Source organism: Benincasa hispida, chromosome 6, assembly GCF_027475165.1.
Source record: "Benincasa hispida cultivar pf3 chromosome 6, pf3_genome.v1.1, whole genome shotgun sequence".
Taxonomy (NCBI): Eukaryota; Viridiplantae; Streptophyta; class Magnoliopsida; order Cucurbitales; family Cucurbitaceae; genus Benincasa; species Benincasa hispida.
The window spans coordinates 12,100,548-12,172,636 of record NC_143483.1 but is presented as its reverse complement, the minus strand read 5'-3'; the positions used below and the strand labels follow the sequence as shown (position 1 = coordinate 12,172,636).

Below are 72,089 nucleotides of genomic sequence, written 5' to 3'. Positions count from 1 at the left end.
GACCAAGAGGAAAGGTTAAAATCGTGGCTTCAGCAACCAGCACCAACAGAAAAAACAGAAGTACCCTTCAAGAGAAATAGTACAATTCCTCTACTTTAATTGTAATAAACCTGGGCACAAGGCTAGGAACTGTAGGAACAGGCATCGTCCTGTTGGTCAGGCGAACTTGACAAAAGAACCGTTAGTCGCCATGATCGCAGAAGTAAATGTGATCAGTGGTTGTGAAGGATGGTGGATAAACTGGTGCTACGCGCCATGTCTGTCATGACCTTAGTCTCTTTAAAACTTATACTGAAACTAAGATAAGAATATTCTTTTGGGAGATCACCCATGAAAGTTGCTGGAATCAGTAAGGTGGAACTGAAGTTTACCTTTGGAAAGACCCTTACGTTGAAGGATGTCCTACACACTCTGGAGATAAGAAAGAATTTGGTCTCGGGCTATCTCCTCAACAAAGCCAGGTCTACTCAAACTATAGGGGCAGACTTATATACCCTTACCAAATATAATGTATTTGTAGGGAAAGGGTATGCAAATGAGGGAATGTTTAAATTAAATTTAGACCTTAATAAAATGAAATCTTTTGTATATATGTTGTGTTCTATGAATATTTGGTATGCTAGACTTTGTCATGTGAATAAGAATATAATTAGTAACATGATTAGGCTGGAAATAATTCCTAAGTTATCCACGAATGAATTTGATAAATGTGAGTATTGTAGTCAGATTAATATTACTAAAACTCTGCATAAATTTGTACTTAGAATTGCTAAGCCTCTAGATTTGATTCATTCTGATTTATGTGAATTTGATGGCATCTTGACTAGAAACAGTAAAAGATATTTTATTAATTTTATTGACGACTGCTCTGATTTTACTTTTGTATATTTGCTAAAAAACAAAATTGATGCTTTTGATGCCTTCTTTTTTTTTTTTTTCTGAAGTAGAGAATCAGTTTAATAGAAAGGTTAAAAGACTTCGTAGTGATAGAAGAATTGAGTACGAATCGGATAGTTTAGTGAGTTCTTTAACTCACATGGAATAATACACAAAAAGACCGCACGTTATTCTCCTGAAATGAACAGAAAAGTCGAAAGGAAAAATAGAACTTTAGCTAAGCTAGTAGTTGTTATTTTATTTAGTTCAGGAGTCGCCTCTTATTGGTGGGGTGAAATCATCCTTATCGTGTGTTATGTCCTAAATAGAATCCTAAAGTCTAAAAACAAAACTTCATCTTACAAAATTCTCAAGAATAAGAAACCAAACTTGTTTTACTTTAGAACATGGGGTTGTCTAGCCTTTGTAAGGATCCCAGACCAAAAAGGGAGAAAGCTGGCTAGTAGAGCTTACGGGTGTGTCTTTATAAGTTATGCCTTAAATAGTAAAGCCTATAGGTTCTATGATCTAGTGAACTAAGTGATCATTGAGTCAAATGATGCCGATTTCTTTGAAGATAGATTTTCTTTTAAATCAAGGAATAGTGGGGCTCGAGATCAAGTGGTCTAAACCCAATTAGAAATCCTAACCCTACAGAGGAAACCGACCCATAACCTAGAAGAAGCAAAAGAGCTAGAACCGCCAAAGATTTTGGGAATGACTTCCTGACCTATAATGTAGAAGAAGATCTAAAGATCTAAAAGTTGCCCTGTCCTCAGTAGATATCAACCTATGGCATGAAGCCAAAAATGATGAGATTGACTCACTTGAGTCAAATAAGACTTGGCACTTAGTAGATCTACCCCCAAGTTGTAAGGCAATAGGGTGCAAATGGATCTTAAGGAGGAAACTTATACCTGATGAAACTGTTGACAAATTTAAAACTAGGTTAGTGGCAAAGGGCTTTAGACAAAGAGAAAACATAGATTTCTTTGATTTCTTCTCCTCTGTCACTAGAATTACCTCAATCCATGTCCTGTTTTCTCCCGTTGCCCTCTATAACCTCGTAGTACATCAAATAAATGTAAAGACCGCTTTCCTAAGGGATTTACATGGAACAACCTGAGGGTTTTGTAGTCCATGGTCAAGAAAATAAGGTGTGTAAATTAGACAAATCTCTCTATGAACTAAAACAAGCTCCTAAGCAATGGCTTGAAAAATTTGACGACTTTATCCTATCTAAAGATTTAAAGGTTAATAAAAGTGACAAATGCATCTACTATAAGTTTGAAAATAATATCTGCACCATCTTATCTCTATATGTAGATGATTGGTTGATCTTTGGGTCAAACTTGCACGTCATAAATGATGTGAAATTAATATTAAGTGCAAACTTCGACATGAAAGACTTAGAAGAAGTTAGTATAATCTTAGGCAAAAAAGTGAATAGGTCTGAAAAAAGAACTTCTTTGGATCAATCTCACAATATAGAAAAGATTCTAAAGAAATATAATTACTTTGATTGTAAACCAGCCTGTACTTCTCATGACCCTAGTGTTAAGTTGTTCAAGAACACTGGTGACAGTGTTAATCAATCCAAGTATGCAAGCATCATAAGCAGTCTTAGATACGCTGCTGACTGCACTAGGTCTGACATAGATTATGCCGTAGGATTACTTTGCAGGTTTACAAGCAGACCTAGTAAAGAGCATTGGAATGCTATAGAAAGGATAATGAGGTACTTGAAGAAAATCGAAAACCTAGGATTACATTATTAAAAGTTTCTCGCTGTCCTGGAAGAGTTCAGCGATGCTGACTGGAACTCTCTTTCTAATGATTCAAAGGCTACAAGTGGCTATATCTTTAATATAGCAGGCAGACTGTCTCTTGGAAGTCCAAGAAATATACTATTTTAGCCTAATCTACGACGGAGTCAAAAATGATAGCACTAATGACAGCTAGTGAAGAAGCAGGCTAGCTTAGAAGTCTGCTATCAGAGATTCCCTTATGCGAAAAGTCGGTACCAGCCATATTAATCCATTACGATAGTATTGCAGCAATCACAAAAGTTCATAACCGTTACTACAATGGAAAGAAACAAGAAATACGTCGTAAGCACAGTACCATTAGAGAGTTTCTCACTATTGGTGCAGTTAGAGTGGATCATGTACAAACTGATGAAAATTTGACAGATCCTTTGACGAAATGACTGGTTAGAGAGAAGGTTTTCAGAACCTCGGAAAGGATGGGACTCATGCCTGTAAAAAGATGGATCACAGTGAGGAAAACCCAACCTATAGACTAGAGATCCCAAGAAATAGGTTCAACGGGTAATAACCGATCATAAGTGATATATAATGAATCATGCTAAACCAAACACAGAGTTGAGCATGATATCTTGATGGGGCACCTAGCTACAGGAGTACTCTTGATAGACTTGAAGGAAATCGGAAGCAATGATTTCCATGAGCAGTGGAATAAGACTATTCAAAATTATAATCATGAATCAACAATGCATTACAGTCGACTTCAAACAAACGGTTATACAAATATTTTCAGAAATTACAGCATGAACAATATAGAAGAACAGAGATCAAACTCTATACGAACATCGGCAAAAGCATCTTCATGCTCTTATGCGCAACTCTGATCGAACAACAGTAACCACGAGTGCTCGATCTACACAACCGCAACACTGCTCGAACACTTCGCGCTCATCCTCAACGATCTCCTCAGCCACAATCTCCTCCGCAACACGAATGAACACCGCACTCGTCCTCAGCACATAAACGACATCCAGAAAACATCGATGGTGTCGAGTTGAGTCTGACACCACCAACAAGGCGACCTTGGTATTCTCGGTGTGAGAATCCAGAGGGTGGGCTCTGTTCGGACTTGGTATGAAGCAGAGGAACGGAAGAAACAACAATCGCGTACACGACTAGGCAAGTGGGAGAAGTCGGAGACCTATCATATAGGTCGCTGCCCAATCGTTTAGATAAACCTATGCGATCATTTAGCTCTATCGTTTAGCTCAGTCTGTCGCGTACAAACTCTACACGATCGTGTACCTTGGGCCAGCGATCGTCTAGCAAAACTATACGATCGTTTAGTAAACATTGCACGATCGTTTAGCTTACACCTGCACGATCGTTTAGTTCGCCCAACCGTCGTTTAGTAAATCCGAATTTACTTGACGACTTCGTGAGTTTCTTTTTGCCGAGAGAAAACTCAAAATCCTTTTCAAATGTTTGCAAAAACTTCTGTTCAAAAATAGGAAACCATTTTCCTTTTAAACTCACGGTTACCATGATCCAACAACCACCCACTACTTTGGTTATTTAAAAGAAAAAGTATTAATTATCCAATAATTAATATTATTATAAATATAAATGATAACCAACTTATCATACTATATTTATAACCTATAGTTTTAATATTTCATCTCATGAAACATATAAACCATAGTTCTTTTTCTATTCTATGGTACTTAATGTAAATCTCATTTACATAAATCCCCTACTAGATGTATCTCATATATCATACCGATTATATCATATATAATCAAAATACCTCTTGTCAATTTGAACATTTCAAAGCAACATCAAGAACTGATCCTCAACAGAATCCAAGCTACCAAGGGGACCTCATGGACCTGTAGATCTGAAGCTCCAACGGTACATGAATAATTAACTAAACTCTTTAGTCACGGGATCCACCATCCGTTAACTGTCAGTCACTCTACTAAAGACCGACAACTGAACTCTCCTCACTACAGATATATTATGTGTCCATCTTGACCAATGAGCAGTGTGACAATCCTTCACAGATCGCTCGTAAGTACAGCTGAGCCAATAACCGTTATGCCTCTGTAGTTACATCTGTCTCCTTAAGTACCACTTATCCCTCTAATGAATATAAGTCATAGTCCTACTATGACTGAGTCTTCTCTTCCAAAGAGAAGATGTGGCCACTATGTTCAAGCCACGGAATTAGACTTTAAGGGAGTAATCTCTCTACTTATTCCTACTTCGGAAAAGAAGTCAATTCCATATTGTGGATTGAGTTCCCAGCTCCCAGATCAGACAAGTCCCTAAAAAGGTAGGCATGTTGAGTTGCCAATCTGGCCACTCTCACCCATACTAATCAAAAGACCGCCCTAAAAGGCAGAAGCTCATAAAACACTCAGGATTGAGGTTGTGTTACCTATGGTCGTTTAGGTGAGATGCAAGTCTCTAGTATCAACGGCGTTATATACAGAGTCTAGTCATCTCGTGGTCCAGGTCTTATACAAACTCTTTGTATAGGACACCCCTGCTCCACGTCTCCACACGAATGGTCAGGATCTATCATTTGTAGTAGTTTACAACACTTGCAAACCTCTACAAAGCAGGTCGTATCCGTAGTGTCACCAAGATCAGGTATCCCACCTTAATCCTTATACTACAGACCGATTTAGGTTACCACTTAAGGCATGATCCACTTGTATATCACATATACATGCTCAAGTTCACATAAGATCGCTTCCTATGGAGTTTTTAAGCAAACTCTCTAGAGAGTTCACTAAACTGGGATACACGTGCTAGGCCTTAAAGCACGGGATTTCGTACTACACCCTAATGACACTCTATGTGAGATGTTGTTATTTATTTACTCTACTACGTAACGGTTCAAGTCGTAAGACACCTTTGCTTATGCATAGTGTTGTATAGACTGAAACTGCTCGATGAAAATTTTGTTTTCTCTCTTCCCTTTTATTTAGATTTTCAAGTGGAGGATTTTAGGGTTGGCAACGAGGCCAGGGACGGGTGAGGGGGCGTCCCCCATCCCTGGCCCTGTGGGGGAAATTCTCCCTTACCCCCGCCCCCGTCCCCGCCATTTGAAGACGGGGACAGGGGCGGGGATTCCCCGTCAGGGAAACGGGATCCCTGCGGGGATTCTCCATGAGGATTCCCACGTGGATTCCCCATTCTTTTTTAATTAAAATTTGATTAGCCCACAAAAAATCTATTAAATAAGTTTAACAAATTCCTCATTTTTTAATTCAAGTGATTTTATTTGAAATTTAACTAGTGTACAACATCTTATACATTCAAATAAACACAATTTAAAAACTAACAAATCCATTGAATAAGTTTATAACTTAAAAATCAATAAACTTTGAATAAAAAAGTCAATTAAAGACAAACGTCTTATACATCCAAATAAGTTTACAACTTAAAATTCAATAAAGCTCGTCTTTCTCTCTTCAACGATGACTTCACAATCAAATCTTTCTTGGCATCATCCCATCCTTAGTTGTGATTATTATTCATTGCTACATTTAAAATGTAATAAATAAATAATGTCAAAAAAAAATACTAGACCACAAAATAATGTTCATCAAAATAGTTGCTAAATATTTAACCATTTCTTTTCCCGTGCTAGTACCTTATATTGTCAAATATTTGTAATAAAAGAAAATATTTATTAATATATTAAATGCTAAAAAGAGGTAAGACAAAATAAACAAACTAACCTATCAAAACTTCACTTGCAATTCAATTTTGAGCGCACATCAAAGCCTCTATCGTCTTCGGATGAAGTTTGTTACGATGTGGGCTTACAATCCTACCATAGGTACTAAAAGCAGACTTTGATGCAACACCAGATAACGGTATGGCTAATATGTCTCTTGCAATTTCTTGTAAAATTGGATACTTGACACTATTCAATTTCCACCAACTCAAAAAATCAAAATCGGATGTTTGAGGTAAGACAAGTTCATCCAAATTTGCATCAAACTGTTGCTTCTGATTCATATTATTGGAATTTGATACAAACAAGTCATAATAATTAAAATCATCAAATTCTATATTCTGTGAGGTTCCATCTAAATTTCTAGTGTGATAATCATCACCTTCACCTTCATGCTTCAGCTGAAATTCTGTTTCCAAATCTGAACAAATTGTTTTAATCCTTTCCACTTTAAGAAAAAAAAACTATCTCCATAAATTATAGGGAAGTAAAACTCAATCAACTTCAATTTGTAACGTGGATCTGAAATTGCAGCTATGGTCATTACCCCATGAATTTTCTTCCAATACTTATCAAACTTTGACATCATATTTGAAGTCATGCCTCTTATCTCTTGAATGCCAAAATTAGTCCACTCAGAAATAGCCAATTTTAATTTACAAATTTTTGGGAAAAAAATTAGCAGTGGGATATTTGGATCTTGAAAATATTTCAGTCACGTGATGAAATATTTTTAGATTCTCACATATCTCTTTTGCTAATACCCAATCTTGATCCAAAGGCAAACACTTGTACTTTGGTTCTTGTTGTTTTAATTGATAAAAAACAGCCTTGTACTTTAATGAGTGGCTAACATAAAATATGTAGAATTCCACCTAGTACAACAATCAAGACTCAAGATTTGACCATCATAAACATTCAACTATCGAGCAGTTTTCTCAAATTTCTCCTTATTTTTTTGTGTATGCACCCAAAAAGATACACTACTACATACTCTTTCGATCCCATCTTCTATCACTGTCAACCCATCTTTCACAATTAAGTTTAGAATATGAGCACAACACCACATATGAAATAAACTCCCATCAATATTAAGTCTCCACACAAACTATCAATAAGCATATTAACCATGAAGTCATTTGTACTATAATTATCTACAGTTACAGATGACAATTTTCAATCAATATTCCAATCTAACAGAAATTCCATTATTCTTCATGAAGCATCTCAGAAGTGTGTGGAGAAGGGATATATATAAACCTGATTATTTTATTTTGCAAAACCCAACTATCATCAACAAAATGAGTAGTGACAGCAATATAACCTTTTGTTTGGTGGTTGGAAGTCCACATGTCCATTGTAAGGGCAATTTTTCCTTTGATCTCATTCAACAATGTCATGGTTTTCAACTTTTCAGTCTCATAAATTTTCAAAATCTCCTTTTTTATTGTGTTTCTTGACACCATCTTAAATAATGGTTGGATGACATTACAAAATTCCCTAAGACCTTTATGCTCAACCATTGAGAGAGGATATTCATGTCTTATTCTTATCCTAGCTAATGCTTTTTTTGCAGTTTCCTGATCGAAGTTATATAAATTCAATGTATTGTTCTTCTCCCTGTTAGGATTCAATAGGGATTGTTGTATCCTTTTGTCCTTTATATGGACACATCTTAATATGATCATGCAAATGTTTGGTTCCATTTTTATTTTCACCCCCTAATTTTCGTTTGCAATAATTATAAACCACCTTGTCTACTTCATCTATTTTTTGTTTCTTAAAATAGTTCCAAACAACCGATGTCAATCTCCTCTCTAAAGATCCATTTTCAATATCCTCACCAAGAATAAGACAATTATCAACATTCAAATTATCATCATTCGAAGAGCATAAAGTTAAATTTGGGGTTGAATTTGGGGTTGGATTTGAGGTTGGATCTAGGACTGGACTTGGAATTGGACTTGGAGAATCTTTATTTGTAGAAGGTGATGAAGACATTGTTTTTAACCTACCAAAGATTTAATTTAAAAACCCCTATTTAGTCTTTAGGTCACATCTTGAACTAGAGGATTGAGAAACTTATGTTAAATGAAATCCTTATAGGAGAAAATGTCTACTTATACGTAAACCACTCAATTTGTTGTTGATTTTGACATGAAAGATTTTACAAAATATTAGTATTACAAAAAGTTTCAAAGTTGAGTGAAAAAGTTCTCTACTACATGGAAAAATCAAAATTGAATAAGCACTATATCATTTTATTGTATTGTGAGAAATCTTTCTCATTTCTACTTAGCCATTATCTCTCCTTCAAGAGTCTTTTACCATTGTGGACTTTGAAACCAAACACACAAACAAACCAAATACACAAATAAATCTTAATTAGCATATTTATACTTTTACCATTATGAACTTTGAACATATTTATACTTAATTAACAAACAAATGTATCTTAATTAGCAAACAAAAAAAGTTTGAAGAAGAAAACTAAGAAATTCATGGGAAAAAACGAATCTCAAAAGGAAAATGAAAGGAAATTTTTACCGGCTTCACGACTGGGCGGTCGCGTTAGAGATTAGAGACTTTTAGTTTTCGGCGGATGGCGGACGGCAGTCACGTTTTAGACTTTTAGTTTTCGGCATTCGCGGCTCGCGGTACTAGGGCACGGCACGCCTCACGTTTTCGGAAAGCGAAAGCCTCACTAGGCACTGGCCCGGGGACTTAAGTAGGGGCGGCAGGCGGCTGGGTACTAGGGAAAGCAAAAGCCGAAAGGGAAGGTAGAGGAAGGGAAGGGGCGGCTGGAGGGTGGGGACTCAAGTTTTTGGTCAGAACAGTTTGAATAGAAGAGAAGAGAATTAGGGAAAGGAAAGGAGAGGAGAAATGGGCTTTTCCTTTTAGGCTTTTTAGTTTTTAATTTTGGACTTTTTTTAGACATTTTTGCCTCCAAATTATAGACATATACATAAATTAATTATTTTATATTATACTAAATATATATTTATAAAAATAAAAATATATAGGATTTTGTTAGGTGCTTAAGCATCTTGGAGAACCACACCCCAAAAACTAGCTATTGGGGTGGAAGAGCCAAACCACTTAAGTACCACATTCGTCATCCCATTCTAACCAATGTGGGACAAAGGCATAATACCCCATCCCCAGAAAGTCGATGTCCTGGCGGCTACTCTGGCGGTACTTCACTCAGCCACACCCGATCAGAACCCTCCGTCGGTTCCACTCCGAAACGTTGACAACCGACTTTGATACCATTGTTAGGTACTTAAGCATCTTAGAGGACCACAACCCAAAAGCTAGCTATTGGGGTAGGAGAGGCAAACCACTTAAGTACCACATTGATCATCACATTCTAACTAATGTGAGACAAAGGCATCCCATTCTACCTTGGTTCCTAACAGATTGTTGGGTGAAAATTTAATTTTCAAAAATAAGAGAAAATCAATCTTTGGTTGGAGAATCCCACATTGAAAATTTTTTATTTGGAAGCTGCCCTTTTGTACTCCAATCTTCGACTTTGGGTTTGGGCCCAAGGGGTACCCATGTTTTGGAGGGAGTGAGGAGTAGACCAATATGGGTTCGGTGGACGTCCTACACGCACGCCACCACCGTCTATCCGATCGGGCAAGTCGAGTCGAGTGTGATTATTATTTTTATTTTATTTTATTTTATTTTATTTTATCTCTTTTAATAATTAAAACCGAAAAAAATTGGTCCTCCGCACACGCATCTTTGGCCGCTTTTTCCGGTGCACCCTCGCATGTTCTGTGGCTACCCGCCTCTTTCTCACGTGGCAATTCCATGCTAAAGGCCAATAAAAGGCATGGCCTTCAGCAGTTCAGAGCACAACGGTGCATTTTCCACTTCCTTCCATTCTCCAATCAAAAGCTCTCCTCTCTCTCTTCCACTTTTCGTATTCCGAGTAGTCAGTCAAAAAGGATGTGTGTTCCGGTCGATAACGGTGCATTTTTTTATCAGGTTTTCTTTTTAGGCTGTTTTATCCTGGGGACGATGTGGTAGTATTTTTTACTTTCTTGCACACTTGGGCAGAGATGCACAACATTTTAAAGAGAGCGAGCTCCACAACTTAGTCTATAACGAGCTTCTGTTTTACGGGTTTTATTCTTTGCTCGACCGTCGTGACCTAACCGTTTGTTGTTGTCCTGTTCTTTGTCTGAGGGTCTTGTCGTTTCCAACAATATTTATATTATTTAAAAGGGGCTATAGGGGAGAAACATTTAATTTCCTCATTTGCCCTTTTAGTTGATGGTAATTAGGATATCTTACATAATTTCACATTTAAATTATTAAAAAAATCATATTTTATCTCTAATATTTACTTCACATTAAATAAAGGGAAAAAATTTTAAAAATCATATTTTTATTCTCTAATCTCCAATTCCTAAAACATATTAAAAAAAGCCACAGGTTATCTTTAATACTCTCTACGTCTCTATAAATAAAGGAAATATTTTTAAAAAAAAATCATATCTTATCCTCTAATCTCTTATTCACAAAAATGTTTTTTAAAATCACATTTTATCTCTAATATCTACTTCACGTTCAATAAAAAGTAAAAATAAAATTTAAAAAATCATATTTAATCTTCTAATCTCTTATTCATTATTTTTTTTAAAATCATATATTATCTCTAATAATCTCTACTTCACATTAAATAAAAGAATTTTAAAAAATCAAATCAAATCAAATTATGATTTGAGATCTAAATTTTCTCTATAAATAGTTAATTTCAACATTTCATTTTTCACCAGTATCTCCACTCCTATCCCTTCTTTTTTTTTCTTTTTTTTTTTTTTTTTTTTTTTTTTTTTTTTTTTTTTTTTTTTTTTTGTTAACTAACCCACTTCTTTGCTTTTTTTTTTTAGAAACTTTTTTATAGATATATATTTTTTAATTTTGTTAACAACAACATGTTTTGCATTGTTTCTTTTCCTTTCTTAAGAAGTTTAATTTTTTGATTTCAAGTATCTCTTCTATATTCTTTAAGCAGATATCACCTCTTTTTTCGTTTCTCTTTTTTTTTTTTTTTTTTGGTTTAATGTATGCCCTCTTTTTCATTTTTTTTCACTTTTCAATTTTTTAAAAACATTTAAAGTGATTGAATATAATTTTTTTTTATATGCTTTTGTAGTTTTTTTTATACATACAACAGATTCATCTATTAATCATCACATATTGAACAGTATGGGGAAAAGACCTTGCTTTATTTTTTAAGTTTAAATTTCTCAAAGTTCAAGCAATTTAGAAGCTGACAAAGTGGTAGAGAAGAAAATGATTGTTTTAATGCTTTTGTAGCTTTTCACGTTTTAATTTTTGTAAATGCACACCAACGAGTTTAGAGGTTTATAATTACTTTTATTATTTTCATGCTTTTGTTATTTTCTCTTTTCAAATTTGTTGTAAGTACCGACCAATTCATAAAAGTTTGAAATAAAGTTTAAGATCAAGAAAAAAATAATTGTAAAACAAACTAGATTAAGTCTATGGTTCTTGATTGCATAGAAAAACATATATTTTTTTTAAAAATTAAAGTTTGAAAAAATTGAAGTTAAAGGATAATTAACCCATCCAAATCAATTTTAAAAAATTAATATAGATACGATTATAACGAAAAAATAATAATACTTTGGATTAAATTAAAGTTTAAAATTAGGAGAATAATCAAGAGGGGTTTTCAAAAATAGAAAATAAGGGAAACTATTTACACAAAATAAAAAAAAATTAATTTTCTTTCATAAAAGCTAATAGAAGTCTATCGGTATCTATCAGTGATAAAAACGGGTAAAAATCTATTACTGGTAGACGTTCATAGAAGTCTATCAGTGTCTATCCGTTTTTTTTTTCTATTTCTGTAAATAGTTTGATACTTTTTCTATGTGTGAAAATTTTCTTATAATCAAATCATCCAAACCAAAATAAAATAAAATAATAGAAAAATATTTTTGTTTAATTCAAATTTTTAGGAGGCTAATCAAATCATCCAATAAGGATGCTTTTCTTATTTAATAAAAAAAATTATCACGGTATCTTTTTTTATTAAAAAAATCTTGTTGGTTTAATTCAAAGATTGAAATTAACAAGATAACCAAATAATATTTTTTAAAAAAATATATATATAATAAAATAAAAAGACAAACTATGAGATTATTATAATGAAATTTTAAAAATAAAAATAAGAATAATTATTTTGGTTTAATTTAAAGTTTAAAAGTAAGAGTCAAACCATCCAATAAAAAAAGTTTAAACAAAAATAAGAAAGTATTATTGTGAATTTTTTTTCTTAAAAAAACTTGGTTTAAATCAAAGTTTGAAATTAATAAGATAATTAAATTTTTATAATTAAATTAGCTAAGAGATAATTATTACAAAATTTAATAAAAAAGTATTATAGAATTAAGAGAATAATCAAATGATCCAAATCTGAGTATCAAAACATTATTTTAACCAAGTGACCATGAATATTAAAATAATAATAACAATGTTGTTGTCCATACTGAAGTCCAAAATTAGGAAGATAATCAAATCATCCCGATTAAAATAAATCAAAATTTCTTTACTAAGATGATAATTATCACAATTTTTTTAAAAAATTAGTACAAAATATTTTAATTTATATATTCTTTTATACAAGTTTAATTTATATATATTCTTTTATAATACATTCTATACTCCATTAAAATAACTATTGTTTTTCCTCACCCAACTTCCAAAATTTTCATAAATGTTTACTCATGACTTATTTATAAAAAAATAAAACTATTTTATTCATATATTAAATTTGTATTATTAAAATTTTATAATTAACTTATCTTTTAAAACTTTATGCAACACATGCAACATGTCACAATTGCACCCCAGTAAGGGTCTCAAGACGATTGTGCGGTACTTTGAACAAGTCAATCAATCTAAATTCGAAAAATCGATGACACAATGGGCATTTCTCACAAGCTCCACCCCCGTTCTTGATAAAATGTTTTAGAAAACGGGTTTAGAGAAAAAAAGTTTGCAAACGTTTGAAGGCATGATTGAGCAATGAAGATTAGTCGTATAACTAGAAAGTAATAAGCAACAAAAACGACTTTATAGCATACAACTCTCGGGTATGATGATATGATGATTAGTCTTACCCCATATTGTGCATTCTAAACAAAAATACATCATCCACCCTTGCATATGGAAATGGGCGAGCAGCCATACATTAAAAAAAGTACATAGAAAGTAAACTAACTAGCGAAATGAAATACATATGATGAAAGTATGGTAAAAAGAGGTGAGGGCTGACATATGGCCACGAGCAACATGCGCTAGACAAGCATGATTGTGATATTCTCCTCCACTCAATTGGTTGACGTCCCCATCAATCAACTCTACTCGAACTCAGCAAATCATCGAGCAGTTGCCTTAAGCTCTTCTATGCACTCTTAACGAACTTCTCTATCTTGGAGTCTTTCCACCTCCCCAGGATTTCTTCCAAACCTTGTCTCAGCCTTCTAACTCTATTGCTTCTTCTAGCAAGTCTCTCATTGACTTCTTCCTCTATCATTCTCTTCGTCGTGGTAGTCGGACATGTCACACCACTACATCATTCATTAGCATGGTTGGGGTGATAGAGTCTCAATCTACTTATGTGGATGACAGGGTGAATCTCCATCCATGATGGTAATTGCACCCGATAAAAGGCTTCCTCACTTTTTCGAAGACTTCCGCCGATTTTTCATAGCTACTCACGAGGTGACGTTCTCTCTGGCCTTGCAATTGAAACTATTCTAGGATCAATCTTACCCAAAATTTGTCCCCTGGTAGGAACTCTTAGCATTTGGGGTTCTTTTTCCTCCTCTTTTGAGGCAGGGATTCATGTAAGTTGTCCCACTCGATAACACAACACTTTTCCAAGACACACAGAATATCTTGAGTGGCTTTCCCTTTTGTGATTTCAACTGATTCATGGGTAAGGTTCTTATCCAACTGCTGGGCCAAGATTATCTTTATCCCATTCGGCTGTTTGATCTCGGCATGCACAACTGTGGGCATAGACCTTGTGATCACTAAGCATTTGGCGAAGGGTATCGGTATTACCTTATGCTCAAGTAAGAATTTCATTCCCAACATGACGTCAAAGTTTCCATTTTAACAATCACGAAATCGGCAGGGTCACTCTAATCCCCCAACTTTACAATTGTTTTCATTCCTGTAATATGCAAGGCCATAGAGTTCACTGCTTTCATTTTACCTGCGTCTCCTTCCCAACGGAGATTCAACCGTCTGGCTTATGTCTTGAACATAAAATTATGGGTGGCTCTAGAGTCGACCATGGTACTCTTAACCGATCTATGGTTGACCCAAGCATCTACATACATCAGTTCGCCTTTTTAGGGTTCCATTGTTTCTCCCATATTCCTTTGTGTAAGCGGAATTAAATTTCCCAGCACCGGAAGTATTCTTGCGTGAGATCGCCTTACATCCCGCAATTCGATTTTTACATAAACATAATTATTAAACTAGAACATAATATAAACATATAAATTAGCATGCTTTAAGGAAAAGATTAAAACAATTCTTACCTTTGTAGATTCTCATGTGCCACGAACAATTCTTTTCTAATTCCAACAAACGGATCCTCCAACGATCTTGATCACGAACAACTTATTAAACAATCTCGAACACTACCACTAGCCTCGTTATTCTCTAGGATTCCAATAGAGTGATATCCAACTATTAGGATGGGGAGAGGAGAAAAGGGTTTTGAAAAGTAGGATGTAGTGTATTACGTTATATGTTTTCCTAAAGGGCCATAGGGAGGTCTTTATATAGAGAAGGGTCAAGCCCATTTTCTAATATTTTTATTTTCCATAATTAAATAAATAACATTTATTTAATTAATAAACCTAATTAAATAATACTTATTTAATTATAATTTATACAATAATTAAATAACTATTTATACATTAAATCCAATTTGGTGTATATATTTAATTATCATAAACATCACATGTATATATGCAAAACCTCTCTATTAATCAATTATTTGTGAATCTAATTCACTTGAATTAATTAATTTGAATCTTATTCAAATATTACTTTTAAATTTAATTATAGATCATATCCATAATTAATTATATATTAATCACATTAATATATAGTTTCTTTAAATTAATTTGAACAATTCAAATTATCTCTCTTAAGTGTCCTCTAGTGAGCTAACGAAAGGACCTAGTGGACCTATAGATTAGAAGCTCCAACGATATGAGATTAATTAGCTAAACTCGTTAACCAAATTAATCAATATTCGTTAAATGTGAATACACTCCACTAAGACCTACATCTGTACTCTTCACACTACAGATACATTTATGTGTTCATGGATATATACCAATACCAGCAAGTTAGTCCTTCACGAGTGTTTAGAACTCCAACTAGATCAAATTACCATTTCACCATTGGGTTACCTCTGACTTTTTAAGTACCAGTGCTCCTCTAATGAACAACCTGTTTATGGTCCAACCAATAAACAGAAACCCCCTCTCAGGCCAATGAGAGTGTAGGGCTCTTTGTTAAAATCTTGAAGACACCACTTAAGAGAACACTCATCTATTTACCATTAAAATGGGAATGAGTGAATTTCAACTTGTATTATTATGTTCTCAACTCCCCACTCGGTCTTGTCCCCAAAATGGTACGCATATTTGGTCGGCGAACTAGCCACCCTCACTCGTAAAAATCAAAGGACAATCCCTCGTTAACATGAGTTCATAATATACTAAGGATTAAGACTAAGTCGCCTAGGTCATCCTATTGAAATAGAAACTTAACTAGTCAATGGTGCTACATCTAGTGGTTACTATTTCGTGGTCTAGTCTTACACAAACTCATTGCATATGATACCTCCACTTGCGTGTCATCTACACGAACGTATTGGATCATTGCATTTGTATCAAATACAAAGTGGGTCGTATCCATAGTATTACTAAGATAAGGTACCACGCCTTATCTCTACACTATAGATTCTTTAGGCAGTATCTTGAACATTAATTCCTGTATGTCTCCACATATAGTTCAAGACTAATAAAACAACCTTGGATGTTAGTTTATTGAATTTAGGGTTATTAAGATAAAATAGACAAAAATACAAACAATAACAATTATTGAATTAACATCCATAACTCTTTATTGATGACAGTCAATTAATAACATTTACTATCTATGAGTTTTAGCACATAAAACCTAATATTATGGAGGGCAGCTAAGAATCTTAGGGCTCCAACTCGTGGAGTTTCATCTTTCTCTACTTGTATATTCTCGTCCTCTACCTAAACAGCTTTGCCTTTCGAGCCCAAGGTTAATGAGCCTTGAAAGGCCTTAAGGTTGCTCGTTTCGGACACTTGCTTGCCTTGTGTTACCCCTTGTATATATAACAGAACTGGGAGGGGGGGAGGGGGGCAATGATAACTTGTAGAAATACAAGTTATTTATACTACCTTATCTAGATATTACGGCCAAAAGATAGTGAACATGCGTCAATTGTATGGAAATTAGCGCAAAATTACAATAATTATAAATTATCACAATTACACCCACTAACATCTTTAAGATGGAAGAAAAGAAGATTTTACTCTGTTTTGCAAGAAACCAAGTCACTACTTGCGCTCAAGGCTCAAGAAGAACTGATCAACGCATCTCTATCACATTGCGCCCGTCAATCAACAATGAAGAGACGATTAACGCAATGATGGTGCAATGTGATAGTCGATCCAGAGCTAACTTTCAACCGCATGCGGTAATAAAAAAAACACCGTATGAAAACACTCGATCGAAAGATGCAGCTAAGCAACGCAAAAGCGGAGGATTGAGACACGTGTGCAACTAACGGTTGTGCAGAATTGACGGTCTGATTGCATAACAGAAGAAATAATATCCCTCCATCTTCGAAATTTCCATAACGACAAGTGGGGACCACAAGGCTGGAGTCAAAGATCCTCACCTATAAATACCCCATATATTTCAAAGAAAACTTATGCTACTAGAGACAGGGCTAATTGCTCCTAAAGTGTTGAGAGAAAAGGCTGAGCTAAGTGCTTAACTAAAGAAATTCGGGAAGAATACGAGACAAGGCCGAGAGGTGAGTCTCAGTTCTATTCTGCCAAATACCAGCTGAGAAGCTCTGTGCTGAGAACCCTGCTACCAGTTGAGCAAGCCTGAGAGGGAAGCTCATCCAACCATCTGATCCATCCAATCCGACAAGCAGATCTCCACCCAAATCGATGCCAAGACGTTCGCGTTTGTTTGTATCTGTTCTATCTCATTTCATCATTGTATTTCACTTTCTTTATCTCTTCATTCACACACCATGTATCAAATGCTTAATAGATATATTAAATGTTTTGATTGCTTTCATATTCCATTTTCTGTCTACTTCCGTTCCTCCATGAATCACTTTCTCCATGATGTCTTCTTAATCCCTGGTAGTTAATATGAATTAAACGAGTACTTAATTTATGTTAAAGAGATAATTGCGTTTAGCTAAAGCATGCTAGACGGCATCTTCACCTGTGAGAGTAAAAGTGAAGATGCCATTCTGATCTATCAAGAGAAGGTTAGAAGAATGCATTAACTAAAGCGAGTAGTATTTCCAGACATGGAAGTAACCTTGCGTTCATTACGTTCGTCTCTGATTCACCACAGACTTGTGGGAGCACGGTCGATCACTGAGAGGTGTACACCAAGAGAAAAGCGGAACCGTACTTATACTTCAATGCAATTAAGAAACTTGCACTGTTTATATTAGTTATCATTCTCTTTATGTTTGTACATAAGACTTGCCACTGCATTCCATGTTCTTTGCATAACCTTCACAGCCAGCCTAGACCCCAGCATCTTGTATCATGAAGTCTGTATCTTGTATCATCTAGCTTAGGTTTACTGTACTTATTTTATGATCACATTTTACTGCTTTCCTTTATTTTACCGCAATTTTACACTCTTTAAAGATTGAAAAACCTGGTCGCATATACCACGAACATACCACAATAACCTCAAACAGTCCCTATGCTTGACCTTGGATCACAACGAGAAATTTGCGGTGGAATTACACTTGGTTTCAACATAAGGAAACTTGTGACAACGCAAGGCATACTACGAGAATATTCATAAATAATGCATATCTAGAAGTAGTATCGCATATTTGTTCACATGCTTAAAGATATAAAATTTGTGTTCATTCATATCCATATTTGTATCAACGCATTATTAAAGATCAATTTTTGCGTTACAAGTTTATGGCACCGTTGTCGGGGATTAGTTAACGGCTTATTGTTTGAATGTGTTTTTGGTATTTTGCAGGACAGATCTCTTTGTACTAGTTGTTCAACGCGGAGAGCAGTCTGATGGGTTTTGAGTGCTGGAGTGATCTAGTGACTCTAAGAGAACCCAGAGATCAAGAGTACTATTCGCACAAGAGTTCATCAGGGCCAAAGTAATTAGTGAAGAAGTATGGCTAATGAAGATATGGCACCGACAGGAAACCAAAGAGGAAATTTACCAGCGCAAGATCCAGTTTTTCTTGCTGCTAACCATAATATCCCTATGAAGGATTATGCAGTGCCAGATTTTTATAAATTCTCACCAGGAATTTCAAGACCTATGGTTGAAAGGAATGTAATCTTTGAGATGAAACATATTATGTTGCAGATGATTCAGAATGTGGGACAATTTGGCGGATTACAAGGAGAAGACCCACATGCTAATCTGACAAATTTTGTAGACATGTACAGCGCATTCTCCATGCCTGGTGTAACTCAAAAAGGGCTTAAGCTATATCTATTCCCGTACACATTGCGGGATGAAGCCAAAAGGTGGGCTCAAGCATTAGAGCTGGATGAAATTAATGAATGGGAGCAGTTGGTTGATAGGTTCATGAACAGATTCTTTCCTCTATCTGTCAATGCAAAGAGAATGAGGGATGTTTTGAATTTCGAACAAAAGGGTTACGAAACCTTGAGCATTACCTGGGTGCGATTCCGGCAGTTAGTGAAGAGTTGTCCGCACATCAGGATTCCCGATAGTATTTTGATGGAAACCTTTTACAATGGCTTAGACCAATCAACGCAAGCAGTTGTCGATGCCTCCACAGAAGGGGGATTAATGAATAAATCATATACGGAAGCAAAGAACATATTGGATCGAATCTCGCGACATTCTGATGAGTGGGTTGATACCGGGCTCGAGGTAAGATGTTGGGAACAAAAGAGAGTAGAAAGTGCTGATGTGTCAACAGACACAATGAGCGCACTGGTCGGTTAAATGACCACAATGACCTCACTCTTCCAGACTGTGGCTAACCAACAAAGAACTCTTTCTCAAGGATCAGCACAAGTTAATACAGTGACTCACGTGGCCGTAATGAATTGTGTCCAATGTGGAGAGGAACATCCAAAAGAAGCCTGCCCATGGAATCAACAACCCATATATTCTATCTGTGATGAATCGTTTGGTAACATCTATAACTTTGGTTGGTGGGATCACCCAACTTCAAGTTGGGACGGGAATCACAACCAGAAGAGTCAGATTTTCTATCAGAACAATTATCAAGGGGATAAAGGCAACCCTCTGATCTTTATTACTTCGGACTTTAACTCAGGTAATTCTCAAGGTATACCACCCTGTGACCAACCGTTCTTATATGATACCTCTGGCAGAACCTCGACTCTGGAGACATCGTTAAAACATTACATTGAAAAGAGCGAGGCATTGAGACAATCGCAAGCTGATTCCCTTAAAGAATTAGAAGAGCAGATAGATCAGCTTACAAGGGAATTAAAGAAGAAAGCGCCTAGTACGCGTCACAGCAATTCAGTAACAAAGGGGTAGCAAGGTAAATAACAATGTCACGCAGTGACATTGAGAAGTGGCAAAACAATAGCCCCTATTATGCTAAAAGCACCAGTAGCCCCTATTATGCTAATATTGGAAAAAGTACCAGTTCAGAAGTAAATTCACCTATAAAAGATGAAGCTCTTCAAGATTTGAATTCTCAATCGACGCAACCCCCAGCTAATGATACATAACAAGCACAGGACCTCACCAGAGAGCCAAGTGAACAAGAAATACGGCGGGATCCTCCACCTTTTCCGTCCAGGCTGAAAAAAAAAAAGATGATAGCAAGCAATTTCAGAGGTTTCTGGATGTTCTCCGACAGCTACACATTAATATTCCCTTGATAGAAGCATTAGAGTAGATTTCGAGTTATGTAAAGTTTCTCAAGGATATTCTCACCAATAAGAGAAAGATTGGGAAAAATTAAACAGTTACGTTAACATATGAGTGCAGTGCTCTATTTAAAAACAACCTCCCCACTAAAATGAAGGACCTGGGACCTTTACACTGCCCTGCACAATAAAAGGGAAGATGGTTGGGAACACATTGTGCGATTTAGGGGCAAGCATAAATCTGATGCCCTTGTCAATTTTTAAGAAGCTGGATATCGGCAAAGCAATACCAACCACGATCACATTACAGCTAACTAATAGATCGATAAAGCTTCCTAGGGCGAGGTAGAAGATGTTTTCGTGCAAGTGGACAAGTTTATCTTCCCGACATACTTTGTCATATTGGATTACGAAGCCGATAAAGAAAGAAGAATTGACCATCCTGGGTCGACCATTTCTCGCCACAGGGCGAGCATTGATTGATATGCAGAAAGGAGAATTGACCATCAAGGTCGGCGATCAGAAGGTAAATTTTAACGTACTTAATGCGTTGAAGTACCCAGGTGATATAGAAAACTGGCAACATATCGAGGAACTGCGGGAAGGATATTGGCACGAACCTCTAAAGGAGTTGGAGGAAGAAAATTGTGAAATCGGCGCAATAGTGGAGGAGGATTGCGCCGCAATTTATGTGGAAGCAAATTTTGAACCACTCAAGTTATCTGAACGAACTTCATAGCGCATTAAGCCATCTCTGAAAGAACCACCTATGATAAAGTTAAAGTCGTTGCCTGTGCACCTTAAGTATGCTTACTTAGGAAGTAACGACACGTTACCGGTTATCATTTTCGCATCGTTGAGTGAGAAAAAAGAAGATGCGCTCATACAAATCCTAAAGAGTAACGCAAAGGCCTTAGGATGGACCTTGGCAGACATTCGAGGAATCAGTCCTTCATATTGTATGCACAAGATTCGTCTGGAAGAAGGAAAGACTGGATCCATAGAAAGGTAACGTCGCTTGAACCCTGCCATGAGGGAGGTCGTGAAGAAGGAAATAGTAAAGTGGTTGGACGCCGGTGTCATCTACCCGATATCTGATAGCAGTTGGGTGAGCCCAGTACAGTGTGTTCCGAAGAAAAGAGGGATGACAGCCATCACTAATGACCAGAATGAATTGATTCCCACAATGACAACTATGGGGTGGAGAATTTGTATGGATTATCGCAAGCTGAATTTGGCCACTAAAAAGGACCATTTCCCACTCCCGTTTATTGATCAGATGTTTGACAGACTTGCGGGGAATGAATTTTTCTGCTTTCTTGATAGCTATTCAGGGTATAACCAAATAGCAATTGCATTGGAGGTCCAAGACAAGACAACCTTTACGTACCCATTTGGTACGTTCACATTCCGACGCATGCCATTTGGACTCTGCAATGCACCAGGCACTTTTCAACGATGCATGTTGGCAATATTTTCAGATTACTTGGAGGAGTCAGTCGAGGTATTCATGGATGATTTCTCAGTCTTCCGCAGTAATTATGACTTCTGTTTATCTAACCTTAAAAAAGTCTTGAAGAGATGTGTGGCAACGATTCTTATTTTGAACTGGGAAAAATGCCACTATGGTGGAAGAAGTTATAGTTCTAAGTCACAAAATCCTAAGGCAGGATTGGAAGTTGATCAGGCAAAGATCGACGCAATTTCCAAGTTACCCTCACCAGTGAACGTAAAAACACTTAGGAGATTCCTGGGACACACTGGGTTTTATAAAAGATTTATTCGTAACTTCTCCCAGATCGCAAGGCCCTTGAGTGCACTCCTTGAAGCTGACCGAGAATATAACTTTGATGACGCGTGCACCAAAGCATTCAACACATCGAAAGATGCGCTCATCTCTGCACTCATTTTGATTGCACCAGATTGGACACAACCATTTGCGTTGATGTGTGATGCCAACGGATATGCTGTGAGCGTAGTATTAAGTCAGCGCAAGGACAAGGTATTGCATCGTATTTATTATGTAAGTAAAACATTGAACGATGTGCAGGAAAACTATACAACCACAGAGAAGGAAATGCTCACCGTGGTATTTGCACTAGAGAAATTCCAACAATACTTAATCGGCACAACGGTTGTGGTGTATATGGATCACTCTGTGATCAAGTATTTGATGATAAAGAAGGATGCAAACCCAGGCTTATACGGTGGGTGTTGCTACTGCAAGAATTTGACCTAGAGATTAAAGACCGGAAGGACATCGAGAACCAAGTCGCGGATCATTTGTCAAGATTGGAGAATTGCGAGGTTTTAGATAAAGAAAAAGATATTGAGGAAAGATTCCTCGATGAGCTGCTGATGGCAGTGGGCATTAATGTTCCCTAGTATGTGGACATCGTGAACTTCATCGTTTGCGGTCAAATACTAGATGACTATTCATACCAGCAGAAGAAGAAGCTAAGACATGATGCTAAATTTTATTTCTGGGACGATCCATTCCTATATCGATAAGGACCTGATCATATATTATGTCGATGTGTTCTGATGCGTTCCTAAGCACGAAGTCAAGCACATTCTAGAGCTTTGTCATGGGTCCCCATATGGAGGACATTTTGGGGGGCAAAGGACTGTAGCAAAGGTCCTACAGTGTGACTACTTCTGGCCAACACTGTTTAAGGATGCCCATGCCCATGTTGTGCAATGCGAAAAGTGTCAGAGGATAGGGAATATGTCTAAAAGGAATGAAATTCCATTGACATCAATCTTAGAAGTTGAATTATTTGATGTTTGGGGAATTGACTTCATTGGTCCATTTCCATCATCCGAAGGTCATCAATATAATCTGGTTGCAGTTGATTATGTATCAAAATGGGTTGAGGCTATCACATGTGCCAAGAATGATGTGGCCACAATAGCGAAGTTTCTGAAGAAGAACATTTTTGCTCGATATAGAACGCCACGGGCCTTAATCAGCGATGAGGGCTCTCACTTTATCAACCGCATAATTGCCAACCTTTTAACTAAATTTAATGTCAGCCATCGAGTTGCGACTGCTTATCACCCACAGACTAATGGGCAGGCAGAGATTTCTAACAGAGAGATCAAAACTATCTTAGAGAAGGTAGTCAATACTTCCAGGAAGGATTGGTCACCCAAGCTTGATGAAGCACTGTGGGCATACAGAACTGTCTATAAAACACCAATTGGTATGTCCCCATATGCCCTAGTCTTTGAAAAAGCTTGTCATCTGCCGCTCGAATTGGAACATAAGGCAATGTGGGCATGTAAGAAGATGAAGTTTGATTTAGCAAGTGCGGGAAAAGTCCGGAAGCTGCAATTACATCAGCTGGTCAAATGGCGAAGGGACGCTTATGAATATGCCAAGATCTATAAGGAGAAAAACCAAGAAGTGGCATGACGACCGCATAAACGATCGGACATTCACCGAAGGTCAACAGGTATTATTATTTAACGCTCGTTTGCGATTGTTCCCAAGAAATTTGAAGTCTCGTTGGTCTAGATCGTTCAAAATCAAGACTATCTTTCCTCACGGAGCAGTGGAACTAACAACTTTAGACGGGAACAATGCGTTTAAAGTCAATGGTCAACGAATTAAGCCTTACTACGGAGGCGACTTTGAGCGACGCATGGACACCATTAACTTGGGCAAGCAGGATTAAACCGCCTGCGGAGGGAAGTGATTGCGATAATTCTGAGCACTTCTTTCAATTAGCATCCCTATCTATGTTTACTTGCTTTCTTTACAGTTTTCTTTTACTGCTTTCTAAATCATGTATTTACCGCTTTTTAGAATTAGTTTTTATTGCTTTCTGTAATTCTCTTCGCTTTAATTTTTCATGTCATGTTTAAATCGTTGAGTTTGTATACATTAGTAGCGTTGTTCTTTAATTTTTGTGAATGATTGGATGAAACATTAAATACCGCAATGTCTTTTCGACTTGCGTTTTTAATGAATTAAACAGAAAATTAAAAACTGGTATGCAACACAATGATGGGTGCATAGTGTGTTAACAAGAGACACTTTGCGGCCATTACACTTAAATGCATTGAGTTGAGGAGTGTGTTGCGCTCGTATATGTCCTTTGCCCATCCTTAGCTAAATGCACTATGTTGAGGTATCCTCCAAAAATGTGTTTAGTTAAGGGGTGTGTTGCGGGGATATATGCGTTGTTGCCAGCAAAAATGTACTTGCGATAATAGAAGCACGGTGTTAATTTTTTATCATGCATACGTCTGAATCAAATTCAAACAATGACATCTCAATTCTTTGATTCTTGTACAGGCAAAAATTTTATATTGCGTTAATTTGTAATTACTTGTATACCTTGTTAATATTCAATACAATGAGTACATATTCACTCCATTTTTGCCTGTGCCTTTTTCTTTATCATCCTTTGTCAATACTTGCAATGTTCTCAATCTTTTACTTTTGTGTTCTTCATTACGTTGCTATGATGTAATATATGTTTGTACTTAGAAACATTTCTCATACTCAGTAAATTCAGACTAAAACTTAGTTAATTCTTAGTTTAGCAGTACTTTACCTTTTATCTTTCAAAGTTCTACTCAAACCTTCTTTTTAAATTTTCTTCTAAGTGTTTCTCTAGTCTATCCAAACAACGCAGTGAGGACTTTGCTCATCTTTAAATTTGGGGGTGGGGAAGGTCTAAGCAAATGAGATCAAGAATATGTAGTATTTAAGAAAATTACGTCCACTTTAAAAAAATAAAAATAAAAATAAAAAATATAAGAAAAAAAATCATACAAATCTCCAATGTCAACAAAAGGGAAATCCTTAAAATATTCCCAACCTGATAACAGTTTAGTTGTGAAAGGAGTCTGCTCATTGTTGGATGTTCGTATGACACCCGTAGGAGCAAGCCAAAACGAAGGTGAGTTTCCAAGAACAACGCAATATGAAATATGAAAAAGAAAAAAAAATACAAGGGACAACTCCTCTGAAATTCATGAGTTAAAGTTAACATTAGCACATAACCGTAGTTGGATGTTCGCATGACACCCGTGGGGACAAGCCAAAAGAAAGAGTGTAACCATGACCAACAGTCTCTAATAAAGGACGCAATGTTTTGAACACCGCATATAGATACATCGAGTTGTTTTGACAAAGAAGAGATAAACATTCTATTGTGAAAACTTAGAAAATCATTTTTTAACAGAAATTTGTTATATAGAAAAATAAAGTAGAGCTTTGTTAAGAATTAGCAAGGATAGGAAGAAGTTGCGATGTCAAGTAATGTGCCTAAGTGTAACATTCGGAGCAACAAATTGACGCAAAAATATAGGATAGAAATTAAGCTTTATTGCCTACATAGAAGATATGCTTGAGGACAATAAAGCTGGGGGCGTGATAACTTGTAGAAATACAAGTTATTTATACTGCCTTATCTAGATATTGCCGCCAAAAGATAGTGAATATGCGTCAATTGTATGAAAATTAGTGCATAATTATAATGATTATAAATTATCACAATTACACCCACTAACATCTTTAAGATGGAAGAAAATGAGATTTTACTCTGTTTTGTAGGAAACCAAGTCACCGTTTGCGCTCAAGGCTCAAGAAGAACTGATCAACGCATCTCTGTCACATTGCGCCCATCAATCAACAATGAAAAGACAATTAACGCAATGACGGCGCAATGCGATAGTCGATCTAGAGCTGACTTTCAACTGCATGCGGTAATAAAAACAAACACCGCATGCAAACACTCGATCGAAAGATGCAGCTGAACAATACAAAAGCGGAGGATTGAGACATGTGTACAACTAACAGTTGTGCAGAATTGACGGTCTGATTGCATAACAGAAGGAATAATATCTCTCCATCTTCGGAATTTCCATAACAACAAGTGAGGACCACAAGGCCGAAGTCAAAGATCCTCACCTATAAATACCCCCTAGATTTCAAAGAAAACTTATGCTACTAGAGACGGGGCTAATTGCTCCTAAAGTGTTGAGAGAAAAGGCTGAGCTGAGTGCTTAACTGAAGAAATCTGGGAAGAAGACGAGACAAGGCCGAGAGGTGATCTCAGTTCTATTCTGCCAAATGCCCGCCGAGAAGCTCTGTGCTGAGAACCTTGCTACCGGTTGAGCAAGCCTGAGAAGGAAGCTCATCCATCCATCTGATCCATCCAATCCGGCAAGTAGATCTCCACCTGAATCGGTGCCAAGACATTGGTGCTTGTTTGTATATGTTCTATCTCTTTTCATCATTGTATTTCACTTTCTTTATATCTTCATTCACACACCATGTATCAAACGCTTAATAGATATATTAAATGTTTCGATTGCTTTCATATTCCATTCTCTATCTACTTCCGTTCCTCTGTGAATCACTTTCTCCATGATGTCCTCTTAATCCCCTGGTAATTAATATGAATTAAACGAGTACTTAATTTGTGTTAAAAAGATAATTGCGTTTAGCTAAAGCATGCTAGACGACATCTTCACCTGTGAGAGCAGAAGTGAAGAGCCATTATGATTTATCGAGAGAAGGTTAGAAGAATGTGTTAACTAAAACGAGTAGTACTTCCAGACATGGAAGCAACCTTGCGTTCATTACGTTCGTCTCTGATTCACCACAAACATGTGGGAGCGTTATCGATCACTGAGAGGTGTACACCAAGAGAAAAGTGGAACCGTACTTATAACTTCAACGCAATTAAGAAACTTGTGTTGTTTATATTAATTATCGTTCTCTTTCTATTTGTACATAAGACTTGCCGCCGCATTCCATATTCTTTGCATAACCTTCACAGCCAGCCTGGACCCCAGTATCTTGTATCATGAAGCTTGTATCTTGTATCATCCAGCTTAGTTTACTGTACTTATTTTATTATCGCATTTTACTGCTTTCCTTTACTTTACTGCAATTTTATATACTTGTACAAAACACTCTTTAAAGATTGAAAAACCTGGTTGCATATACCATGAACATACCACAATAACCTCAAAAAGTCCCTGTGTTCGACATCGAATCACACCGAGAAACTTGCGGTGGAATTACACTTGGTTCCAAACGTAAGGAAACTTGTGACAACGCAAGGCATATTACAAGAATATTCATAAATAACGCATATCTGAAGTAGTATCACATATTTGTTCACATGCTTAAAGATATAAAATTTGCGTTCATTCATATCCATATTTGTATCAGCTCATTGTTAAAGATCATTTTTTGCGTTACGGGCGATAAAAGTTATGTTGATTTTGCCCTCGCCACGTATTTTAGTCTTCTGTTGAAGTGGTTTATCATCCCCACTAGTGTCTCTATCTCCCCCACTATTTCTCGATGGGCTTGAACAGTTAATCTTGCTTCCTCTAGTTGGAGATCTTGAGTGTTGCCTCATCTCTTAAGATTCGTCAGTTAAGTCGATCAATCGTTCGACCGCTGCATATGCGGCTGGGAGATCCTGTGCTCTCTATTCATATAATTTTTTTCGCCCAAGGTTTCAGCCCTTCTATAAAACAAAAAACTTTTTCTTTTTCGAACATATCCCATATGTCCAATATCAATCCAGAAAATTGTTTCACATAGTCCCTAATAATGCCAGTATGTTTCAATTCTCGTAGCTTATGTCTTGCCAAAATTTCAACATTCTCGGGGAAGAACTAAGAACGCAACTCCTATTTCAGCCTTTCCCACCTGTTGATGGTGCTTCAACTCTCTTGCATGTCCATGAAATGGGACTTCCACCATAACTTGGCATCCTCTGCTAGATGCATCATCGCTAAGATGATCTTTGACTCTTCAGCAGTTGTATTCGTAGCTCTGAAATACTGCTTCATATCAAAGATAAAATTTTCTAGCGCTTTTGCTTCACGAGCCCCACAGAAGAGCTTAGGCTCGGGTACTTTACCTTGTTGAATTGGACTACACCCCCAGCTGGGGCTTGGTTATCCACCACTCTCATGGTGAGGTTAACTCTTGCACTAACGTTCACAATCTTTGTCTAGACGACGACAAGGGTGGCTCGAAAGTCTTCAGATAACTTAGTCACCATCTGAATTATCACTTTCTACGAGCTATCTAATTCTTCGACACGCTCTTCCATAGGAGCAATAGAACCCGATGAGTCATCCCCACGCTCAAAACTACCAATCTCATAGCTTTTGCTTCTAGGGTCTCAACACTTAGTTAATAATTCCCTGATGGGCATCTCGTCCAAGCACCCAGCCACCACGTCGATTTCATCGATTTTGTCAGAGACTTCTTGTAATTGAGTTTCTAGGAATCGAATTTGATTAGGGACTTCTATTAGATAGAGAATTTTCTCTTTTATCTTAACCAATCGGTCAACATAGGACTTGCCCAACTATTTCGTAGCAAACATGATCACAGTTGCTCAACTTCACGAGGCGACTTGACTCTGTTACCAATTGTCACAATCACACCCCCGTAAGGGTCTCAAGGCAATTGTGCGGCACTTATTCTCACCTTCGAACAAGTCAACCAATCCAAATTTGAATAGTTGATGGCACAATTGGCGTTTCTCATAATCCCCACCTTCGTTCTTGAGAAAATGTTTTAGATAACGGGTTTAGAGAAAAAAAAGTTTTCTTAAACGTTTGAAGGCATGATTGAGTAATGAAAAATAGTCGTACAGCTAGAAAACAATAAGCAACAATAACGACTTGATAGCATACAACTCTCGAGTATAAGGATATAATGATTACTCTTATCTTCATATAGTACATTCTGAACAAAAAGACATTCATCACCCTTACATATGAAAATGGGCGAGTGGTTATACACTAAGAAAAGTTCATAGAAAGTAAACTAACTAACAAAATGAAATACATAGGATGAAAATATGATAAAAAAAGGTGGAGGCTGACATGCGGCCATGGGCAACACGCCCTGGACAAGCATGACCGTGGCACACAACGCACGTAGTATCACACTAGTAATACAAAAAAATGTTGTATTACTAGTGTATTATATATTGTGCCCCTCTAATAACCACTAAGTCAGAGCCAAAGTCTATATTTTGAGTGAGAAAGGTAATTATATAACAAAATAACATTATATATATTTTTATATTTAATAAAAATCATATACATATATATATAATGCTATCACTTAAAGGGGGACACGTACCCCTAACCCCTTAATAGATCCGCCCTTGATTTTAAAGCCCTTGACATATATAACATTTCTTTAAAATAGATTTATTGGACATAAAATTGATTTTTTCTATATATTTTCTATGATATCTCTTAGAGTTAACAGTTAATTATGTAAATTTTACTTATTCTTAAGAAATACAAGGCTAAAGTTTTCTTCTTATTAAGAAATAGAACGGTAAATTTGCATAGAGTACCTTGTTTAGGGAAGGTAGAAGAATAGTATTAAAAAAAAAACAAGAAGAAGAAGAAGAATAAAAATGGGTAGACACTCAACTATATATTACTTGATTTTTACGCACTCGACAAGCTGAGGTCGAATTTTGAATATTTGACATATATCAATTTAAAAAAATCGAACAAGTCAAATCTTCAAAACTACCATATTTCTTTAATTATTTTCAAAACTATAATATTTCACTAATTATTTTTAAAAGTTATACCTACATAATACATCCATAAAAATTTTAAAAATAATTTAGATGTACGTATATTATGTAAAATTTTAAAGTTAGAACATTTTTTAATAGAAGATCTAGAACCTATGTGATACTATATTTAAGGTTCATGGACTTATTAAATATACAACTAAAAGTTTAAAATCCAGTTAAAAACTTTTGAAAATGTTTTAACCTACCACATAGAAAAGTAACCGTTCTAAGTATAAATGTATTATTTAACTAAATAATAAAATAACCAAAATCCATGTAATTATTAAATGAAAATTTTTCACAAATATAAAAAAAAAAATGTCAAACTATTTACAGAAAGAGCAAAAAAAAAAAATACTGATAAACACTGATAGACTTCTATCAGCGTCTATCAGTTTCTATCACTGATAGATACTGATAGACTTCTTGTTGGGTTTTATCCCCTAAAACTTGTAGATAGTAAATGCTATTAATTGATCGTCATCAATAAAGAGTTATAGATGTTAATTCAATAAATGTTATTATTTGTATTGTTTTCTATTTTGTCTTAATAACCCTAAATCCAATAAACTAACATCTAATGTTGCCTTATGAGTCTTGAACTGTATGTGGAGATATATAGGGATCAATGTTCAAGATACAGCCTAAAGGATTTATAATATAGGGATAAGGTTGGGTACCTTATCCTGGTAACACTATGGATACAGCTTACTTTGTATTTGATACAAACACAATGATCCAATGCATTCGTGTAGGTGACATGCGAGTAGAGGTATCTTATGCAATGAGAGTTTTCATAAGACCGGACTACGAAATAGTAAAACTAGATGCAACACCATTAACTAGTTAGGTTTCTATTTCAATAGGATGCCTAGGCAACTTAGACTTAATCTTGAGTATATTATGAACTTTTGTTCACGAGGGATTGTTCTTTGATTTGTATGGGTGAAGGTGGTCAGTTCGCCGACTCAATATGCCTACCATTTTAAGGACAAGATCGAGTGGGAAGCTGGGAACATAATAATACAAGATGAAATTCACTCATTCCTGCCTTAAGGGTAAGTAGAAGAGTATTCCCTTAAGTGGTGTCTCCGTGACTTTTACAAAGGGCTCTATCCTTTCATTGGCCCAAGAGGAGTTTTGTTTATTAGTTGGACCATAAACAGGTTGTTCATTAGAGGAGTACTGGTACTTAAGAAGTCAGAGGTAACCCAAGGGTAAAACGATAATTTGACTCAGTTGAAGTTACAAATACTCGTGAAGGACTAACTTGTTGTTATTACTCTATATCCATGGACATGGAAATATATCTGTAGTGAGAAGAGTACAATTGTGGGTCTTTAGTTGAGTGTACCCACTGTTAACGAATATTGATTAAATTGATTAATGAGTTTAACCAATTAATCTCATATCGTTGGAACTTCTGATATACAGGTCCACCAGGTCCCTTTATTAGCTCACTAAAGGATATCAAAAAGGGATGATTTGAATTGTTCAACTCAATTTGAGGAAACTATATATTAATATTATAAATATGTAATTGATTATGGATATGATCTATATTCAAGTTAAATTGGAAAGAAACGTTTGAATAAGATTCAAATAATTAATTCAAGTGAATTAGATTCTCAAAGAATTAATAAACAGAGAGGTATTACACATATACATATGATGTTTATGATAATTAGATATATATATATATATATATATATATATGTTAAATTGGATTTAATGTATAAATAGTTATTTAATTAATGTGAAAATTAATTAAATAAGTGTTATTTAATTAATTGTGCTAATTAATTAATTGTACAAAAAGAAAAATAGGAAAAGGACTTAACCCTTCTCTATATAAAATTTTCCTTATGGCCCTTTTGGAATACATACAACACAAGTGAAGAATTCATTGTGTAATTTTTTTCCCTAAGCCACAAAGAAAATTCTCTCTACTCTCCAAAAAGTCTTTATCTTCACCCTCTTCCAATAGTTGGATACCATCTTGAAGGGATTAAATCCCCACACAGCAGAAAATTTCAGACCTAACTCTAGTTTTAATACCAAACATACATTGCATTGGAAAATAAACCTAGGCTAAACATATACTTTCAAATATTAAAAAAAGAAAGAATTTCATACCTTTAAACGTATTGGTGAAATTCCTCTGACAAATAAACACAGCACTCCCAAAAGGCCTTCACCGGTATCCTCTGTTATATCTATTGAGGCAGGATGGTGGGATCCCCTTTTCTTGATTTGGGAGTAAGGGAGAAGGAAAAAAAAATAAGAGAAAAGAAACTTTATGAGAAGAAGAATTTTTTTTTTCCGTTAACCCATATATAGAGTGAGAGGGATAGGGAGGGAGGGAAATCAATGAGAAGACTCACTCTCCCGATCAATCTCATAACTCCCCAACATAGGGAGTTACATAATCTCCCTTTTTTAATTTCATTTATCATTATTATTAATAATTAAAATAAATAAATCTAATTTTAATTTATTTTATTAATTAAATAATAATAAATATATATAATTTAACCAAATAAACTAAATCAAATTTAATTTATTAAAATTTAAATTAAACAATTATTAATTAATCAAATAAATTAATAATAATTTAATATCTTATATATTTAATTAAATGTGTATTAAAATCATATTTTAATACATCCCTCTCGCATAACCTATAGTTCAATTCAATTAATTTAATCAAGTCATATTCAATTAAATATAATTAAATTAAAATAATTAATTCTCTAATTAGTTAGTCATTAAATTAAATATCACATATTTAATTTAACCTTATAATTGAATCAGATTTAATTATCTTTCTCTCATATAATCTATAGTTTAATGTGCATCTTATGCACATTATTTTTAATCTATAGTTTTAATATGGAATTAATTCATATTACATTTAATATTTGAAATCCTTCAAATATTTAATTCTCCCATAAATTAATTTTTAAATCAAATTCAAAAATAAATTTATATCATAAAGTTTAATTAAATTATATATTATATATTATAATGTATCACCATACATTATATTATTTTCCCTTAGTTAATTTGAACAATTCAAATTACTTTAATTTCAATACCTTTTTTCGAGCTACCAGTGGAACCTAATGGACCTACAGATCAGAAGCTCCAAAGGTATGAGATTAATTGGTTAAACTCATTAACCAAGTTAATTAATATTCGTTAATTGTGGGTATACTCCACTATAGACTCACAGTTGCACTCTTTTCACTATAAATATATTTCTATGTCCACGGATATAGACCAATAACAACAAGTTTGTCCTTCACAAGAGTTCGTAACACCAGTTGGGTCAAATTACCGTTTTACCCCTGGGTTATTTCTACATCCTTAAGTATCAGTGCTCCTCTAATGAACAACTTGTTGTGGTCCAACCAACAAATAGAAATCCCTCTCAGGCCAAGAGGGTAGGGTCATTTATTCAAAACCCGAAAACACCACTTAAGGGAACACTCATCTACTTTCCTAAAGCAGGAAATTAGTGAATTCCATCTTATGAAATTACGTTCTCAACTATCCACTTAGTTTTGTCCCCAAAATGGTAGGCATATTGAGTTGACGAGCCAGCCACTCTCATCCATACAAATCAAAGGACAATTCCTCATGAACAAGAGTTCATAACTTACTCAGGATTGAGACTAAGTTTCCTTGGTCATCCTAGTGAAATAGAAACCTAACTAGTCAACGGTGTAAGGGTTACTATTTTCGATCCAGTCTCATGCAAACTCAATACATGGGATATCCCCACTCACATGTCTCCTACACAAACACGTTGAATCATTGGGTCTGTATCAAATACAAAGTGGGTCGTATCCATAATGTTACAAGATAAGATACCCAACCTTATCTCTATACTATAGATCCTTTAGGTTCTATATTGAACAGTGATCCATGTCTCCACATACAGCTCAAGACTCATACAACAACCCAGGATGTTAATTTATTGGATTAGAGTTATTTAGGCAAGATTAACATAATATAAACTAACCCTTTATTGAAAAATATCAATAATAATTTATTAATGAATAGTCAAAAGTTACATTTACTATCTACAAGTTTTAGGGCCTAAAACTCAACACACCTTCCTTCTATTGGAATCCTTGAGAATAACAAGGTTACTCTCATGGTCATGTTCAAGATTGGTCAAGAAATCCTTCATGTTCAAGATCGTTAGAGGAGTTGTTCATTGGAACTTCAAAAGGATCGTTCTTAGAACTTGGGAATCTACAAAGGTGAAAATGGTTCTAACTTTTTCCCTACAATATGTTGTTTACATGTTTATTCTATGCATATTGTGTTTTAGTTTACTGTTTTGTTTATGTAAAAATTGATTTGCGAGATACAAGGCGTTCACGATGCTTCCACTATGGGATCTGATCCCTTCAATTAGTATCAGAGCCAATTTCTTGCATTTTCGTTCTTCGTATTTTTTTTTAAACAAAATTAGTTTAGAGGTGGGTTATTAAATCTATTTTTTGAATGGAGGTTTGCAATATTTGATGTTTTCAATTTTGGCACTTAGATTACTTTATAATTTAATTAAATTGTAAGGATCTGTTGTATTTTTGGACAATTATTTTAGTTATATTAATTTAATTAATTAATTTTACATTGGGATACCAAAATCAGTCCAATTTTTGCTGTTTAAATTAATTTAATTATGCATTCGATGTATGTTTAGGTTAATATTTGGATTCATATTACATATTGTATGTCATATAAATTAAAAAATACTCACCTTAGGATAAACATGTACATGCATCATAACTAAATATAAGGATTATACCTTATGGATGCATGATTAATTAGCATGCTCATGCATCATAATATAAGTGTCATGTTATTATGATGTATGATTACACTAAGCATATCCATGCATCATGCTATATATTAAAATTGTTATAATAAATAGTGAAATGATGTATGTGAATGCTTGTGTTTTTCATGTATGATTTATATAAGTATTATATTTATTAAATGGAAATGGAATTTGCATTGAGCATGATATTACTTAGATAAAATTAATGTCGTTAGATGCAAATTTATAGGTTTTAATAAAGCATTAAAATATAAGTATTATAGTTTTCATAAGATAGTTTAAAATTTATAATCAAGAATTTCATGTAAATACAGGTCCAAATTAATTTTAAATAGTTTAAAATTGACCAACCTAGACTTATGTTATTCTAATGGAACTAGGAATAGGTTGAACTTTTTAATTTGTTTTAATAAGATGAAAAATGAAGTTAATTAAAAGATTAAATTTATAAAATAATTGCCCATAAGAGACCTTTATTTAAGAAAAGTTCTGTCTAGGAGGGGGTGTTTAAGCTAGTGGAAACGAAACACCTCCACCTGGGAACCGACCTGGAAGGTGAATTGGGCAAATATTTATAAGAATGCAATAAACTGTTGATTTTATTAAACAATTTAATAAATGAAATCAAGTATTGTTAAATCATTTAATATAAATGTTATATTGAGCGAATTAAAATGACTTAGATAAATTCATTAGTCGGGTTTTAACTAAGTATAATAAAATCTTTAAAATATTAAAATACTTTAGTGGGAGAAAATTAGTATATGTGATATATCAAATTTCTACTCTCACATCCTTAGGAGTTCATATCGTGAGATCTATGCTCGACTTCGTGTCGCCCTGGGCACGGCCTCCCTTCGAAAAGTGTTTGCATGGGTTAATAACAAGGTGAATAGGGAAAGTGTTCATAGTAAGTGGGAGAAGGACGCGTGTCAACGTGTCCTATGGTCTCCTCCATTAGGTTATACCGTGAGATTCCCTTGGTCCACCTACGTGTCGTTCTGGAGCAACCATCCCTTCGGAAGGCTTAATCATAGGAGTCAATATAACACAAACTCTAGCAATAGATAGGGTTTCTTGGATTAACTTCAATAGTTGTCTTTCCTTTTGGTAGCCCGTTGAAGCGTACCTCTGGAATCTGAAAATGGGAGGGTCACACTTACGGGATGAATTAAGTTAGCAAATGAATCTTTGACCAAAAAAATGATAACTAAAGACTACAGGAATAAGAGTTATTTTGGTATTAGTGATTGGCTTAGATTGTCTCAATTCAGGGGAAGAGTAGTTGATCATCCTTTGGTGACTATTGCTCTAAATCTCTAAAGTATTGTTGCAAAAACAAAAATCAATAGTTTAATTAGGGTTCTATGATTACATATGTTTTTACTAAATTGATTGGATAATTAAGTAATGGGTTATGACAAATATAACTAATACAATCAATTAATTGTTATATGTTTCAGCATGTCTTCCACAATCATATCTTTGCTTAAAATGAAAAATCAACCGGTGAAAACTATGCGACATGGAAATCTAACCTGAATACAATTATGGTTATTGATGATCTGCGGTTTGTTTTGACGGGGGAATGTCCTCCAGTTCCTGCTCAAAATGCATCTCAAGTGTTGAATGATGCTTATGCCCGTTGGACGAAGGCTAATAATAAGGCCCGAGTCTACATCTTGGCAAGTTTGTCTGATGTTCTTACCAAGAAGCATGAGGCCACGATGTCTGCACTTCAGATCGTGGAGTCCCTCCAGGAGATGTTTGGACAATCGTCCATTCAAATTAGGCACGAGGCCCTCAAATACATTTACAATGTGTGCATGAAGAAAAACCTATCAATGAGAGAAAGTGTTCTCAGCCTAATGGTCCAATTCAACGTCGCCGAAATGAATGGTATGGCCATCACCGAGCAGAGTCAGGTGTCCTTTATTTTAGAATCTCTTCCGAAGAGTTTTCTTCAATTCCACAATAATGCCACTATCAACAAAATACAGTACACTCTGACTACCCTACTTTAACAAGTTATAGACTTTTCAGTCCCCTATGAAAGGTAAGGGACCTGTAGAGGGAAAGGAAAATGTTGCCCATTCCAAAAAGTTTCATAAAGGTTAATCCTCAAGAAGCAAGTTTGTTCCTTCATCCTCTTGTTCTAAGAAGAATCAAAAAAAGAAAGGAGGGAATAGAATGGCTCCAACTGCTAGAAAAGGAAAGAGCAAAGCTAAGACTGACAAGGGAAAATGCTTCCACTGCAATGTGGGTGATCATTGGAAACGCAAGTGCCCCAAGTACCTTATTGAGAAGAAAAAGAGAAAGAAAGTAAATATCTGGAAACCTGTTTAGTGGAAAATGATCATGATGCCTAGATACTTGATTTAAGGGCCATCAATCACATTTTTTCTTCTTTACAGGGAATTAGTTTCTTCCAGCAGCTTGAAGAGGGTGAAATGATGCTTAAGGTTGGAACGAGAGATGTCATTTCTGCTGCTAAATTATTTTTCGGAAGTAGTTTTTTATATTAGAAAACTTATACATTGTTCCTAAAATGAGGAGGAACCTTGTTTCTATTTCCTTTTTAATTAAATAATCATACTCTATTTCTTTTAATTCAAATGAAGCGTTCATTATGAAAAATAATGTGACTATTTGTTCAGCTAAACTAGAAGACAACTTATATGTATTAAGAACAACTAAATCAAAAGCACTTTTGATCTTTAAAACTGCAAATACTCAAACAAAAAGGTGAAGAATTTCTCAAAGTAACAATGATACATATCTTTGGCGTTTGAGATTAGGACATAATTTCTCAAAGTAACAATGATACGTATCTTTGGCGTTTGAGATTAGGACAGAATTTCTCAAAGTAACAATGATACGTATCTTTGACATTTGAGATTAGGCCACATAAATCTCGATAGCATCGAGAGATTGGTAAAGAATGTACTTCTAAGCAAGTTAGAAGATGAATCATTACCTCTATATGAATCATGTCTTGAAAGAAAAATGACTAAAATACTTTTTAATGGAAAAAGTTATAGAGCCAAAGAGCCCTTGGAGCTCATACATCCCGATCTTTGTGGTTCAATGAATGTAAAGGCTAGAGAATGGTATGAATACTTCATTTCTTTCATAGATGATTATTCGAGGTATGGTTACTCATACCTAATAGAACATAAGTTTGAAGCCTTTAAGGCTGAAATTGAAAACCTATTAGTTAAGACAATTAAAACACTTCGATCTGATCGAGGTGGAAAATACATGGATTTAGAATTCCAGGACTATACGATAGATCATGGAATTCAATTCTAACTTTCAGCACCTGGTACACCTCAGCAGAATGGTGTATCTAAGAGGAGAAATAGAACCTTATTAGATATGATTTGTTCTATGATAAGCTATGCTCAATTGTCTAACTTATTTTGGGGGTATGTAGTAGACACTGCAATTCACATCTTGAACAATATTCCCTCTGAAGGAACTCTTAACGAAGAGCATCCATGAGTGCATTCGGATTTTTCCGATTTTATTGTGACCGGTTTAGTACATATACATTCCAACAGATAGTTATGTAAATTAACACTAATTAATGACATGCTTCGAACAATAAAATACAATTGAAAGAGTTCTCATATCAGTTGAAGACTCTCTTCAAACATCGAACTCAGAAGCAGCGAAAGAACCTCTACGCGAACTCTATCGCCCAACAAACCAATCGGCTGCAGCAGCACGATTGTCTACACAAATGATAGCAACACGAACAGTCACGAACAAGTGAACAGCGGGGACGACACCACCAATTGAAGCCCTTAGTATTCTCGGAGTGAGAATCCAAAGTGTGGTCTTTGGTGAATTTGTTAGAGGTAGGAGAAAAGAAAAATCGTGTAGACGATAAGCAAGTGGGAGAGAATGAGCTATCGTATAGCAAGTATGCTTATCATTTAGAAGAAACTACACAATCGTATAAGTTTTACTAAGCGATGTTTAATAAATGGTAGACGATCGTTTAGAAAACGCAGCACGCTATGCGATCATATAGGAAAGCTAAACGATTGCTTAAAGACAGACGTGCGATCGTTTAGGCGCTGGTGTACGATCGTTTAGACGATGAGCAACTATCATATAGACTCTCAAGCTAAGCGATCATTACGTTTTCACACCAATTGCGAATTTTTGAACTTTTTGTAAAATGAAAAAAAAAATCATTTTATTCTTCGGTTACAATAATCGACTTCGAATTCTCCCACTAACGCATGATCGAATAGAGGTTTTCTGCCAATTATCATATAATTAACCAATTTAATAATTAATGAATATAATCATATTATATACTTGCCCTATAATTTGATATCACATATCTACTATAGTAATTTCTCTTCCACTTGATATAAATCATATCTATATCTAATTTTCTCCAAAATTAATATATCTTATACATTTAGTCAATTATATCATATATAATTAACCAGTCCAATTATATCATATATAATTGAACTCCCTCTTGTCAATTTAAACATTTCAAACTGACCCAAATACTGATTCTCGACTTTATCCAAGCTACCTAGGAAACCTAATGAACCTGTGGCTCGAAGCTCCAACGGTTCGTGAATAGCTAACTAAACTCTTTAGCCACAAAATCCACCATCCGTTAACTGCCAGACATTCCACTAAAGACCAACAGTTGAACTCTTTTTACCACAGATATATTTTTGTGTCCATCAGATATAACCAATCATGAGTACGATGACCCTTCACAGATGCTCATAAGTACAGTTGGGCCAATTTACCGTGTTGCCTCTGTAGTTACATCTCACTCTTTAAGTACCACTGATTCCTCTAATGAACAATACAACATAGTCCAACTATGTGTGAACATCTCTCGGGCCAAGAGAAAGTGTGTGGCGCCATATTGTTCAAACCCTGGAATCAGCCCTTAAGGGAGTTATCTATCTACTTACCCCTGCTTTGGGGAAGGAGTGAATTCCATCTTGTGTAGCTGAGTTCCCAGCTCCCAAATCAGACAAATCCCCAAAATGGTAGGTTTGAATCGACGACCTGGCCACTCGCACCCATACAAATCAAAGGACCGTTCTCAATGGCAGGAGTTCCCAACTCCTCAGGATTGAGGTCATGTTATCTATAGTCATCCTAGTGAAGTGAAGTCTCTATCATGAATGGTGTTATATAACGAGATGTTCACACTTTGTGGTTAGGTCTTATACAAACTCTTTGTATAAGACGCCACCGCTCGCATGTCCCCTACATGAATGAACAAGATTAGACCATCTGTGATAAGTCACAATACTTGTGACCATTCCACAAAGCGGGTCGCATCCGTAGCATTACCAGGATAAGGTTCTCCTCCTATATCCATATACTAGAGACCATTTTGGTTATCACTCAAGACATGATCTACTTGTATGTCACTATATACGTGCTTAAGTTACATACAGATAACCAGAGATTTTATGTTTATTGGTTTGTTGTAAAGCAAATAAAACATACAACTGAGCAAAAAACAAGATGTGAAGTAAATATCATATATTATACAACATAAACGTTCGTATAAACAGTTTACAAACTACAGGACACGAGACTTTAGGGTATCAACCCCAACACCCTCAAGAGTATTTCTAAAACACCTTTCGAGTTATGGAGGGGGCGTAAATCGAGTTTATGTTACTTTAGAATCTGGGATCGTTCTACACATGTGTTAGTGACAAATCCTAAGAAGCTGGAACCTCGTTCAAGATTATGTCAATTTGTTAGTTATCCTAAGAAAACAAGAGGTGGTCTGTTCTATGACCCTCAAGAAAATAAGGTGTTTGTATCGACAAATGCTACATTTTTTTAGGAATACCACATGAGAGATCATAAACCACGAAGCAAAATAGTATTAAGTGAAGCTATTGAAAAATCAACAAGGGTTATTGTTGCAGCTGGTTCTTCATCAAGAGTTAATGAATAAGCCTGCTTCAGGTCAATCTCATCCTTCTCAATCGTTGAGAGTGCCTCGACGTAGTGGGAGAGTTATGATACAACTTGACCGTACTTGGGTTCTATGAAGCATAGATACTTCATGTGAGGCAAAGAATCTGTATCAGATACATATTAGATACCGATACTTCCACATACTTCTCAGATACGTATCTAACGAGCGATTTGATGTATCTATTTTTACGCTTACTTTTTTTAAAGAAAAAAGTCAAACAACTCATCTAATTTTTTTTCAATCTAAAACTGGACAACCTATTCTTTTAAGCAAGAGAAAATGTACCTTCAATGTATCAGTATCCTCGTTTTTTAGAAATATATATTAAAATAATATATAAAAATGATGTAACCTTCAACATATCTATATCTTAGTTTTTAAGAAATTGACGAATTGTCGTATCCAATCGTATCCGTATCGTGTAGCCATATCTGTGTTTATGCTTCATAGCTTGGGTTTAACTAAAACTCAGGTTGTCATACCAGACGATCATGTTGAGGATCCATTGTCCTATAAACAGGCAATGAATGACGTAGACAAAGACCAATGGGTCAAAGCCATGGACCTTGAAATAGAGTCTATATACTCTAATTCAGTATGGGAGCTTGTAGATCCACTTGAAGGGGTCGAAACCATAGGGTGCAAATGGATCTATAAAAGAAAGAGAGATGTAGTTTGAAGGGTTGATTTGTAGCAAAGGGATACACCTAGAGGGAATGGGTTGACTATAAGGAAACTTTTTCCCCTGTTGCTATGCTTAAAGTCTACAAGAATTCTCTTGTTCATAGCCACATATTATGACTATGAGATATGGCAAATGGATGTCAAGATTGCTTTTCTAAATGACAATTTTAAAGAGATCTTTATGTCTTAACCCGAGAGGTTCATAGCCTGAGGTCAAGAGCAAAAAGTTTGCAAGCTGAATCGATCCATTTATGGGTCGAAACAGGCATCCAAATCTTGGAACATTAGATTTGATGCCCTGAATGAAGAAAGTATATTGAGAGAAAGTATCACCTGATACGGGAGATTGTGCAACGAGAAGATGTGATCATCACAAAGATTATCTCAAAGCACAACATTGTTGATCCATTTATGAAGGCTTTTTCGACTAAAGTGTTCGAGAGTCATCTAGAGAATCTAGGTCTACAAGACGTATACATTATATGATCTAGGGCAAGTGGAAGATTTGTAATAAGTATATGGATGCCTTAGTTTATTGTATTTATTTTTAATAATCCTGCATTTTGGATTATGGTATCATGTACAACCCACTGACTAGAGTTTTAGTTCAAGTGAGAGTTTGTTAGGCTTTATACCCTAAAACTCATAGATAGTAAGTGTTATTAATTGACTTTCGTCAATAAAGAGTTATATATGTTATTTCAATAAATGTTTTTGTTTGTATTATTTTCTATTTTGTCATAATAACCCTAAATTCAATAAACTAACATCCAAGACTATGGGTATACATGGGTTGGGTTGGGTTGAGGGTATTTTTTGGACCATCCCGAAAATTCGGGTTGGATGTGTAGGATCTAAAGGAAACACTAGGGGGGGGGGAATGAATAGGGTTGACTACCAATCTTTAAAAAATAATTTTATCTTTAAACAATGCTCAATAAAGTAAACCCACTAATTTGATTAAAGAAAATTTATGCAAGACAAAACTTAAATCATGCAAGCTATGATAACTTTAAATTTAAAGATAATTTAATCAAGGATAAATTTAAATAACACACTAAAATTAAATCATACAATTAAGAAAGATTAAAAAAATAACTAAGACAAGAAGCAAAAAATTTGAAAACAAGAAATAAAAGAGAGAGAGAGAAAACACCTAGAATTATAGTGGTTCAGCAAATTGCCTACTCCACTCTCCAAGACTTCTTCTTGGGTATTTCACTAAGTGATCCTCTTGCAGGTGAGGACCAAACTGACACACAACCCTCTTTTTCCTAGACTAAAGAGAAACCCAAGATCCTTTTTACTAGTTCAGGATCAAACCAATTTCTTTTTCTCACAACCCAAGGTGTACCTACACCTTATTACAATTCCCCCTCCCCCCCCCCCCCCAAAAAAAAAAAAAACCTCACAATATTACTTCTTGAAGGCTAAATACACAAGTTGAGCATTAAAAAAAAAACTCACGAAAATAACTCTAGGACAATTTAGGAGCAAGGAGGACAAGAATTTGAGAGGAGAGAATTGAGAGCTTAAGACTTGATAGCTTTTTGGTGTATCAATGAAGAGTAAAATCAAGTCAAATTTATAAGCGAGGGAGGAAAAATTTTGGCCATTGGATATGATTGCAAATGAAGGGTGGAGATTGAATAAAAATAGAAAAGGAAAAAATTTGTAATTAAGAGAGGAATTGAAAAGGAATTTTGAAATATTGGAATTATTGATTTAGAGAATAAAAAGAATTTGAAGGACGACAATTTAGGAAGGAAATCAAATTTGAAAAGGTTGAAATTTGGTGAGAATTTGGAGAAAATTGGATCAGAAAATTAAAGAAAAATAAGAAAATAAAAATAAAAATAAAAAATAGCCGGATGATATGGACACCATGCGCATAGGGGAGAAGATTGAGCGTCACGCGTTGCATTCTATGAAGAAACCGCAGGCACGTACGGCGCACGCGCGCGCCGTCCGTGCGTGAAGTTGGGTGACCGCCACTTATAATTATCTCATTCGTCCACGGTTGCCACGACACTACCATATCATGTGCCACGTCATCGCCACATCAGCAAAAAAGTGACCGGTTGGAGTGCCACATCATCAATATTGACCATTGTGTGCCACATCAGCAAGGTGCCACGTGTCACTGCCACGTTGGATTTCCTCTCCGATCTTCTTTTATTTATAACTTTCTCGTTTGAACTCCGAATTGAGCGATTCAAATTACGTTGGAATCGTCTTTCCGAGCTCTACAAGATAGTGACTCTGAAACACTAAAAATGTTAGTACAAGCAATCTGAGTTTGTTATCATCAAAATACTTGGTTTAATTGAAGCCTTAAAGCTAACAGGATGGGTTGGCAACCCAAAGAACCCAAATAAAGTCTCTAACCCAACCTACAAGGTTGGGTTGTCAGGTTATAACTTTTTTTTTCTTTTCTATTAAAAATATGTAAATTTATATACAACACATGACTAATAACTAAAATTTCATAAAATTCAAATGCTAAATATCAAATGTCTAAGATATTTATTGCAAACTTCAAATAAAGACAAATATCATAACAATTTTAAAAGAAAAATATTCAAAATTTACAAACTAATCAAAATTTAAACAAAGAGAAATAATTATAATATATTTTATTTTATTTATTTATATATATATATATATATATATATAAAATTAAGGTTGTGTTGGGTCAACCCATAATTTTTTTTTAGCCAACCCACGACCCAACCCAACCTAACAAAAGTAGAAAAACAACCCAACCCAAAAACAAAACAAACTCAACCCAACCCTTATATTTTGGGTTGGGTAATCTGGGTTGTTCGGGTTATCGAGTTATTTGAACACCCCTATCCAAGACTGCCTTATGAGTATTGAACTGTATGTGAAGAAATATAGAGATCAATGTTCAAAATATAGCCTAAAAAGTCTATAGTATAGAGATAAGGCTGGGTACCTTATCCTGGTAGCACTATGAATATAATCCACTTTGTATTTGATACAAATGCAATGATCCAACGCGTTTGTGTATGTGACATTCGAGAAGGGGTATTCTATGCAATGAATTTTCATAAGACCGAACCGCGAAATAGTAACCACTAGATGTAACACCGTTAACTAGTTAGGTTCCTATTTCAATAGGATAACCTAGGCAACTTAATCTTAATCCTGAGTATATTATGAATTCCTATTCACGAGAGATTGTCCTTCGATTTATGGGTGATGGTGGCCACTTCGCCAACTCAATATATCTACCATTTTGGGGACAAGACTGATTGGGGAGCTGGAAACATAATAATATAAGATGAAATTCACTCCTTCCCGCCTTAAGGGTAAATAGATGGGTGTTCCTTTAAGTTGTGTCTCCGAGACTTGAACAAAAGCCCTACCCTCTCATTGGCTCGAGAGGGATTTTTGTTGATTGGTTGGACCATAAATAGGTTGTTCGTAGCACTGGTACTTAAGGAATCAGAGGTAACCCAAGGGTAAAACGGTAATTTGACCCAGTTGGAGTTATGAAACTCGTGAATGACTAACTTGTTGTTCTTGGTCTATATTCGTGAACACAGAAATATATTTGTAGTGAGAAGAGTGCAACTATGAGTCTTCAATGGAGTGTAGCCATAATTAATGAATATCATTTAAATTGATTGACGAGTTTAGCCAATCATTGGAGCTTTTGATCTACAAGTCTACCGGGTCCACTTGTTAATTCACTAAAGGATATTAAGGAGGGATGATTTGAATTATTCAAATCAATTTGAGAAAACTATATATTAATATTATTAATATGTAATTGATTATGGATATGATCTATAATTCAAATTAAATTGAAAAAAAAAACATTTGAATAAGATTCAAATAATTAATTCAAATGAATTAGATTCTCAAACAATCAATTAATAGAGAGGTATTGCATATATACATATGATGTTTATGATAATTAATTATATACGTTAAATTAGATTTAATGTATAAATAGTTATTTAATTAATGTGTAAATTAATTAAATAAGTGTTATTTAATTAATTGTGCAAAAAGGAAAATAGGAAAAGGGTTTGACCTTTCTAAGTCTTCCTTATAGCCTTTTGGAATATATACAACTAGGGGTATTCAAAAAATCCAATGATCCGAAAAAGTTGATCAACCTAACCCAACCCGTGTGGTTTGAGTTGTGTTATCAACTCATTTGGGTTGGATTGGTTTCAAATAAATGAAAATTTGATGTGTTAGTTCATGGGTTCACCTAATATAACCCGAACCAATCCGAATTTATTATTAACTTTATATATTTTTTTTGTTTTTTATAACACAATTATGTATACATATATTGATTTTTTTTATTTAATTTCAATATTTTTGAATAATTTATTATTCAACAACTCTTAAAAGTAGTTTCTTTGCATTTTAGAAAGAAAATTTTCACTATATAAATTGAAATTGAGTTGTTAATCTTAATTCAATATATGAAAATAATTAAATTAGATTTTTACATATTTACGTTTTGCTTCTTTTTAGAACAAAATTTAAATAAATGACCTGATTAATCCGAACCAACCCAACCTAAATATTTCATAGTTGGGTTGGATTGGGTTCATTTTTTAATAAAGGTTATTTGGGTTAAAGAAATTTACAACTCGAATAATTGAGTTTGGTCTAAAAAGTCTTTCAACCCAATCCAACCAGACCCATGAACAACCCTACATACAACACAAGTGAATTGGAAGAATTTATTGTGCAATTTTTTCCCTAAGCCACAAAGAAAATCCTCTCTACTCTCCAAAAAGTCTTTCTCCTCACCCTCTTCCAATAGGCTGCTTATCATTCTATTGGAATCCTTGAGTTTGAGATTGTTTAAGAAATTGTTTGTGTTCAAGATCATTGGAGGAGTTGTTCGTTGGAACTTCAAGAGGATCGTTCTTAGAACTTAGGAATCTACAAAGATGAGAATGGTTCTAACTTTTTCCCTACAACATGCCATTTACATGTTTATTCTATGCATATTATGTTTTATTTTACTAATTTATTTATGTAAAAATCAATTTGCGGGATGCAAGGGGTTCACAACGCCTCCACTGTGGGATCCGATCCCTTCACTTCTATTGTCCTTTATCAAAGAATATTAAAATTTTGCTATTATGTATAAATAGTTTTCCTTATTTTTCTATTTTTGAAAATTCTCCTAGTTATATCTCTCATCTTTAAATTATTTGAATTCATTCATTAGTCTCAAGGTAATTTGTTCATTCGGGCTCTTATTATTATATTTTCTTAGTTCAACAACATAGAAGCGGAATGAAGATTGAAACTTCTAACATTTTGACAATGATATTATGTCTTAACTAGTGAATTATGCTCAACAAGATTGACATTGAAACTTTTAAGTATTAATGAACGAGAAACGTTATGATACTTGTACAATTTTATACAGTCTATGCGAACTCAAAAATCACAAGCTATTAATACTACAATAATTATTTGTTCACAAGATGTTTTCAGGTTCTTGATATTATAAGAGTATAATTCATGGAATAAAAATTTTTAAAAATTATATATAATAAATATATTTTTTGGAAAACGACATGTCGTATAATTTCACATCCCACCAATTGTCCAATAGCTTACTTAAAAAAAAAATTATATTTTTGTATCAGCCATAATATTTTTCACTTTGTAAAAAAAAAAAAAAAAGAAAGAAAGAAAGAAAAGGTAGTATGTGGCAGAGATAGAACCGGTATCGTTATCGTTATCCTCCCCTTAGCCCATGCTTCAATTTGATCTCTGACCGCCGCTCATCTCAAACGACGTTAGTTGTCCGTTACATTGTGCAAGCCACGTGGCATCATTTGGTTTGTTGAGCTATCTCCTCGGTCCCACTTCTGTTAGTTTTCTTGGCGTAAAAGAAACCATCACTCTCCGATTTAGGATTGAAACAGATCAGCAAAATAATCAACGGCTGAAGTTGCTCTACCATTTACGACTACTGTAGTCTGGAAACACGGGATTACAGAGGACAATATGGTAAATTCAATCCTTTCTTTGACTGCCACATGTCACCAATGTAGGATCGCTGGAAACCGATTATCTTCTGTAGTTCTATGAGCCAAAATAACATTTAAAAAAAATGTTGTGACGATTTTAGCCTTCATATTTTATGTTGGCAAGGGGGTTTTCAAAATAGAAAAATAAAGAAAATATTGTAAAATAATATAAAAAATAAATGTCTATTAGATACTAATGTTTAGTGTTTATGGACCATGTATCAGGTCCTCATTTTTCAAAGTGTTGTTCATGTGTCTTGTAAATACTTATTTTTAGTGTCCATGTAATCTACCTCATACTTGCTAAATTATCTATAAATAGTGACATTTGGTGGATTTTGAAAGATCAAATTCCATAAAAATTGGAGAAAATGGATAATTTTGAGAATTTTCTCATTTCTCATTTTCTCATTTTATTTTATTTTTTTTATTTATATATTATATTTTATTTATTTTATTATTTATTTATTCCATATATTTATATTATATTTATTTATTTTAATATTATATTTTAGTATTCCCGTTGAGCTACTCAAATTCACAACAGAAAACTATTTATATAAAATAATAAATTTTAATCTTCTTTGATAGAGGTTGATAAAATTCTATTAGTGTCTATCAGTATTTTTTTTTTTTTACTATTTCTATAAATAATTTGACATTTTTTCTATCTGAGAATTGTTTTTAATATACAATATGAATGTTTAATTTAAATCTTTAAATATATTTACCAAATATAAAAAAAAAAAAAAAAAAAAAAAAAAAATCTTCCTTTTTCGTAACAAGCTTCCTTTAAATAGTAAGTGATAAGTTCATGTTCATTGTAAATTATTCATGACTTTTTCCTTAAAAAAATTATATATAACTTAAATAAACTAGTACATTATTCAATCTTCTCTAAGTTTATAGATTCAATCTCTCTCACATTTATTCAATTAAAATATTAGATTATACTATACTAATTTAAAATATGATTTGTATAAAAAAAAAAAAAAAAGACTAAGTGAAAACTAGGCTAGAGGAAAAAATAAACGTGAGAGAAAAATGATGTGAACAAAAGATTGATAATCAAAATGAGGATAGTTTGGTTGGTATAGTGATTGTACATTCAACTTCAAGTCAGAGGTTTGATCAGTTTGAAAAGTAGTCTGAAAGATTTTCCATTCCAGTCAAATTGGATGTTTATATATATATATATATATACATGGAGTTTTTGAATTGTGGTGCTCAAGATAGGACGATAAGGGAGAGAAAAGGAGAAGGAGGTATAGATGGAGAGAGAGGATAAGACAAATGTTGTTGATCAAAGTTCATAAATGACAAAGTTGAAATGAGAAATGAGAGTGAAAAGAAGACAAATAAAGAAGATAGAGAGCCCTAAAAATAAATAAAGAAAGAAGATGGAGATGATGAGAGAGGAGAATATAATTTTTTGGGTGTCTAATTGTGTTTGTGATCCAAGGCAAAATTTTACCACTCAAAATTGATAGGAGAACAAAAAAACAGAAAGTCAATTTTTTTTTCATTAAGTTTCCTTTTTAATGAAAAAGAAAGAAGTATATATCAATTATTGTATCACATTAATCAAAAGAGATTTTTGTACCGATGATCCAATCTCAGTTATGTTAATAGAAAATGACCTAATCCTACAAAACGAATAAAAAATAACCTTCTGTTGATGTCACAATGCATTATCGCAGATGTCTCTTCCATTACGAAATAATTCTAAGTCCTAGCACGATGTTTTATTTCAATCGCGATTTTTTTTCTTAAAAAATTAGTGGTTAGCCAACTAGTGATTAAAAATGAAAATCATGCTAGGGCTCCAACCATTCCACAATGGGTGAGACATTCCTCACGGGATAAAAAGGTGGTAGAGTATTTTATAACGTAAATAGAATGTTAGTTTTCACCCATGGTTTTATAACTGAATCACTTGATATTAATAGTATGTTTGGAATATATTTTCAAGTGTTTAATTTAAAAAATAAGTCATTTTGTAAGAAATTGGAGTTGTTCCACTCAAAATAGGTTTTTAAGTGCAAATTAACTACATTTCAAAATAACTCCCTCATTATTGTTGCCAAAATAAAAATAATAATAATGAGTTTTTTCAAATACATTTTTTCTCAAGTCAATCAAACGGATTCTAAATCTACTAAAACTAAGTCATCTATACAAAAATCTAGAGATATTCAAAAAATGTGATGACAAAAAAAAATCGATCAAACCAACTCAATTCGTGAAGTTGGGGTTGGGTTATCAACTCTTTTGAGTTGAGTTGGATCCAGATAAATGTAATTTTGATGAGTTAAGTTGGTTCACATAAAATAATCCAAACAAACCCAAACTTATTATGAACCTTAAAATGTAAATTCTTTTTACTTAGGATACAATTAGATATTCATATATTTATTTTAATCTCACTTAATTTTATTAATTTTTTGGATCATTTATTCTCCAACAACTCTTAAAAGTAGTTTCTTTTAACATTTTGAGAAGAGATTTTACATTATATAAATTGAAACTGAATTGTTAATCTTAATTCAATATATGAAAATAATTAAATCAAATTTTTACATATTTATATTTTACTTCTTTTAAAATAAAAATTTAAATAAACGATTTGAGTAACCTTATTCAACCCAATATAAATGTTTCATAATTAGATTGGATTGAGTTAATTTTTTAATAAAAATTATTTAAATCGAAGAAATTTACCATTCGAATAATTAAATTGAGTCTAAAATATTTTTCAACCTAACCTAACCCATCCACGAACACATTGCAAAAAAATCTCTAAATTAAAATGGAATTAAGTGCACTAAAATGGTAATTTGACCCCTCCCACAAAAAGGAAAAAACAAAAGAAAAGAAAAGAAAAGAAGGAAAAAGAAAGACAAATACATATTATAACCATATCTTCTTCTTCGTTGGAATGCTTCCAAAGGAGGTGATGCCCAGAATCGCCTGCACCTCCGAAGACCAATAACGAGAGAGCGAGAGCGAGCGAGAGATGGGAAGGGCTTTCGTATATGTAATTCTCGGTGGAGGTGTAGCAGCTGGTTATGCAGCCCTTGAATTTACCAACAGAGGCGTTTCTCATGGCGAACTTTGCATAATTTCCGAAGAAACAGTGAGCAAATCCCTTCTTTCTCCTCAATTCTACTTCTTCTTCACAATCATTATCACATTTCATCGCTACCCACTTACCCAAATTCCACTTTTACTTCAAATTACGACTCAAATTCAAATTCCCCCATTCAGGCTTTCTTTCCCAAATCTCAGATTTTCTTCTTATTACCTGTTTTGTTTGTATTTGTTTGTCATCTACTGGAATTAGCTATTTGAAGGTCGGATATGGAATAAACAGGTGTTACTGTTTTTGGTACTTGTAATTCTGCTGGTGTTCTTTTCTTTACAAATAGAAATGTCTTTTTTCCCAACCCTTTATGTTTTGAATATCATTGATTGCTATATATGATTCAGAATTTTTCTGCCGAAGTGCTGTTTCCCTGTTGTGGTGGAGCTTTTGAGTTGGATTAAACATGTAAACCAGAAGATAAAAAATTGGTGTTTATAATAAAAGCAGAAAAGTTACAATGATAGATCGATATTTTGTTGTTTTGTTTCATTTGTTAGCTCAAGTGGGAATTATCTTTATGATACAAGGTTTCTTTGAATCTTGATAGGTTGCACCTTATGAGAGACCTGCTTTAAGTAAAGGGTATTTACTTCCAGAAGGTAGGACTTTTTATCTTGCTCCGTCACTGGCTATTTATGTATAATAGAGTAGAAAAGGAAATAGGACAATTGGCATCATTTTGAGATGTCAAAGTGAGCATAACTCACCAACAATTGACATGTACTCTTTTCCTTAAAGTCGAAGATTCAAACCCTTGTACCCCACTTGTTGTACTGACAAAAACACATCATTTTGAAATACCTAGAGCTTCAAGGATACATTTCTTCAAGAATTGTTGAAAACCAGGCGTTTCCTTGAGCATAGGGAGGTTGCTCTGTCAGACTGATGGATATTTTTCTACCGATATTGTTCTTCTTCTTCTTCTTCTAACAGGATGCTAGTTTTTGTATTCTATCTTGCGTAGCATTCAGCAGAAACTTTTGCCATTATTATTGCTTTGTAATGTAGAATTTTATGCTAATTTGCAGCTCCAGCGCGCCTTCCAGCATTCCACACGTGTGTCGGTGCTAATGAGGAACGGTTGACACCAAAATGGTACAAAGAACATGGCAAGTAATTCGTATCAACCTTGCTTGGTCTGATATGTGTAGATGTAGGAAGTTTACGGACCGTTTGACCATGCTAGTCATTTTCTACTTTTGCTCACCTCCATTTGAGTCATTTCAGATCAATTTATACCTTCTACCCTTTGTATACTAAAATGCACACAACTTTAGACACCAGAAATCTAAGGAGCACGTGATTTTCATTTCTGCTTCTTCGAAATACAAATTAGTATCTCATGATATAGGCAGGTATAAGTTATAAAGCCTGTTAACCATTTTCTCTTTTGTTGTAAAATGTTGTATGATTTTGTCTTCTTTTCAGGAATTGAATTAGTTCTTGGGACTCGAGTAATATCGGCTGATGTTCGGCGCAGGACCTTGTTAACAGCAGCTGGAGAGACTATTAGTTACAAGATTCTCATTGTTGCAACAGGTGCTCGGGTATAGAACCAATCTTTCAAAGGAAGCACACTTTTCTTATATTCAGTTACAATAGTCATATTTTCACTTTGTATAGTTAATATCTGAGTTTAAGAGGTCCAAACTCGTTGATTGTGGAGACACATTTTACTGATTTAATAGATCTCAAAGCTCATGGTAGTCTAGAATCATAGGCCTTGGCTTCAAAATTCACAAGTAGCTACTGTGTAAATGATTTCTCGACGATGGGTCGAGTAGTTTTTATTTTCTTTCTTTGAATCCAGGCTTTGAAGCTCGAAGAATTTGGAGTGAATGGATCGGATGCCGAAAATGTATGTTATCTACGAGACCTAAATGATGCAAATAGGCTTGTTGATGTGATGCATTCTTGTTCGGGGGGTAATGCTGTCGTAATTGGTGGTGGCTACATAGGAATGGAGTGTGCTGCATCTTTAGTGATTAACAAAATTAATGTGACAATGGTTTTCCCTGAAGCACAGTGCAGTAAGTAGCCTAGTTATTTTGCTTTCTTTTCTTGCGTAGTCATTAACCATCCTTATTGTATGAACAATTGATCTTGCTCTATATTATATTATTGAGATTGAGAAATGAATAGATGAGGTAAACTTGAAAATCTTTTCGTCTTTATAGTGCCTCGTCTATTTACACCCAAGATTGCAAGCTTTTATGAAGATTATTACAAGTCTAAAGGAGTGGAGTTTGTCAAAGGAACTGTCTTGTCATCATTTGATATTGACTCTAACGGAAAGGTACTGCAGACTCAACTTTAGTCATTGGAATTATTGGGTGAAAAGCTATGCATTTGATGAGAGAAAGAGGAACTGATTCCCAGAAAAGAATCATTTAGCCGGGATTCCAAAGAATTTTTTGTTTCTTAAAGTTTTTTTTAAAGAATTCTTGTAGAATGATAGACAAGCTAGTCTACTTGTATATTGAGCTACTAACCATTTTCAGGTGGTTGCTGTCAACCTAAGAGATGGAAAACGTATACCCGTAGACATGGTTGTTGTTGGAATAGGAATCCGCCCAAACACGAGCCTCTTTGAAGGCCAACTGACCTTGGAAAAGGGTGGAATCAAGGTAAATGGAAAGATGCAGTCGAGTAACAGCTCGGTCTATGCAGTTGGAGATGTAGCAGCATTTCCAGTCAAGCTTTTCAGTGAGACTCGGAGACTTGAGCATGTTGACTCAGCCAGAAAATGTGCTAAACATGCTGTTGCTGCCATTATGGAACCAGAAAAGACTGGAGACTTTGACTATGTACCATTTTTCTACTCCAGAATATTCGCACTCTCGTGGCAATTTTACGGGGACAACGTCGGGGAGGTCGTACATTACGGGGATTTCTCAGGAAACACATTTGGGGCTTATTGGGTAAACAAAGGTCACCTAGTTGGATCTTTTCTTGAAGGTGGAACAAAAGAGGAGTATGCAGCTATAGCCATGGTCACTAGTCTGAAACCTGCCATTGAAGATTTGGCTGAGTTGGAAAGCCGGGGACTGAGTTATGCTATGGCAGTTAGTCGCGAACCGCCTCCATCACAAGTCGCAAATGTTAATGTTTCTGGTCCTTCCCTTGTTCTCGAAAAGCCTGTGTATCGATGGCATGCGACCGCTGGGGTTATCCTTGCTGGATCGATTGCTGCATTTGCATATTGGTACGGGAGGAGACGTCGCCGATGGTGAGGAGATTCGTTTACGGAGTTCAGCAAAGCATCAAAAATTGAAGTTTTGATGATGTACCAATCATGTACTTGGTATCATTAATAACAGTAGGAAATATTGAATGCTAAAAAATCTATATTCAATTATAGAATGCTATAAAGTTCATGAATTACAGTTTATTTCACCGGTGAAGAATGCCATTAGCTTGTAATGGCCATCGTCAATCGTCGCTTCGTCAGAAAATCTCTCCCCACAGTTGAAGACGACTCGGTTTCGGATTGATTTCGATATCTGGGATCGTCTGTGAAGTAATTCTCGTTCAGGCTTGAAAGGAAGTTTCATTCGCCGTTGATTCTAATATTTTATCAAACTATTAATTAATATAATTAGATGAAAATAATAATTATTTTAAATTAAGAAAATGAAAATGGAATAAATCACAGAGCCTGTACAGAGAAGCAACAGAAATTGTGTATTGAAAAAGTAGTGTCAACAGAAAAAGATAATAATACAAAGTGAAGCTAGCAAGTAAAAGTTTGTTAGCTTTCAAAATGTCTATTTCGATTCTTTCATTCTTATTTTAGTTCATACTTTTTTTATAAAAAAATTTTATATAGTTAAATTGGCATCAAGATATATTATCAATCTAGAGGTCAGAGGTTTAATCTACCTCACATATTATTAAAAAAAAAAAAAAAAAAAAAAATCAACTTTCATTCTTTTTTATCCACATACTATAAAACTTTGGCTTATTTTGGTCTAGGTACGTTTAAAATATTCATTTAGTTTCATGTACTTCCAAAATGTCGATTTTGATTCTCATACTTCTAAAACTTAACCATTTTGATTCTTTCATTATTACTTTCATCTCATCCCTTTTTATTGAAATTTTAGTATTACACTTCATTCGCTAAATTTTGTAAAATGTGGTAATAAATTTGTATTAAAGAATTTTTATCTAGGTAGAATTTGACAAATAGTGACTGTAACAATCACTTCACTTCTTAAATGTAAGGCCAAAATGAATTAAAACTAAAAATGCATAGCATTTGAACCTAAATAATATTAACTTTTCTCAAAATATTATTAAATTAAAGCGAAGCTAAAATACATTTCCACAGTTCAAAATCATTTTTCTCATGGTAAAGCAAATATTTTATTGTTCCTCCTAAATGTGCTTATATAGCTTATTAGAAAGTGATTCCCTTAAATAGATGACCACAAATTCAAACCCTAATTATATTTAATTGAGTTTACTTGGTAAATATTTTTTAGTTCTTATACAAACACAGTTGCGAAAGTATTGGTTTGTTGCTGTTGGGGAAAATGGTATATATCATACGGAATATACTAGCAAACTGATTATACCTCAATTATTAGAATCAATACACTCAATATATAATATTTAAACTCAAACTAATGTAAAATGGTGTAACAAGGATAGATATAAAAATAACCAAAGACTACCTTTGGAGACTCAGAACGTTGTCGAGGCACACTTTTGGTAAACGTTGTCCTGAAGATAATTATTTTCTGCACGGGTTCACTACTACAAAAACCACATTACTTAATGTTTTTAAGGTTTTATATATTAAAGAGATAAAAAATTGGGGGAGGTGCCCCAAACCACCAAAAATCCACCTCCGACGGCTCCTTCTCAATGTCTCCTGTTTCCCCGCTATATTCACAATTGTCGCTGTTCTTGTCTGACTTCTTTGCCGGCATCTACAGATCAACAAACTTCGAACATTCGACGAGTAGCTGTAGCAACTCACACACGAATCAGGTTTGCCTTCTACTTCTCTCTACATGACGCGACCTTCCCCTCTAGACCTATTTGTCAATGAACGAACAACCATTTCTCTTCTCCTTGATTTGTTACATCTCCATTGTTGTACTCTTTTTATATTTTTAGTAATCGAGATAGTCAAATTTGAAGTTAATTAGCTGGATTCGACTCAATTGAGAGTTGTCGGAGAGGATGGGGATTCAATCGAAAATTCCGCCAGAGAATCGTCAAACTCTGGCGTCAAATTCGAAAAGTGAATAAGCAAAAATCCGAGTCTAAAGGTTAATTTAATTTTCTTGATTTAGCTGCAACCAAAGCTATTTTTTGCATTCCTTCTTCTTTTATTGATTCTAGACTGGAACCTGGGTTTCGCAAGATCCTATTAATGCTAGCTAGAGTACGATAAATCATATTGGGCCGCTTTGTCTATTTCCGCTATATTAGTTTGGAGATATTTAGGTTTAAGATTCTTGTTGATTTTCTTGTTTTTCCACCTGTCTTCGTATCTTTCCCACTATAATCTCTTACTGATTTAATCGTCATGGTGTTGTTTTTAGGTAAAAATGAAGCATGGTAATAGGTTTTGAAATGCTTACATGTTATAATGCTTTTGAGTGCGAGGGAAATGTCATGTTTTTTAGAATTTTCATGCTCTTAGTGCCTGTGTTTTTTAGAATCTTATATATATATTCTCCTAGTGCCTGTGTATATGCCTAGAACAACCGCAGTTTTTTGTTTTTTTAGAATTTTGGAAAGGGAATTATTGATATTTTGATGTGGATTAAGCTTGGATATTATCTAGATGAGTTAACCTTTGAATCTACACTTAAAAATTAAGAAATGGTTATGAACAGGTTGGTAATTTAGCACAAAAGTGATGAAACCAGTCCCAAAAAAAAAAAAAAAAAGAAATCTGCTATGTTGTCAAGTCGTTGCTATTGTTTTATAATTATTGTTTTGAGTTGATATGGGGGATAGATTTACCAATCCATTGAGAAATTTGTTGATTCAACAAGTGAAAATTGTTAGGTTAAAAATAACTTAGAATAACAGCCAAAAACATGAAGAAACAACATATAAAGAGTTAACTGTCAAAAATCTGCATTGTTGTCGATTTTACTGCTGTTTTATATATATATATATATATATATATATATATATATATAGTTTGTACCTTGATTAACCACAATTTTGGCTTGAAACTCCCAAATCATATCATATTCAACGTCTTTGGATAGTTTTAGTTTGAGTTGAGCTTCACATTTATGGATGAACGAGTCAATTTTTAGACATATTAATGTTTTGATTTCAAAAGAATGATTTAGTTTCAAACTCAAATGTGATTTTTTATTTGTATTTCGTGTTAGGTTTGTGTATCATATTACTATTTGTTTTTTCCTTAAGTTTTTAAGACTTTGTAGGTTGTGGGGCTTAACTTTAGTAATTTTTAAATTATTTCAATTTATGTTGTGGTTTTTGGTATGTTATTTCAATAGATGTAGGTGCTAAAAGCAACAAGTTCGAGGTGAGCTATATTATTCTTATGGAGGCGGGAGCATAGTGAACAAGATTTGACTATGACTACTTCATCTAGCATTGATAATTGTAATTTTGGAATTGTTCAATATACTATAGTCTGTGACAAATGTAGGACAATGACGATTTTTCAGTCTCAAAAGAATTTGCAAGACTAAAAAAACCACATTTCGGAAAATAGTAAATGCAAGTATAAGAGCATCGGTATTAATAAAATATATATTTAGTGCATCGGTATGATATGTATTTATTGGTTTTGCATTGTAGTGTCCTTTACAAGTGGAAACAGTCGAATGTGGGTATTATGTTATAAGATATATGTGATAAATCGTGATTAAAGAGAAGAATATTATCATAGTTGTGGTATTTTTTAAACTACTTATATATATTGCCGTGTAAATATGACTAATTTTATTTTTCATAAAATGTATAAATAGTATAAATTGTATATTTGACTTTTTATGTTTTATAGATTGATAAGATGAACTCATACTCGCAACTTGAATTGGATATAAGTATAAAAATTGAAACATTTGTCAAATTTAACTCAATTGAGTTGTTACTTGACAAAAATCAAGCATAACTCATTCAAATTTTTTTCTTTTAAAAAAAAAACTACAAAATTAATTTTCATATATATTAAATTCGTACATTAAACATCATTTTAATTTGAAGTTTCAATTCAATTTAAAAAAATTTAAATAATAAATTTAATCTACACAATTAAATTCATTTTATGTGTCAAATCTTCATCAAACTTTTACTTTCTTTTAATATATATTCCACCCACGTTTCATGAACATAAGATTTAGATACCTTTTAAGTTCTTAATCAAAAGTGGGCATTTGGTCTAGTGGTATGATTCTCGCTTTGGGTGCGAGAGGTCCCGAGTTCGATTCTCGGAATGCCCCTTTTTTAAAAAAAAAAAATTACAAAACTTTTTTTTTAATGTATTTTATTTTCTTCTTTTGTTACGTTGTCTCTATTTTACCCTCCACTCAACAGTAGCTAAATCCCTCTGAGTAGTAATAATGGAAAAATATGAGGGGTACTCAAGGAAAGTAAAATATAAAACACCTACTATATCAAATTCTCCCAACAACTCCTTATCCTATCTTCTTCCTTCCTTTCTTTCTTTCTATTCTATTCTTACCAGAAGAAGAAAATGGCTTCCACACTCTCCATTCTTACCCTCCATTCCCCATCTCACCTTTCTTATTCCCATTCCTCTCTCTCCACCCATTCCTTCAAATCCACCACCCTCCAATTCCCATCCCACCTTTCCTCCATCGCCGTCTCCCACCGCGCCACCCACCTCCGCCCCATTGCCGCCATCTCGGCCCCTGAAAAAATCGAAAAACTCGGCTCCGACATCTCCAACCTTACCCTCGAAGAGGCTCGGCTTCTAGTCGACTTCCTCCAAGACAAGCTCGGGGTCTCTGCCGCCTCCTTCGCCCCGGCTGCTGTTGTGGCAGCACCCGGAGGCACCGCTGGTGGCGAGGCAGCAGCGGAGGCAGTTGAGGAGAAGACGGAGTTTGATGTGGTGATTGAAGACGTGCCTAGCAATGCTAGAATTGCAGTGATTAAGGCAGTGAGGGCATTGACAAGCTTGGCTTTGAAGGAAGCCAAAGAACTCATTGAAGGCCTACCTAAGAAGTTCAAGGAAGGGGTTTCCAAAGAAGAGGCTGAAGATGCCAAGAAACAGCTTGAAGAAGCTGGAGCTAAAATCGCCATTGTATAACGTCCGAAAAAGAGGAGTTAATTTGTTTTAGAGAAACTTACTCAATCTTGCGGATTTTCCCATATATTTTGTTGTTCTGACATATGCCCACTTGGAATCTTGCTTGTTTTTATGCTGCTATTCGCCAAAATGTTGCCTTGTTCTTCTTCTTATTCTTCCTTCATTGGGTCTGTAAAATTACATAAACTTGTAATTCAACGTCTATTTTCTGTGAAATTCCATACAAAATACCTGTTTTCTAGATAGAAGAGAACGGTTTTAGCTAATATCTCACATGGAGAGGATGTCTCACCAATTCCCAAATGGGTCATCAATCAATTTTTAACAAACAATGTCTGTACGCTTGAAAAAATCACAACACGAATACAAATCAACGACGAATTGGCAACTTTTGCACGCTAAATACACAAGACGCTCACCAAAAGTTTCTTATTTATAAACAAGATTGATCAAATAAAATCAAAGATGTTGCGAGTTTTAACGGCTGGAAGGTCAGTCGTCGACGGGATCTTCGGGTGTCTCGTCCTCCCTGCGTTTAATTGTAATGACAGGGCACTCGGCATGTTTTGCACAGAATTCACTTACGGTGCCCACAAAAACCCTGCAGACAACCATAAGAAGAATTTCCAGGCAGTTAGGTCTCAATTCCATAAAGGTCATGATAACGGGACTATATCAATTACGTTTGAGAACTCCCCTTAGTTTAGATAAACCCCCCAACAATAATAAAAATAACCCTCATTAACGAATTGATAAACAACTCCAAGAAAGCCAAACGGATTTTGATAAGGCATATCGGGTCAATAATAAACAGTCTCGGGACAGCTCTAAGACTGGAGATTGGAAGAAATGAAAACATGTATCTTGTACTTGAGAATCAGTAATAAGCGCTAATAAATTAAAACTAGAGCATACTTTTTGAATGGGCCAAGCCCCCTGCTTCCCACAACTAGAAAATCAGGTTGCACGCGTTTTGCCTCTAGGCAAATTACTTCAGTTGGATCGCCTTTCTTAAGCCAAGATTCACAAGCAACCTACAAAATTGGGAAACGATTACTGCAAAACAAATGAACACGACTAACTTGCAAAAGAACTATGCAAGTAACACAGAAAATGACAACTGTGTTTAAAAATTGAAAAAAGAAGAAAACAAAAATGATCCAAAATTGCCTTCTTTTTTGTGTGTTTAAACAGACACGGTAATATTGTTTGGTTTTTAAGGATATGAACAGCATGTAAAGGGTGACTGAATAATTTACATATTTAGATTGACAGATCACTCCAGCATGAAAAGTCATATAAACATGAATTACATTACCCCGATTTCGTGACATCTAGTGACAAAGTACTCCAGTAGATGAAGCCCTCTTGCATTGTCCCTTTGCTTCAACTCTTTAAAATCATCAGGTGATGCGAAGATACTATCTACGTCATCAAAACCTACAAAAAATCAAATGAGCAGAGTACTGCTGTGGTTAGTAGTTATTTTTTAACATATGATATATGAATCAGTATCATTTTGAAATATCGTACGCTGTCATCCTACATCAGTTCTCATTGTAGTTATATAAGAAAAAAAAGAGAATTATTGGAGAGATGGGAGAAGTTGTCCAGAAGGTCAAATTACTGAACGTGTCCCAAGAGGTGCAGCAGCATTATACTAACACTGCAAAAAAAAAAAAAAAAGTTGATCCACTTTCCCAAGTCATCGTATGGTACCTACTAACGAAACCCGGTAAACATTATGTTGAGAACTATTGCAGAACAGTGTGAGAGATGGTTTTCCTCAAAAAGGGCCAGTGAACTTAAGGTTTCATAAAGAGGGTAAAAGTAATTAATATGACCACACGAAAATTATCAATTGCCAATTTATCGTGTACAAATTGCTTGTCTATGATATTTATGGTAAGTATTATTGCTAACTGCAAGACATCCAAATATGACCAAAACATTCACAAACCAAATGCAAAACTCAAGGAAGTCCATGCATCAAATTAGCCTCAGTGTGATGTCTGATTATCAAACATAACATTGAATTTGGGATGACTTTTGAGAAAAAAAAAATGTTTTTAGGTTAAAGCACACTCCTAAAAGTGCTTATACAAGAAATACTAAAAGGCATATTGAGTAAGTTTTTTAGTGCTTTTAGAATTTTTAAAATTACTTCTGATAATCAAACGAAAACTAATTCTGAAAAGTACTTATGATGGGTTAAACGCACGTTTCACCCTCTCAAAAGGCATCCTGAACTTATTCTAAGAAAAACATCCAATTACGGCAGAAAATTCAAATTCGGAAACCAAGTACCAAGCTCAGGGGAAGCACAAACATCAAATTTTAAGCAAAGTGTTTCTCTACAGAATATCTACGAAAATAAATTAATTAATTAATAAAATAAAATAAAATAAAGCTCTTTAAGTGAATTGGAACTAAATCGTTTGGTTTTTTAATTTTATTATTTTAAATTTCGGGCATGTTTGGAACATGGGAGCATGCCATCAGACCTTATTACGAGAACAGGATAACAGGGTATACCTCTGTTTATGAGTCCTTAAGTTCAATAGAACTCGGGGGATGTTAAGGCACATTGAAAACATGCTTAGAAGAGAAAATGAAGGAAAAGACACTAACAATTCTTCAATAATAGTATTAAGAAATAAATAAACACCTGGTAAAAACTAAACAGGCGGCAAAAGACTAGAATAGGACAGGGATAAGTTTACTTTATGAATTCAATGAAGTTATGTGAAGACATAAAGATTAATATTTAACATAGAAGTTTTTTATTTGTGGTGATTGTTTATTGTTTGTAGGACATTTGATCATATTTTACAGTAGGAGACAGATGCATGCTTAGAGGAAGAGGAATCAAGTCCACTTAAAATTAAAGATAGCAACAGTTCACATGTATTATATCTAGTGGTTGTACAGAACTTTGTGTATAATTCTAAAGAAGATATAACATAGAGTTGTGTGAGTGAATTGTAAAAATTAGCATTAGTCCACAGTTGGAAACATGAAATCACTGTTAACATGTCTGATAGATTCAAAAGAACTACGACAACTAGGCCTGCTCTACAATACTAGTCGTCAGTGAAAACAAACTAAGAAAAGCAAGATTTCAAAGGCGGTTATCGAAACACATTTTCTAAGTTACTTTGTTTTAGAAAAACTAAAAGACTAGTTATTAAATCAAGTTTATCGATCAACCACTTGATCTTCCTTACATCCAAAACGAATTCGATTCAATCGGTCTCTGCTAAGGCCATGTTCTAAACTTTCTTTTCTTTTCTTTTGATAAGAAACATCAGGAACTTCATTCTGAAAAAGGAAAAATCAGCCTAAGGACAGGAGTAGGGAGAACCTCCCCACACCCCGGAACTAGTGCCTGCCAATTGTTAATGGGCCATGTTCTAAACTTCTATAAAATGGTTTGTGTGAAGCGTTTGTATCTCACATCCATATCTGAACCAGATAAAGTTATCATCAACAAGAATAGAAATAAAAGCAGGAAGCATGTGCTGCAATACTGCAAGAAAACAATAAGTTGTCTTTTTATTTATTTAAAGAACTTTTGCTTTTCAAAAAGCTACTCTTAACTAACTTAAAACATTTTTCAAAATTTTCGAAGGCAGCAAGTGAACATAGATTTCATAAGAAGAAAATATTACGACAAAAAAAGCATGTATTTCCCCCAACAATGTTAATGGAAAAAATAGTTTAATCAATTACCATCAGAAAATGAATATATAAAAATTCATCACCTAACAGGAAAAATACATCGAGAAAAGGACAGAGGAAGCTCGTTTCCTATTCATAGATTCCAAACTTCAAGAACTTTCAAAACAGAGAATCCATCGTGCACATGCAAATCATCTAAATCAGTCATCAGTGCGATCGCTGGACATCTTATCAACTAATTTACAAAATTTCAGATCAACTAAGACGACTGCATGGTAGCAGAACAGAATTTAGGGCATAGATTACATTAAAGACTTATAAACCGCACTTTAACACCTTCTAGACTTAATACGTGACTGCGTACGCCCTTACAAACACTTACAAAACAAGAATACCTTCTCAGCTCCAAAATAAGCCAAAATCGATCAAATTAAAGGCCGGAGTTGATCTAAGGAAGCTCAGATTCCACAAGGCAGGAAACAAGTAACAGAATAACATCGCATTTCAGATAGTGATTGGCGATACAGAAAAGAAAGAGAGAGAGAGTAAAGAAACGAACCGTCTTCGTCAGGCACAAGGACATGGAGGAAGAGGAACTTGAAACCAGAGGTGTTGGAACGGACGATCTTCTGGAGAGTCCATTCGAAGGCTCGTTTGCTGCTAATGGAAGGGTGTGGATAGCCTTTGATGGTTGACTGATTCACAGCAACCATTATTCGAGTCTGTTCTCCCTCCATTAATGGCTTCTTCTTCTTCGCAACAAGCTCTCTCTCCTCTAACGATGTTTCTCGCTCTCTCTCGAGTCTCGAAGCTTAATGGTGCGCCTGGATTCTGCTGTTTGGGCAACCCCACAATTTATCGTCTTCCAGTTCCATTAAAGAATGCCCCCACTTTTTTTTTCCTTTTTTTAAAAAAAAAAATATGTGTAATAATTTATTTCTTAAAATTCATAAAATTTTATTCGTAATAATTAAGACATCCAATCTTAAATTTTGTAATGGTTTAGTTTTTTTTTAAGAAAATATAATGATTTAGTCGAAAAATATAGTTAAAATTAAATGGAATTTCTTTCAGGATAACTTACACAAATTTTGTTTTTAATTTAAAAACTAGGCCTATTTAATAATCATATTGTTTTTTTTTCCAAATTAAGTTTTTTTAATTTTATATCAATATTGTTACTATTTTTTTTAAAATTATATTTCAGTGACCTACTTGACACAAAGTTAAAAATTCATAAATGATAGAATTACTACACATTTTTTAAATTCAATGATCTATTAGACGCAAATTAAAAGTTGAAATGATTTATTAAACGTTTCTTAAGTTTTTAAGATACCAACTTAAAAATTTTGAGACTAATTAAACTCGTAATTGATTGTAGATCAAGTATTAAATTTCTATAGACATATTTTATTAAGCTGATTTAGACATATTGAGTATTTCATCTAAATAAGAAATGAAAGGTGACATTCACTATATACATCATGAAAAAAATATCTGAAGTAAATAAATAAACAAACAAATATATATATATATATATATATATATAATTAAAATAAACTGTTACTTCCTTGATTTAAATATTTTTATAATTTCTACCTTATGATATTTTTTTTTAGAAAAAAAAGATATAAAATAGTTGAATTTTATTCAAACTAATTACTAGCCTAATTTGATTGATTTCATCTTTCATTATTAATAAAATATGTATATTTCTTTTTCATCTTCAATGAACATTTTAAAAAATATATAATCAAGTTTATGTTTAGATTATTTTCATTACAAACAGTACAACACTTTAAACTTTGATTCTAATTTTGAAGTTTTTCTTCCCATGTTATTTATTATTTAATTTTTTTTAAAAAAAAGTTATTTAGTATTAGAAAACTTATTTTAAATGACAAAATTGTTAAAAACATTTAAATAGCGAAATATCACGGTATAGATCGTGATAAATTACTATCTAGGTTATGTTTATCTATGTGATTCATTTTTCTATATTTAAAAATCATCTTTAAGTTATTTATCTTATTGCCTTTTTCACGATGAAATTGTATTTTCCTTAAATTAAAGTTAATGGTGGTTTGACTTTGAGCATTTCTACCAAAAACATTTATCTTATTCTAAAATAGTTGTGATTGAATTAATTGAAACATGTAAAAAATTTTCGAGAAAAATACACATTTGGTCTCTAAATTTTGGGTTTAGTTTCTATGTTGTTTCTAAATTTCTAAATATTATATTTTAAGTCTTTATATTTTGAATTTGATTTTAATTTAGTCCTTAGGTTTTAAAATTTTAAAATTTATACAATTTTACCCTTATGTTTGAGTTATGTTTCAAATTGGTACCTAATTTCTAAGATCTATCATTTGAACCTCAAATTTTCACTAAATATTCACTTCCAATCTTTAGCACTAATGTCTATTAATTAATTAAAAATAATTATGAATTTTATAGTATTGAAAAATAGTAACATATAATTAATTATAATTCTTTTAAATTATTTAAATAAATAATAGAGGTTAATACTAAATTTGAAAGTGTATTTAGTAGGGTTGTCCAAAAAAGAAAAAAAAATAAAAGAAAAACAACCCGCATAAACCAAGATAGATATTAGGAGTCGTTTATTTCGCAAGCATCCTAAAATACTCGGATGGAAGGTATCTGGAGAGTTTGGGATGCCTTCCTGAAACATGCATGAGTTTTTTAGATTCCCGAGTTGGAGACATCCCCATTTTACATTTTTTTAATCTTTTTTTATTATATATATATATCTTCATTTGCATCATATAATTAAAAATAAATATTGTTAACCATATATATCATTTTTTGTTATTATTTTTCAACTAGATATTCAAATTTAAATTTAAATTAAATTTATTTTCTAAAAAAATCTTAAATTATGATATACATTATTTTATTGAGAAAAATAACATAAAAATAATATATATTATATTGTTTTAAGAATAAAAATTGATAAAAACAAATATGTTATATAAGTTCAAATGATATCAAAATAATTATAAATTAGTGAATAAATCGCAAGGGCGTTCTTGAACATTGTGTAAATTTAAGATATTTTCGCATGGAAATCCTACAAAACAAACACAGTTATCAAAATATTTTTAGATATTTGCAAAAATACTCCTACAAAATAAACATGGTAATCTAAAGATGTCGGCCATCTATAATTTTGTACATCTAAAATTTCAGATATCTAAAATTTTGGTTGTCTACATTTCCAAAAGACAAACGCCCCTTAAACTATATATGTATTCTGTCTTAAAGTAATTTTTTTTTTCTTGGTTTTTCTTTTTATTTTGGTATTCTTGTTATTTTTGTGTTTTTTTTTCTCTTTGTGTTTTTCTTTTTAATTTTGTATTTACTGTTTTCATTTAGTTTATTATTTTTAATTTTTTTGTATTTACCTTTTTTATTTAATTTATTTAAATTTTTTCTTATGTTTGTATTTAGTTTGGGAATGGGTCCTTGCGACGGGGAATCCCTATCCCTACCTTCATTTGATAGGGATCCGGTGGAATTTCCCCTTTGGATATAGGAATGGAGAATCTCTCTAGCCCCACCCTAGCCATTTCCAACCCTAATATTTAATGAAAAGTCGATATTAAAAGCGTAAATCTTGGAACCTATGAATCAAGTTGAAGTAAAATTCAAACTTCAAGAGAAATTATAACATTTTGAAATTTAGGGTTAAATTGAAATCAAACTCCAAACTTAATGACTAAAAGCGTTACATTTAATACCTAGAGTGCTAAATTGAAATCAAGCTCAAAACTTAACTAAAAGTGTCACATTTTAAAAATTGTGGACCAACTAAAAACTAGACCCAAAATCTAGAGATCAAAAATATTTTTTTCCCATATTCATCATTAAGATAGAAAATTAATGATAGAAATGTAAGAGAGATGTCTTATTTTTGTCCCTACTCAGCACCTCATAATAAGAAAGTGATGCACAATTAGTGTAAAGATCAATCCTTCCAAAAGATCAACAAACCTAAAGATTAAAGTTTACTATTTGAGAGAAAACATCAAACGATTATACTGAGAGTATACTCACTATATTGAAATCAATACAAATTCAAAGTTCATTCGGGACCAAATTAAAACATAACTCAAATCTCAATAACTAAAGTGAAATCATATCTCATTATACTGAAATTAATATAAATATAATGATGACATTTTGAAACCTAAGGACTAAATTGAAATCAAATTCAAAACTTAAAGACTAAAAGTGTAACATTTTGAAATCTAGAGACTAAATAGAACCCAAACTAAAACGTATTTCTCAATATTCATTAAGATAGAAAATAATGATAAGAACGTAAGAGAGAGATGTAAATGTCTTATTTGTCCCTACTCAACATCTCAATATAAGAAAGTGATGCACAATTAAAGTAACGTAACAAACATTACAAAAAGAAATATTCTTTACGAAAGAAGTATAGCTTTTGTTCTTCCTCACTACAAAAATGCCCTAAAGAATTGGGAAAAGATATCTTTAGTTTCTAGGATTTTTCACTTGGAATGTATTTAATCAACACACTAAATAGGAAGAAATAAGGCCAAAGTTGTATCCATATAAAAATCATATTACATGATCAAATGCACATTCAGAGTTAAGAGAAGATGCTTCACTATTCTAGCTCACATCATCAAACCCCTTTTATTTGAACAAGAAACAACTCAACATGACCACATCTTTAATCCACACTTATTTTTAACAGTTTTAAAATACTTTTTAAAAATGTAATTAATCAATATACTAATAAATATGAACTATTTGCCCCTTTCTTGATGAATCTCATTAGTTATTCAAGATAATATTATATTAGATTTAGATCTACTTTATTTTATAAAGGTATTGAATTGTAATAAAGGAATGAGATCTTATCGCCAAAGATCTAGCACGATCAAGACACAACCACGACACAGAAAAGTTTATACAACTTAAGAAAATAGTTCCTAAGAGGAAGAGCCAACAGGAATCTCCTAAGAAGATGCCCACAATCCACTTAAAAGCGACATAGAAAAATATCCGATTGCACAATCTGACTAATTACTTAGGGAGACTCTAAGGTATCTCATGATCACACAAATTATGCTCTTTCCAAATATGATAAATAACAATACAACGAGCTACCCTCCAAACTTTACGCAACAACTAATTACTTGCACTCATATGGTAAATCCAGTCAAACGCTATGCTCCAATGAGATATGTTATGGAAACACCTTTCCTACAAGAGAACATCCCCAAATATACCATCTAAAAGGACAATAAAAAAAAAAAAAAAAAAACCTCGAGATTCAATCCCGCAGGTGCAAAGAACATATATACACTCAGTTATCAAGACTCCATTAATTAATGTGACCATGGGTCTGTAGCCAATTCTAAACAGTAAGACAGACAATAAACGTCTATTTGAGAATGTCACTCCAAACCAAAAGAGGTTAGACCAAAACACCATAAAATACCTAAGACGTAAGTACTTCCCAACACAACCTAAGTTTGTTTTTCAAAAACTATTAAAGAAGAAAAACCATACCTGAATTAAATTGTTATGAAATTAATTAAGGTCAGAAATAGGTGAAACCATATTAGAAAGGTAGGGAGCAAAAAAAGGAACTTATTTATGGGATTGGGAATGGAAATGAACAGATGCTATTCACATGAGAATCTTACTATTCCAGCTGCCAGGGCTTAATGCAAATTCATTTCCCCTCATTAATTTACTAAATGTTCTCCCTCTATCGCTTTCAAGTCCCAACTCGGATCAAAACTCAACTAGTTATAACATAATGTCGATTAAAAAAAAATGTTCAGATCTTTCCTTTTTCTATATCAAGATATTGATACGAGTCGATGTCGATTATCATTAAGTTAAACTTTTTCTTTTCTATATCAATATCCTGTTGGTAGTGTACGTGAATTACTGTTAAGTTCGGACTAATGTGAGAGTGACATTCAATAAGAAATATATTAACCAATAAACTTTACTTAAGTCATATATTTCTTTTGTTAATGGATATTAACAAGAAGGATTATTTTGGAAATGTAGTTGAATAATTTCTAAACTTAGACAATATTGGGCAGAACAATGCTAAATTAATAATTTACCTTATTATCTAATTAACTTTACAAATTAGAGTAATTAAATTAGAACTAATTGGAATTAGGCCAAAGATTTGAATTCCCAGTGAAAGAAACTCTTCCAAATCCCAACTGACCCACCTGATACAATTGCAGCCAAATTCTCTCTGCTTCAAATCTTGCACTGAAATTCCCCACCGTCTCTTCTTCCTCGCCCGATCCCGGCGAAATTTCCGGCAACCCCTCCTCACTTGCCGCACACCCACCAGTCTCCGCCGCCGTAGCGCCGTCGCATTCCCCTCTCCGGCGAATCAATTTCCTCTTCTTCCTCTTCTTTCTGGCCCGCTGCAGACACCGCCGCCCGACCATCCACGGCAGTTTGATCAGAGCCAGAGCCAAGAAGCTGACCACCGAGCACGGGCAGCAGCAGACGGCGACACAATCCGCCACCAATCCGGCAGTGCACGACCGGCAGTGCTTGCCGGAGCAGTCGATTAGATCGGCGCCGTCGTCCACGGCGAATCTACGACGCCGTGTGGGTCGAGATGGGCTTTCTTGCATTTTTGAATTTCTTGATCGGAGGCTGCAAGAAATTTAGATGAACACTTGGAATATAAATTCCTTTGGAAAATGATTTGATGGTCGTATTTATAAGTGGAAATATATGAAATGAAAAACTAATAAGAATAATAATAAATATAAAAAAAAATTGTTCTCTCTCTCATTTAATACCCATTTGTTCATTACATGAATGACCCTGGTTTTGCATGATGAGAGAATTTTTCTATAAAGTGAGGTAAGGTAAAAAGTGCTTTTGGTTTAACCCATTAAAAATACTCTTCAAATTTTAATTTTGGATAATTGACATATAGTACTTACAGGATTAAATAATTAACCACGTGCCCTCGCAAATACATGAAATCTAACCTTCTACTTATGTCAAAATACACTATAGTATTTTATACAATAAAGATGACCAACGATGAAATTATCCGTGGATATGTTGATATATTCGTAAATTAAAGGGTTCGATATTAAATCTCCAACATCTTTTATACATGCTCGTAAAATATAAAAATATCTTCTATTCTAGAGTAAAAACAACTTAATTGTTAATCTAAATAAGTTTTATAAATTCTATGACTTACAAAAAATATTTGTAGATATTCTATCGTTATATCTATTGATATATCCATAAAATTAAAATCTCGATATTGATATCGACATCGATATTTTAATCATTAGGGATAGTCATATCTATCATAGCTCTAACACAATGGTTATGTCTATCACAATCTTTATTTTTCTCACACTTTATTGTGTTTTCATAGTGAATATTACAATGGAGTAGAGAAAAATGAACATCGCGATAGACATGGTCATCATGTTAAGCTACGATAGATATAGTCATCGGACTCATCTCTAACGTGATAACGATAGTGCTAAGCAGAATGTTAGATTTTATTGATTTGTGAAAGGCGAGTAATTAATTATTTATGAAGCAAGTCTATAACAATACTTTTAAAAAATTGTGAATATAGTAAAATCTATGAAAGGTAAAATCTATCTCGGATATGTTTAAAACTACCTTTTAATTAAATGGACAGAAAATGGGTAGTGAAAAAGGATTGGGTGGGTAAAAAAGAGATTAAAAAAAAGTTACCAGTTCGGGTAAATGTGGCAGGGCGTGACAGAGATTTAGAAAATAAGCCGTTTTGGATAAACGGATTTTAGGAAATTAGGAATTAGGAACTTCCCTCTTACGTTTCTTGTTTTTTTACTGTCCCATTCTAATATAGTACATACTATTACTAACACAAATATCCCTTCATTTCTTTTAAACTTTAATTTAGGAAGAAATTAAAATTATTGGTATTTTAACTGTTTGAATTATATTTGATTTAGTTATTTTAATTTAAAATAAAATAGTATATCTCGATTATATAAGCAACTAACAATAACATTGTATTCTATAGTTTATAATTAAGTTTTTTTTTTTTTTTTTTTTTTTTATCTTTTTTAATCTTATGAACCATTCATGAAAAGAAACTATAGAAATATACTAATGAAAAATTATTTCAAATAACAAAACTGTACTAAAATTTGAGAATCTATCAATGATAGATACTGATAGGCTTCTATTCGTGTCTATCAACGTGTCACTAATAGAGTCTATCAGTGTTTATCATTGATAGATTCTAAAAGTTTACTATATTTTGTAAATATTTTTGTTCACTTTTTTTATATTTGAAAACCGTCCTATATTAATCCAACCATATAGAATATTTAAAAACTTAGCCACAAAATCAAATAGATACGAAAGTGCTCCAAACTTTTTTTTTCTTAAAAAAAATCTTCAATCCTTAAACTTTGATACTTTGTAGAATTCACAAATCTATGAAGTCACACAATTAAAAGTTAAGAATTTTCATTCAGACATAATATTCAAATTTATATCAAATAAAACAAATACGTTTTAAAGTTTTTTTTTTAAGTTGTCAAAAATTTATTAAACACAAAATTGAAATTTTAAAGACATTTACACACTTTAGGGATCAAAATCAAATAGACATAAACCTCAAAGTTCAAAGACTAAACTTATAACTTAACCTTAAAAAATTACCTAATACCCATCAAAATAGTCTTCCTCCACGTAATCTTTTTTTTAAAAAAATAAAGTGTGATTAAAAAATGATTAAAAGTATTTTTTTTAATATATGTGAGTTTTCGAGATAGCTTACGAGTACTTCAACTAATCTTGCGAGACAATCTACCTAATTCTAGAAGAATACGTTAAAGAAATTCGTAATATATTAAATCCTAGATAGGTGACCACCATGGATTGAATAACTCATTAACTTTTAATTTCTTTACCAAGGTCATGCCTCCTATTTACGATTAGGTCAATCCACGATGGTAAAAATTATTTTTTAAAAAATTACATACAGAAAACCTTTCAAACACAATAGGGGGAATCAATTTTATTCTATACTCCATAATATCATATATTACAAGTAAATAAATTTGAAGCTATAGATCAAAACTAGAAAACT

General features: G+C 33.8%; 5 protein-coding genes, 1 long non-coding RNA gene and 1 other non-coding gene across 9 annotated transcripts in view; 5 read left to right on the top strand and 2 right to left on the bottom strand.

Moving 5' to 3' along the window:
* The first annotated feature begins 36,640 nt into the window (after window positions 1-36,640).
* Window positions 36,641-37,114, top strand: LOC150035416 (uncharacterized). The gene has a single exon (XM_090314309.1). It carries the CDS (start codon window positions 36,641-36,643, stop codon window positions 37,112-37,114), a length of 474 nt encoding a protein of 157 aa, XP_090170435.1.
* A 13,580-nt stretch (window positions 37,115-50,694) lies between these two features.
* On the top strand, window positions 50,695-54,346 carry MDAR4 (monodehydroascorbate reductase 4). The gene is made up of 7 exons (XM_039034670.2): window positions 50,695-50,946; window positions 51,503-51,554; window positions 51,984-52,064; window positions 52,384-52,502; window positions 52,766-52,985; window positions 53,133-53,251; window positions 53,457-54,346. Exons 1-7 carry the CDS (start codon window positions 50,827-50,829, stop codon window positions 54,186-54,188), a joined length of 1,443 nt encoding a protein of 480 aa, XP_038890598.1. The 5' UTR covers window positions 50,695-50,826; the 3' UTR covers window positions 54,189-54,346.
* A 1,254-nt stretch (window positions 54,347-55,600) lies between these two features.
* Window positions 55,601-57,723, top strand: LOC120080143 (uncharacterized). The gene is made up of 2 exons (XR_005482432.2): window positions 55,601-55,953; window positions 57,453-57,723. It is a non-coding gene; the product is annotated as an uncharacterized LOC120080143 (long non-coding RNA).
* A 608-nt stretch (window positions 57,724-58,331) lies between these two features.
* Window positions 58,332-58,403, top strand: TRNAP-UGG (transfer RNA proline (anticodon UGG)). The gene has a single exon. It is a non-coding gene; the product is annotated as a tRNA-Pro (tRNA).
* Window positions 58,404-58,605: 202 nt separating this feature from the next.
* Window positions 58,606-63,803, bottom strand: LOC120080093 (Adenine nucleotide alpha hydrolases-like superfamily protein). The gene is made up of 4 exons (XM_039034649.2): window positions 63,474-63,803; window positions 60,552-60,673; window positions 60,149-60,267; window positions 58,606-59,834 (listed from the first exon to the last, which is right to left on the bottom strand). Exons 1-4 carry the CDS (start codon window positions 63,649-63,651, stop codon window positions 59,726-59,728), a joined length of 528 nt encoding a protein of 175 aa, XP_038890577.1. The 5' UTR covers window positions 63,652-63,803; the 3' UTR covers window positions 58,606-59,725.
* LOC120080092 (large ribosomal subunit protein bL12c-like) lies at window positions 58,658-59,449 on the top strand. The gene has a single exon (XM_039034648.2). It carries the CDS (start codon window positions 58,658-58,660, stop codon window positions 59,231-59,233), a length of 576 nt encoding a protein of 191 aa, XP_038890576.1. The 3' UTR covers window positions 59,234-59,449.
* A 5,120-nt stretch (window positions 63,804-68,923) lies between the features above and the next one.
* LOC120080480 (uncharacterized) overlaps window positions 68,924-72,089 on the bottom strand; it is an 8,981-nt gene continuing 5,815 nt past the window's right edge. The window contains exons 1-2 of one of the 3 annotated variants that reach the window (XM_090315043.1): window positions 69,769-69,850; window positions 68,924-69,619 (exon numbers count right to left, since the gene is read on the bottom strand). In XM_090315043.1, the coding sequence (XP_090171169.1) occupies window positions 69,109-69,597 (489 nt within the window). In that variant the 5' untranslated portion in view covers window positions 69,598-69,619; window positions 69,769-69,850 and the 3' untranslated portion in view covers window positions 68,924-69,108. Of the gene's footprint in view, window positions 69,620-69,768; window positions 69,851-72,089 lie in introns of those variants that run through there. The other 2 variants (XM_090315044.1, XM_090315042.1) reach the window with 2 other exon arrangements.

Bases quoted from the DNA above. Each gene is read 5' to 3' on its own strand.
- LOC120080092 (XM_039034648.2), top strand. From the start codon at position 58,658: ATGGCTTCCACACTCTCCATTCTTACCCTCCATTCCCCATCTCACCTT.
- LOC150035416 (XM_090314309.1), top strand. From the start codon at position 36,641: ATGGTTATTGATGATCTGCGGTTTGTTTTGACGGGGGAATGTCCTCCA.
- MDAR4 (XM_039034670.2), top strand. From the start codon at position 50,827: ATGGGAAGGGCTTTCGTATATGTAATTCTCGGTGGAGGTGTAGCAGCT. The intron at 51,555-51,983 runs GTAGGACTTTTT...GCTAATTTGCAG, and splicing joins AGGGTATTTACTTCCAGAAG to CTCCAGCGCGCCTTCCAGCA. The intron at 52,986-53,132 runs GTAAGTAGCCTA...TCGTCTTTATAG, and splicing joins TTTCCCTGAAGCACAGTGCA to TGCCTCGTCTATTTACACCC.
- LOC120080093 (XM_039034649.2), bottom strand. From the start codon at position 63,651: ATGGAGGGAGAACAGACTCGAATAATGGTTGCTGTGAATCAGTCAACC. The intron at 60,268-60,551 runs GTAATGTAATTC...CCAATTTTGTAG, and splicing joins CTAGATGTCACGAAATCGGG to GTTGCTTGTGAATCTTGGCT. The intron at 59,835-60,148 runs GTATGCTCTAGT...GGTTGTCTGCAG, and splicing joins GGGCTTGGCCCATTCAAAAA to GGTTTTTGTGGGCACCGTAA.